Below are 72,089 nucleotides of genomic sequence, written 5' to 3' on the forward strand. Positions count from 1 at the left end.
CACATATCTTTTAATTTTAAATAATGCACTAATTCTGAAGTTTTGTAACAAACACAGACAGATGCAAAAGGGATTATGGGTAAATGAGCCTCCACTAACACTGATTGGTTGACTCATTCATTCTATGTAAAAACCAACAAGTTAATGTGACATGACGTGTGTGTTAGCATTTAAATGTGCTTTTGTAAAATATGCCATTTTATTTATATGTAAAAAAAAAAAAAAGCCATTTGCAAAAGCCAACTAAGTCGTGATTTGATTGAAAACTCTCTGATGTAACCGGGGTCAAAATGCATAGAACACTGCCATCTACTGGCGCCCAGATGCTCAGCCCCTTACCCATAATCCTTTGCGTACCAGTTTTTTTTTAACAACAAAATCCACAACGACAATTGTAAATGAACATTATACAACCAAAATGTACACTTTTGTTTCTTTAGCTGCAGTAACAGGCTGCAACAACTTTCAGGTGCTCAAAGAATTATAATTTATGGGATATCTCAAATTAGGGTGAATACTGCCATGAACACTACTGACCAGTAGATGGCTGTAGAGACTGTAGAGCAAACAGGAAAATATTGGAAAAGCAACTTGAGCTTCTTCTGACATTTAAAACAAACACAATAACAAGTAACAACATCTATAAACCCAGTGAATATATTCATAAGCGTTTTAGGCACAATATACAAAGAGTTTAATGCTGTTGTCCGTGTGGAGCCTGATCAGAGCGTCTCAAATGCATTTCTCCTTGTCGTGACTGTACCCATAATGCACTGGGCAGCAGAGCATGTCCACACTAAAACCTTCAAAATTACTGCAGTACTTTAAAACTAAAACATATAGTTGATATTTTCATGTTATAAAACTTTAGAAGTGGCATTAATTTAAATCAATCAATCAATCAAGTTTATTTCTAGAACCCTTTACAACACTCAAAGTCACCAAAGTGCTTTACAACAAAATTTAAAAACAAAACATGGTAAAAACAAATATCCAGCAGTAAAACCATTACAAAAACAATTAAATAAAATATGCATAAAAACATTTAATAACATAAAATAAAGCGCCATCATGCTATTGAGCATTAAAAGCCAGCAAATAACAACATCTGAAATTAGTTTGGTTAAAATTTTAACCATAAGTTAAAACTGTATGCCTCTGGATGACTTGGGTGATATTGCCGGTGAATTAGTATGGTGTCAGGAGCAATGATCTTGTGACCAGTTCACCTCTGACTGCAGAGGATAGAGTAGTTTCTCCCTAAACCAATTCTCCTCTGTTTACAGAGAACAGAGCTGTTTATCTGCTATAAAACAGGTAAGCGCTAAAATATTGAATATCAGAGTTAACAAAGGTTTTTATCTGCCAAAGCTTTATTTACTTCACCTGCAAAAATGTTAGTGATTTAAAAATTATCGGACCAAAATTTATCGGAAGATAATTGGTCTGATGATGGTTTTCAAAGTTATCTGAAAAGGTAATCATCATAGTAACCAAAGTCAGCGTTGCCACTGCTGTCAGGATGGATGGGTCATAGAGATGACGCAGATATGGCTTCATATTGGCTGCACTGGGTCACCTATGGGTGATGTCACGCAGGCTTTGTCCAGTGTATATACAGTCTATGGGTGTCTTTTAAACAGAGACAAGTAAACTGGGCATGAAACATCCTGATAAAGATTCGTCAGGTTGTGAGTGGACACAATAATGCTCCATAATGAGTGCTGTGGACATGGCTGAGCGAGACAAGAAGGATTTTCCAAGCTACAAGAGTGTACCCAGATGACTTGTGAAAAAAGGGGAACTTATCCCACATAACTCTGCTGTTTTGAACATTCCAATACTCCACAACTACGTTTATATTAAAAAAAAAAAAAAAAACGCGAAAATAGATTTCACCCCTTTAAACCCCAGCTCTCTCTCCTGTAGGGTAGGCCTCGTTTTCGCACCAGAGTCAATGTTGGGACTGGTCTAGAAACACAGCAGAGAGTCAGTGCTGTCTTGAATAGCAGCTCCTTTCTTATTTCAGCCTGTGTGCTGTATTCCAACATTCATGTCATTGACATCTTGTACTTCCGTTCTTACATGATGCAGCGTGAAAACATGAGGCCTCTGGTGTGTCGACTCCTTTGTTGTACATTTAACTGTACTGGAACTGTAGCAATTGGAGCCCTTGTGACAAATGCATCAGCGCGACCGTGTGCAAGCAAAAGCATGCAGCCCATTTCTGCTACGCTCACTGGATTCACACGTTATTCACATTAACAGCAGTTTATTGCATGTTTTACATGGACACACACACACACATATATATATATATAGTGATTTCAGATATGGAATTCTGTGATTTATTTAGGAGACTTAAAATTGTAATTATGAAACAAAAAGATTTGCAACAGACTGCGACACGTTATGCCAAATATGTAAGCATACGACATCCACAGTAATCAGAGTACTGGGTTGGTCGTGTGAACACCAAGTGTGTCATTGTCAAAGGCTGGTTTAACATTAAATTTCATAGATATTTAGATTTTTTTTATTTAAGTTATAACACTATTGCACAGACTTTCTTTGCTAATAAAATTTTAACTATTAGAGAAAAAATTACTCATAGCCATCCCAAAGACGTATCGTTATCTTTGGCTGCTTTCAGTGATGCTGTTATTTGGTTAGACTCTTTCTCTCAGATTGTTCTGTCTGAGTTATTTTCATTAGTTACTTCATCCAAACCATCAACATGTCTATTAGACCCCATTCCTACCAGGCTGCTCAAGGAAGCCCTACCATTATTTAATGCTTCGATCTTAAATATGATCAATCTATCTTTGTTAGTTGGCTATGTACCACAGGCTTTTAAGGTGGCAGTAATTAAACCATTACTTAAAAAGCCATCACTTGACCCAGCTATCTTAGCTAATTATAGGCCAATCTCCAACCTTCCTTTTCTCTCAAAAATTCTTGAAAGGGTAGTTGTAAAACAGCTAACTGATCATCTGCAGAGGAATGGTCTATTTGAAGAGTTTCAGTCAGGTTTTAGAATTCATCATAGTACAGAAACAGCATTAGTGAAGGTTACAAATGATCTTCTTATGGCCTTGGACAGTGGACTCATATCTGTGCTTGTTCTGTTAGACCTCAGTGCTGCTTTTGATACTGTTGACCATAAAATTTTATTACAGAGACTAGAGCATGCCATAGGTATTAAAGGCACTGCGCTGCGGTGGTTTGAATCATATTTATCTAATAGATTACAATTTGTTCATGTAAATGGGGAATCTTCTTCACAGACTAAGGTTAATTATGGAGTTCCACAAGGTTCTGTGCTAGGACCAATTTTATTCACTTTATACATGCTTCCCTTAGGCAGTATTATTAGACGGCATTGCTTAAATTTTCATTGTTACGCAGATGATACCCAGCTTTATCTATCCATGAAGCCAGAGGACACACACCAATTAGCTAAACTGCAGGATTGTCTTACAGACATAAAGACATGGATGACCTCTAATTTCCTGCTTTTAAACTCAGATAAAACTGAAGTTATTGTACTTGGCCCCACAAATCTTAGAAACATGGTGTCTAACCAGATCCTTACTCTGGATGGCATTACCCTGACCTCTAGTAATACTGTGAGAAATCTTGTAGTCATTTTTGATCAGGATATGTCATTCAAAGCGCATATTAAACAAATATGTAGGACTGCTTTTTTGCATTTACGCAATATCTCTAAAATTAGAAAGGTCTTGTCTCAGAGTGATGCTGAAAAACTAATTCATGCATTTATTTCCTCTAGGCTGGACTATTGTAATTCATTATTATCAGGTTGTCCTAAAAGTTCCCTGAAAAGCCTTCAGTTAATTCAAAATGCTGCAGCTAGAGTACTAACGGGGACTAGAAGGACAGAGCATATCTCACCCATATTGGCCTCTCTTCATTGGCTTCCTGTTAATTCTAGAATAGAATTTAAAATTCTTCTTCTTACTTATAAGGTTTTGAATAATCAGGTCCCATCTTATCTTAGGGACCTCATAGTACCATATCACCCCAATAGAGCGCTTAGCTCTCAGATTGCAGGCTTACTTGTAGTTCCTAGGGTTTGTAAGAGTAGAATGGGAGGCAGAGCCTTCAGCTTTCAGGCTCCTCTCCTGTGGAACCAGCTCCCAATTCAGATCAGGGAGACAGACACCCTCTCTACTTTTATGATTAGGCTTAAAACTTTCCTTTTTGCTAAAGCTTATAGTTAGGGCTGGATCAGGTGACCCTGAACCATCCCTTAGTTATGCTGCTATAGACTTAGACTGCTGGGGGGTTCCCATGATGCACTGAGTGTTTCTTTCTCTTTTTGCTCTGTATGCACCACTCTGCATTTAATCATTAGTGATTGATCTCTGCTCCCCTCCACAGCATGTCTTTTTCCTGGTTCTCTCCCTCAGCCCCAACCAGTCCCAGCAGAGGACTGCCCCTCCCTGGGCCTGGTTCGGCTGGAGGTTTCTTCCTGTTAAAAGGGAGTTTTTCCTTCCCACTGTCGCCAAGTGCTTGCTCACAGGGGGTCGTTTTGACCGTTGGGGTTTTTACGTAATTATTGTATGGCCTTGCCTTACAATATGAAGCGCCTTGGGGCAACTGTTTGTTGTTATTTGGCGTTATATAAATAGATTGAATTGAATTTATCTGACCTACATAGGAATTATGTAATTGAATTTAACCAAACTGACACAGTGTGTTCAAAATGTTGCATATGGTGATGTCTTATTGTTTAAAGAGGTTGGTTATATTATGTGCTTTTTAGGAAGAAAGTCAAGGTTACCAGGCATCTTAAAAACAGTTTTTTACACCCGTGTGCATGCTGGATTATTATGTTCGGCCTTTTGTGTTTATCTGTGTGAACAAACTAACTCAAAGTGTTTTCATCCAATTTGGACCAAACACAGTGAAATAACGGGGTCAGATCCAAGGACTTTAAGCCACGGTGACAGGACAAGGTCAACGTTTGGACCCAATACTTATATACGGTGTGTAGGGAATATTTAGAACACCTATTTCAAGTAACTGGGTAAAGTTATACTGTGGTTACTATTAAAAACTAATATGAAGTAATATATCACCTTTTTTGGCCACATGGCATTCGAACTTGAGTGAACATGAAAGGCAATAAATAAATAAATAAATAAATAAAAAAATAGAATCGCTATTTTGAAGAATTGATTAAATACTGGCCCATTCACCTATTTTATCACCTATTGATTGACCACATGAATTTTGACCTTGAAAAGTAAAACTCAGTTCGGGGACAACACTGATTTAACACAGTGGAGGGGTTGTGTGTTAGTCAAAGAAAAACTGGTTCAGTTTTGGACAGAACTAATCAAATGTCAAGGCCACACAGAAGCATATACTTTGGTATCCCTGAGTTACAAATAACTCATTTGTCCATATCTGTGTCAAGCATGTAAGGCACTGGTGTTGCACTCTCTAATTGTACCTTGTTAAAAATTGTTGTCATAAAATACCCCCCAGACACTGGGGTGATGTGTGTTAAACTCCATTTCCATGTTTCTTGCAAACGACTGAGTCTAAAATGAAACATTTTACAGTTAAATTTTGCTTAGAGTAGGCGACTTCCTACAAAGTCATGGAACTGAGGGACTTTGAGTAAGTTTAACATGAAACCCAAACTATATATAGCTATAAATGATTGTCAAAAACTGATTGTGCACAGTATGTCACAGTTTAATCAGGGCACTTTTAATATCACTGTGGCTTACGATTTAAAACATTTAAAGTTGCCATATACAGCTTTGTGGTAATGGCTGAAATGTGTTTTTTTTTTCAGGAGGGCAGCTGTCCCCCTTAGAGATAATGTGAGAAGCTTGGTCATCCATGAGGAGCTCAGAGTAGAGCAGTTGCTACTTTGCATTGAAAGGAGCCAGCTGAGGTGGTTTAGGCATCTGGTAAGGATGCCCCCTGGGTGTCTTCCTAGAGAGGTGTTCCAGTCACCTCCATCTGGGAGGAGACCCCGGGAAAGACCCAAGACTAAGTGGAGAGATTATATTTCCACACTGGCCTGGAAATGCCTCGGCATCCTCCAGTCAGAGGTGGTTAATGTGGCTGGGGAAAGGGAAGTTTGGGGTCTCCTGCTGGAGATCCCCCTATGACCCGAAGATGAGTGAGTGATGACTATACAGCTTTGAGAGCTTCATGTTTGAAACCTTTGGAATCAGTTGACTGGGTGATTAATGGAAATTTTAATTTAGTTATGATTTTGTCTTCCAATTCATTCATTCATTTTCTGTCGCTTATCCGGGTTCTGGTCGCGTTGACAGTAGACCAAGCAGCTCATCCCATACCTCCCTATATTTGGCCAAATCCTGTTACTCTTCCCAGAGGATCCCAAGGCATTCTCATGACAGCTGGGAAATATGATCTCTCCAACGTGTCCTGGGTCTTCCTCTGGGCCTCCTCCCAGTTGGATGTGACAGGAAGATCTCCCTAGGGAGACATCCAGGGGGCATCCTCACCAATTGCCCGAACCATCTCAGCAGGCTCCTTTTGTAATGAAGAATCAGCAGCTCTACTCCGAGTTCCTTCCAGACAGTCAAGCTTCTCATCCTGTTCTGGAGTGTAAGTCCAGATACCTGATGGAGGCATTTCATTTCAGCCCCTTGCATCCACAACCTTATTCTTTCTGTCGTTACCCAAAGTTCACGACCATAGGTGAAAATAGAATCATAAATCGACTGGTAAATTGAGAGTCTCACCTTCTGGCTCTGGCTGTTCTTGAGTGGGGGTAAACTGTCTTCAAACAATTACAAAAATAACATAATGGAGATAAAATGATTGTTTTACCACATTCTGTTTTACAATGATGCTCTCCTTTTGCCATGTATGATAAATCAAACCAGGAACCTCGTGTATGTCTGTGGAGGGTGCAGAGGCCCACTGTTAAAGGCAGCTTCTGCTAGGCTAGCAGGTGACCTGTAGCTGCTGTGGATTTGACAGTGTTTGTCTGGCAGTGTTTGAGAAATAGCTGCGATAATATGGTTTGCTGTGCAGTTAATTATACTGCAGCACCAATTTCTTAAATGGTCCATCTAAGAAGTTGGTGCTGCAGTATTTCCCTAACTGATCAGCCTGACAGTTGGACAAAAGTAAGAGGGCAAAGTTAACAACAGATACCTTTTAAGTTAACAGCAGGCTAATCTAACAGGGTCTTTCATTAACCAACTGTAGAATCAACAGTTTGAATGTTTAGAAATCACTGTGTCAGCCGAAAACAATGAAACACATTTGGATAATTAAACGCTTAAAGAATAGGACAGTTTTATCCAAAGTCAGAAAAAGACTAAACAGGATGTGCATCTTCATCTCTCATTTTCTCAATGTGCTGTTTTCATAATGTTGTACGGAAACACATACTTTCTATGAGTGGGAATGACTGCAGCTGAATGATGGCAACAACAAAGTTGCAGTGATAGGCGAGTCAGCAGCATTGGGACATAACCAGCATGGTACATACTTAAACACAAAACCAGGTGTGAAATTATCTTCTGCCATAAAATCAGAGTTCAGGGATTATACAGTTACTGGATTTACTGCTAATTATAAATCATCTCCATCGCCGTTGCTCTCTAACTCCCATCTAACCCTCACTTTGTTTACTGCAGATGATAGGACTGAGATGAAAAAGAGGTAAAAAGGCTGTCAGGCCTTCATTGTTCCCATTCTGTACAATTTCAAGTGAATTACAGAGGCAGCGGAAAGAGCTACTTGTCCCAATTATGAATCCATCTGCCGTGGCTTTCTGATGTGATGGCGAGGAAATTCCTGAGAATAAAACCAAAAAATGCTGGGGAATAAGGTGCTAGAGCATATCCGCGGCAATTAATATCCATAAAAGCATTTTACAACACACCTCATGACACAAAATGAGACACAATGAGTGTTAGGTAATTTGTATGTTTGAGGGGTGCGTGAGGGGTGAAATGTATGTGTGTGATAAAGGGAGTTATTTATCTGCAGATGAATGTAGATGGAGTACATAGTAGTTTATTTTTTGTGTGTTTTACTGAATATACCCATACGTATGGAGACACAGGAAAAGGTGCATGGGAATAAAGGCAACACCAGATTCTGCAAAAGTATTGAGGTTTTTGTTGTGGGCTGGGGTGTTTGGCTGGCTTGGTTTTTGTTTTCTGTTTCTCCCACCAGGTGGTATGCATTCAGGACTGAGTGGCTGAGCATTAGGACCTCACCCTGAACACCTGAGGCTTGTTTTCACGTGCAGGTCATCAGGACTCACAGCTGTGGTGTATTTTGTCTTGATCAGAGATTGCTGCATTTAAACCTTGAATGCACAGTGTGTGATTGCCAGAGACTCGACCTTGTGAGCAGACGTGTGAGATCGACGTCAGGAGAACAATCTCACCATCACGGACGCAGAGACCGCTCCAGGTTTGACGCCACAGTCTGTGAAGGAGGACTGGGTGAGGTCTCACGCTCTTCAGCACACTTCCTGAGGTAATTTGGTTTTGGTGACTTTTATGAAGTAATGACAGTGGATTTGGTGTCCCTCACACCTTGTGTTATTGAGCTGTCACGTTGTTCTGCACCACTGTCAAGACTGACACTCTTAGTTGTCTCCCTGCTCCAACACACCTGAATCCAATGAAAGACTCGTTAGCAGGATTTTGATGAGCCTTTCATTGGATTCAGGTGTGTTGGAGCAGGGAGACAACTAAGAGTGTCAGGAATGTGGCTCTCGAGGACCGAACCTGGCCACCCCTGCACTAGACCATCACCTCCCCTCACCCTCCCAGCTGACCCCATTGCTCCTACTGACTTTCATTCCCCTGCTCTTGAGAGCATATCTCCACCTCTCCAGGCTAGACTCAACTTGCTCTCGACTCTCACTACAGATCACGATGTCATCTGCAAACATTATAGTCCATACAGACTCCTGTCTGATCTCATCAGTCAACCTGTCGATCACCACTGCGAACAAGAAAGGACTCTAGGAGTTGATTCTTGGAGTAATCCCACCTCCACCTTAAATGAGTCTGCCATTCCTACTGTGCATCTCACCACTGTTACACAATTCTTGTACATGTCCTGCACTACCCTAACATGCTTCTCTGCAACTCCAGACTTCCTCATACAATACCACAACTCTTCTCATGGTACCCTGTCATAAGCTTTTTCTATGTCCACAAACACACAAATGCAAGTCTTTCTGGCCTTCTCTATACTTCTCCAACAGTATTCTCAGAGCAAACATTGCATCTGTAGTGCTCTTTCGCTGCATGAAACCATATTGCTGCTCACAGATCTTCACCTGTTTTCTAAGTCTAGCACTACTCTTTTCCATAACTTCATGCTGTGGCTGATCAAATTTATGCCTCTGTAGTTATTGCAGCTCTGCACATCAGCCTTGCTCTTAAAAATAGGAACCAGCACACTTTGTCTCCACTCCTCAGGTATCCTCTCACTCTCCAAGATTTTATTAAACAATCTGGTTAGAAACTCCACTGCCATCTCTCCTAGACATTTCCATGCCTCTACTGGAATGTCATCTGGACCAACTGCCTTTCCACTCTTCATCCTCTTCACAGCTGCCCTCACTTCTTCCTTACTAATCATTTGTACTTCCTGATTTACTTTCACCACATCATCCAGCCTTTTCTCTCTCTCATTTTCTTCATTCATCAGCTCCTCCAAATATTCCCTCCACCTTCTCAACGCACACTACTCACTTGTCAGCACATTACCATATACAGCTTTTACCACCCTAACCTGCTGCACACCCCATTATTACTTAGTTAAATGTCCCTCAGCAAGCTGTACCTTAACCAGACACTTTTGGTAGCCATCAACAAGCTTCTGGCATAATTCTGACTGGATATTTGACCACTTGTCTTGGCAGAATTGGTAGAGTTAATTTAAAGTGGTTGGTTTCTTCAGCTTTTCATCGGAACCCACACATTTTCAATAGGGTGGTGGTCGGGGCTTGGCAAAACCATTCCAAATTCCTGCTGATTTCCATGAGGCACCCCAGAACCAGTTTTGATGTGTGTTTTGGGATCAATTGTGGCCATGTTTCAACAATCTTGCTGTTGATGTGAGATAACATTGAAGAACTTGGAGGTAGTCCTCCTTTTTCATTATTCCACTTTGTGATGTACCTGTACCACTGGCAGAAGAACAGCCCCAGAGCATAATGGTACCATCACCATGCTTGACAGTTGGGACAGTGCTCTAAGGTGTGAAAGCCTCACCTTGACTCTTCCAAGCATACCTCTTGTGATTGTGGCCAAATAGCTCCATCTTGTCCATGTGGGTAGCTGCAAATTTCAGTCTAACTTGAAAGTGTTGATTTTGGACCAGGGGCTTCTTTCTTGATCAGCACGCTTTCCATGGCAATGTAAAACTTGCTTCCCTGTGGATAGTGGTGCAAGTGTTCCAGCAGTTTCCAGTTTATGGGAGGCCTGAGCTTTGGTGGTTCCTGGGTTGTTCCAGAACATCCAAACCAATTTCCTCTCATCAGGATGACACTTTGGGTCTTCTTCCAGACCTTGGCAAAGTGGTGACACATCTGACTAACTTGCACTTAAGTACAATTGTTTGAACTAATGATCTTTGAATCTGCAGCAGTTTAGAAATGGCTCCAAGAGACCTTCCTAACTTGCTTAAATCTACAGTTCTTCTTATTAGATCTTCACTGAGTTAGATCTTCTTCCCATTGTTCTGAGCATTAGTCAGTGTTGTCAAACACATTGTTTTTATGCTGGAAAAGAGAAACACCAGTTGTAGTCAATCATGATCACTAACAAGGAATTCCTTGAACTTGTCATGTTAAAAGACACTGTAGAACCTTCAACACCACTTATTGAAAGATTTAAAGTGAATGTATGTATAATTTTGACCCTATGTGGATGAGAGAAGATCCAAAATAAATTAAGACTTGTGCAACCAGTTCTTGTTTTTGAAAGTCATTAATGATGTATGCTGTCCAATCTTTCCATCTGGGCAAAAGAACAGTTCAAGGACATCATTAACATCCCAAAATTACCATGACATCCATTCCCATGATGAGAGTTAAACGTTCGGCCACAACTGAAGTTCTGTCTACTATCAGAGAGAAATGATGCTGCTGTGACACAGTGATAAACATGGGCAACCTAAACTAGAGGCACTGACTGAACATCAAAATATGATGAGATGAGAATGTGTTGGTCAGGTCAGTTCTGGAAGCATACACCAGTGCTGTGTGTGGCCACATCCATCACACTACATAACCGCTTTGTATCCTGCATGGCAACCACCCAGGCACATAATCGATCCAAAGGAAACCATCTATTGGTTGCAGCCTGGAGAAACGTGAGCATCCCCTTGTCCTTCTCCAATCACTGGGGTCATCAACATTGAGGCACCTGCGTGCTGCATCATGCTAAGAGAAATGCATCACATGGCCAATCCCCCACAATGCAAGTGACACTACTTATCTGATGCTTTCTAAGGACACAGTCATTCCACTGGTACCAAATGATCCTCTGAAGTCACCTAGTACCAAAGACATCCAGTTGTTGCCTTAGGCTACTGGTTAGCGTTCAAGTTTCACAACCATACAGTAAGACAGGAAGCACCAGGACTTTTTGATGCAACGCTAGTCCTCCTTGGAGAAACACGCTCATAGTCCCTGGTGCTCCCAAGAGGGACTACTACTAATCAGGGCCTACTCTGCTTCACTTCTGAGATCTGACGATCAGGTGTACTCAGAACAGCTTGGATACAGCTTCTCTGAAATGTATATAAAGTCTTGATATTGATCCAATTCTTCCAGATTCATGCAGTGGCTTTTTGCACTTCTGGAAGTCTTGTGCAGTATCCAACTTTCGATATAGTCTTAGTGTCTCAACTCTTCCCCAGTCTATGAGATCTCCTTCCATCAGAGGGCACTGTGGAAACGGTGACGCAGCTGTAAAACTAAAACTTCATCAAAGGCTGCAAGCATTCTACTTATTTTTGCTTGAAAATGGATGAAGGTGATCTCCAACTAAGGTCCCTGCTTGTTTGACAGCTCAGTCAAGACAATGACATAGGAGCTCAATCACTGCCTTGTCAGTGATGTTCAGATTCTGCACTCAATGGCTCCGTCATGCTTCACAATTGATTAAGGCAAGTGGATCCAGACCCTCTTTGAGACAGCAGTTAGGAAAGAGGGACTGGACAATTGAAGCTAGAGTGTTCACCTTTGCAAATTTTAAATAACACAAATGCTGTATTCTATACATGTCATGAAGTGGGAACTTACAAATTCCAACTTGACAAAATGATTTTCAAGCCAAGCCGGGTTGGATTTTCTTTTTTTTTTTTTGGTCAGAAACTCTTACTGACGTCATAGTAGTTACAACCCCAATTCCAATGAAGTTGGGACGTTGTGCAAAATGTAAATAAAAACAGAATACAATGATTTGCAAATCCTCTTCAACCTATATTCAATTGAATACACCACAAAGACAAGATATTTAATGTTCAAACTGATAAACTTTATTGTTTTTGTGCAAATATTTGCTCATTTTGAAATGGATGCCTGCAACACGTTTCAAAAAAGCTGGGACAGTGGTATGTTTACCACTGTGTTACATCACCTTTCCTTCTAACAACATTCAATAAGCATCTGGAAACTGAGGACACTAACTGTTGAAGCTTTGTATGTGGAATTCTTTCCCATTCTTGCTTGAGGCATGACTTCAGTTGTTCAACAGTCCGGGGTCTCCGTTGTCATATTTTGTGCTTCATAACGTGCCACATATTTTCAATGGGTGACAGCTCTGAACTGCAGGCAGGCCAGTCTAATACCTGCACTCTTTTTCTATGAAGCCATGCTGTTGTAACACATGCAGAATGTGGCTTGGCATTGTCTTGATGAAATAAGCAGGGACGTCCCTGAAAAAGACGTTGCTTGGATGGCAGCATGTGTTGCTCCAAAACCTGGATGTACCTTTCAGCATTGATGGTGCCATCACAGATGTGTAAGTTGCCCATGCCATGGGCACTAACACACCCTCATACCATCACAGATGCTGGCTTTTGAACTTTGTACTCGTAACAATCTGGATGGTCTTTTCCTCTTTTGTCCGGAGGACACGATGTCCATCATTTCCAAAAACAATTTGAAATGTGGACTCATCAGACCACAGCACACTTTTCCACTTTGTGTCTGTTCATTTCAAATGAGCTCGGGTCCAGAGAAGGCAGTGGCGTTTCTGGATGTTGTTGATGTATGGCTTTCACTTTGCATGGTAGAGTTTTAACTTGCACTTGTAGATGTAGCGGCGAACTGTGTTAACTGACAATGGTTTTTCTGAAGTGTTCCTGAGCCCACGCGGTAAGATCCTTTACACAATGATGTCAGTTTTAAATGCAGTGCCGCCTGAGGGGTCGAAGGTCACAGGCATTCAATGTTGGTTTTTGGCCTTGCCGCTTACGAATAGAAAGTTATCCAGATTCTCTGAATCTTCTGATTATATTATGGACTGTAGATGATGGAATCCCTAAATTCCTTGCAACTGAATGTTGAGAAACATTGTTCTTAAACTGTTGGACTATTTTTTTCATGCAGCTGTTCACAAAGTGGTGATCCTCACCTCATCATTGCTTGCGAACAGCTGAGCCTTTTGGGGATGCTCCGTTTATACCCAATCATGACACTCACCTGTTTCCAATTAACCTGTTCAAACTGTGGAATGTTCCAAACAGTTCTGTGAGCATTCATCAATTTTCCCATACCACTGTCCCAGCTTTTTTGAAATGTGTTGCAGGCATCCATTTCCAAATGAGCAAATATTTGCTCAAAAACAATAATGTTTATCAGTTTGTACATTAAATATCTTGTCTTTGTGGTGTATTCAATTGAATATAAGCTGAAGAGGATTTGCAAATCATTGTATTATGTTTTTATTTACATTTTGCGCAACATCCCAACTTCACTGGAATTGGGGTTGTACAATCATGGCATTTTCCAACATGACTGTTCCAAATCTAAACTATTCCCAAACTGGACCTAGACCATATGAGAATCGTACTACTAGGCAAGATCCTTGGAAGTGTGCAAACAGTGGTCCAAAAGCAGAAGTTAAATGTTATGAATGTTAAAAATAAATCCTAACTCAAATCCTAATGTACTCTTTAATCTTACCATAAACAATTTCATATGATTTGGAAAGTTGCTCAGCAGCCGAGACAGATTTGGAGCCTCATTCTGACCCTACGGTCACATTAGCTACAAGCAACAGCAAGCAACAAAGGAAAACCAACGACTTGCCGTTCATTTTCATTCAGAGTCGGCGTTTTGCAGCAGCAAGAGACAATGGTCACTCTGCCGCCAGGTAGGCAAAGCCAAAATAGGCCAGAAGTCTATATTATGCAAATGCTGAGCGACACAACACGGTGACTGCCAATCCAAGTGAACAGACAGTGTGACGTCAACTGGTTGTTCGCTCAAACAAAATAATCCAAGATCCCTTATCAAAAAGTAGTACACGCAAGTATGTTTCAAGTATACTTCCAGTTTACTTTTTATATACTTATCAGTACTCTTTTTTGGTAAGGGATGGCAGAAACACATTAAAACAGCTGTTTCTGTATAAATCTGTTTCTCACATATTTTGTAAGGTTAGTGAGAAATAAACAGTTGAAATCTAAAAATTCTGTTTTTGTAATCAGATAACACCCCCTGAAGTGATGTACAAGACATCTTACAGAGATGTTAGTGTGTGTACCCCGGGAACACCCATCAAGTGACAAAGCTAAGTGTTTGACCCCGTCATATATAGCTAATGTGACTGTAAGGTGAGAGTTCATTCACTGCACCCTTACAGAAACAGCTGTCAGATTTGGGAGTTATTCCCCAAATACATGATTCATAAATTTTGTCTTACAAGTTGATCATGAGCACACGATTTTCTGATTCGGAGTGGCTATATGCCCAACCCATGGTTCAATAAAGTAAATACACGAGCATATACGCCCAACCACAACCGACCAATGAGTGCGCTTGTAAGTTCACTTCCGGTTTCAACGCGGGGGAAAAAGGGTGGATATTTTCTCACTGGCTGTGGGAGGGTTCGCAGCCTCAGAGGGGCTGTGATCTAAAGCGGTTCTGTTTGGTTCATCACACCAGGGAACTGTGTCAAACTAACTCTATCTTACAGGCAACAAGTAGCATTTTGTTCATAAAAACAGTTTCATCATCGTGGTCTAGTGGTTAAGGTGCTGGGCTTGAGTCCAGAAGATCATGGGTTCAAATCACCACCTGACTGGAAAATCACTAAGGGCCCTTGGGCAAGGCCTTTAATCACCTATTGCTCCTGGTGTGTAGTGAGCACCTTGTATGGCAGCACCCAGACATCGGGGTGAATGTGAGCATAATTGTAAAGCGCTTTGAGCATCTGATGCAGATGGAAAAGCGCTATATAAATGCAGTCCATTTACCATTTCCGTTCAAAATGCTTATGAAGTTTGTCTGCTTTCATCCATTGCGGTGTTTTTTTTTTTTCGCAGTAATTAAAGATGGTACCGTTAAATGTGTCAAACATACGCCACTTTTCATGCCGCAATAGAGCCTTAAAAAAGTGGTGTAAAAACGTAGCTTTGATGCACAAAACGTGTCAAATACACGATCACGGATGGGCGAATAAGGTAAGATATTATATTTATCTGCCCAACGGCTGGGCGTGTAATGTTCAATGTATGACTTATCTGCCCATCGGTTGGGCGATTAGCCTTTGCCTTCCTGATTTTTGAACTTCTTTTTGAATTTACCACTGGCTTCAATGCAGCGAAACTTTGAACTTGTTAAAACATGAATCCCTTTTCATATTTAACTATTTCAGGTAGATAAAACATGTTTCCACAATACGAGCCCTTTAAAAAGTAATATTGTTTAACATAAAAATATGTTTACTGAAACAGTTATTATTTTGGATGACTGTAGCTGGCTGATTTGAAAACACCCCTACCCCCCGAGTCAGGAAAAAAACTACATACGTCCCTGAATTAAATTAGAAAAGAAAAAAAATGAATGAGTACAGGGTGTATTAAAACGGTGTAAGAATTCCAGACTGACCCTGTGTTTGGGTGTTTTCCTCGTGCACTGACTGGCGGCTGGAATTTGATTTCCTGGAGTGTCTGTGATTCTTCCGGGTTTTTTCCTCTTCGTTTGTTTTGCTCGAGGACGGTCAGCGCAACATGATACAAAGTGAGTCCGTGCGGCCGCAATTACTGCTTTCTTTCCTAAAATACAACGCGACAACATGCTGTGTTCCTCGCGTTTAGCTCGATAAAGTCAGGAGAAGTGACTTCGTGACTTGAGTCACCTGTTGCACCAGTTTCGACAGGTGCCACTTTCTGGCCACAACACGGACCAATTTCGCTTCGAGCGACTCTGGAAACTTGGATTATTTTTTTTAGAAGATTTGGATTTATTTTGACAGCAGATATGAAAGTCACTGTCACGTTCGGGGACACGGTGGTGGTGGTTCCCTGTAAAGCTGGATGGACCGTCCGGGACTTGGTGTCCCAGGCTACACGGAGATACCGCCGAATTCTGGAGCAGGTATGGTTCCGGCCACATTCCATTCCGCTCATTCCTCACACTTACAAAGGTCACTTTACTGCGCCGGTTGCGAGACACAAAATAATACAAAGTTCATGGTAGTTGTTAAACTTATTAAATCCCAAACATTATCGGATTCCCCCTCCTTTCAACTGTCAGATTTTCTTGATTTACTTTTAAATATTGTTGGAAATTGATAACCTTTTGGTTTTGGACAAGAGATTTTTTCCCCCCACACGTTTTCAACATTAATTAAAAAGACATACACACACATCTGATATATGAAAATGAAACCTAGAAAAGCACTCAGAGTACACAGCCCCGCAAAGCCCAACGATTAAAGGACAAGTTCACTTTTTTTTGAAGCTGTATCCCTTTTGGTTGACAGAGTGGCTCTTTCATTCACCCTATTGACGTATCCCATAATCCCTTGCACGCCAGAGTGTCGCTGTAGTCAAACATAGAGAATCCACATGATGACAATTGTAAATGAATATTATATTACAAAAATGTATCTTTTATGCTTTTCGTCACATTAATAAGAGACTCCTGCATGATACCTTGAAGAGTTGCTAAAACAATTATAACAAATAATCAGTGTCTGCTACTTCAATCTGCGTGGAATTTTAATCAAATGCAAACTGAAATTTCAGACATATTATATATATTAGTCTGGAACAAAGAGGACAAACAGTGTTGTAAAGAACAATATCAAGACGTTAAAGAGCAACTTCACTTTCCCCCAGAACGACATGATCAGGAAGAGAGACAGCCTGTGATTCTCGCATGGTTTACATAAAACAAACGCAATAACAATGTCTATAAACCCAGGAATATATCATCAGAGGTTTTAGGCACAATATAAAAATAGTTTTATGTTGTGATATTAATGGTGTTGTCTGTATGCAGCAGTTAAAGTGCAGCGTGATCAGAGCGTCTCAATGCAGTTCTCACTGTTACTGAGATTACAGGATTTGAAATGTCAATAGGGCGAATGGAGCCAGGACAATTTGTCTCAGTCTGTTTCACCACTACAACTATCAGACAACAGCATATCACAAGCAGCACAAACCTCATTCAGTTTTAGGCTACATTTTATGTAATTTACACTGCAATGGTGATTTCAGTGTGTTACAATGAGAATGTGTGCTTGTATAAGTTGCCATAATTGTGGCTATTCCTGTGGCTGTGTTAGGGGTTATAGTTGTGGTTAGATGTTAGGTTTAGGGCTGCAGCTATCTAATATTTTTGGAATTGAGTATTGTATCGATTATTTTATCAAGTAATCGGACAAAAAGTACCTTTGCATTTTTAAACAGTATCGAGGGTGCTCCCTAAGCCAAGGTACAAGAGCACTGTGGCATCAAGCAGATTTTCAAATTTAGGGTGTTCCCTCTCTGTATTGCCGGGTAATTATTTATTTTTTTTATGCCGTTATGAGTTTTGGAGCTTTTCCGGACTGTAAGTGCAGGTGGTCAGTGAAATCCTCAGTCACCTGCACGTGAACACAGCTTGTGGAAAAACGGCTGTGGAGTGCAGCTTTTCCACAGAAGCTGCATTTACAAATCTGCTGTGCATCCTGTTGACCAAAAAACTCTGATCAAATCCGAAAAGGCATTTTTTGGAATAGTTCAACTTGATTCACTTAAAGTGTGCATCCTTTTGTTTTATCTGCGAGGTGGAGATCGGCCAATGGCCCAAAACACAATGCTGTGTTTTTTAAACACACACTACATCGCTTTAAATACACAATCAGTCTATTTCAGATGATCAGCATGGACTCTCTTCATCTTTAAAGGCTTTATTTTACTCAGTGTGCCGCTTCGTAAAGTTGTAGCTTCTACTGTTACCTTATTATCTCCTTACACCGGTTATGTACTTGCTCCATGTCTTCATCTCCATTTTTCGGGGGAGCATTACAGCATCACATACATTCCTGGCATATATATATACTACAGGTGACTGCAGTTAAATGAAGCCTCAAAGTTTTTGCAGATCCAAGGTGGAGCTGCATGTTGATTTGGCATGTTTTTTTTTACGCTGGATGCCCTTCCTGACGCAACTCCACATTAAATGGAGTAATGTGGCAGGGGTGGAGTTTGAACTGGGAACCTTCCACACTGAAACCAAGCGCACTAACCACTTGGCCACCAGCCATGCAAAGCAAATCTCTACATTGTTTTTCTTTCACCAAATCATCAAATCCAGGCTTGCATCTCAAATGTACCTTCTGGCAAACTGTAGCTGAACTTTCAGGTCTTCTTTTAAGAAAATCCTCCTCTATACCACTTGATCATGAAGCTGTATAACTGGGGATACAAAATGCAAAAAGCTTCTTCTGGGTTGTCTGGGTGTTTTGGCTTTCTGTTCTCCTTCTTGCGCAGTCACTCAGTTTTTGAGAACTGTCTACTCCACACAGATTTACCATAGAGTGCCATACTGTTTGAATTTCTCAGGGCTGGTATGATTTAAATCGCTATTTAAAAAAAAAATATTTTTTTTTTTTTTTATGAAATCAGTACCCATAATTAATGGTACTAGTGCATGTTGTATGTTCATCTTTGTTTTAACATGTCACTCTAAATTATGACTAATGATATTGTTTGTACAGTCTAATTTAGAAGAGTGAAATAAATGAAAGAAGTCGATTTTAAATCAAAGACTGTTTAAATCTAAAAAATTCAAAATCTTGAATTTTAGAAAAGTTTATTTTTTTTATTTTTTTTTTTACTAGGCCTGTATTTCTTCATAATTGAGGTAATACTGTTCAAGACTATCTCAGTGACTTGGAAAGCTTATCTAGCCGGCTGTAGCACCCTTTATCTTAGCTAAAATATAGTTGGTTCTTTTCTGTTTGGAAGCTAACGTTAATACACACTTTTGTTTCCATTTGTTGTATGCATTTGTTAATATCGTTATTGTAGGGTTAAACTACGCTATTATACTTTATAGTTACGGCTGTGTATTATCTTGTTGGCTAGCTAGGTACGGTTGGCTTATTAACGGCTAATTAATGGTAGTCTTCTAGCTATAGTTAGCTTATTTTCGTTATTTACGTTTTTTTTACATCGTGTAGATTTTTAATGATTCTTCAGTTTATGGGTTCTTTAATAGGTATCAACATATAGTACCTAGTTTGGCATTTCCATTAGATAGCATATAGAATATGTATTTTGTCTTCCTATAGTACGCTAGCAGGTTTCAACTTTAGCTAGATACCTAAAACATATTACACCATAGCTTCTGTGTTCTATAATAAATAAACATATTTATACCTTTGCCTACTAGCTGTAATTTATTTTATACTAGTCTACAGACTAGGTATACGTTTAATACAATCTTCTCATGTATAATATTTAAGTTTTAGAAGCTAACTCCTATAATATTATGTAGTAACTATATTTCTTGTATATTTTGTTTATTACCCTTATTATGTAAATATCACTTATATACATTATGTCTATTTTCTTATGATATGTCCATTTTCTTGAGTAGGGAGAGTTCCCATGGGATAAAAAAGCTTTTCAACCTACCATCCCTGGTTCTCAAGACCAAGCACCTAAGTGGCTCTACTCTACTCTTCTATTCTACTCTTTTTTTTTTTTTTTTTTTTTTTTTTAGATATTTAGATATACCTTACTATACACTAGTAGAGTTCTAACTTAAAATTGGAATGTATTATAGAATACATACCTTACTGAATTTTCATGTGTCCATCACCTGACTTGTCTGAAGAAAACTGGCAATAAAACTGATTATTTACAGGTGTTATACCAAAGTGTTCCACTTCTTATGAAACCCATCATCTTGGCTTTTATATTTTTAATTAATTTATATCAAGTTGTAGAGATTTGTTTTGAGTTTGAGTTTAAGGTAGATTGTTATATTGAGAAGCCTGATTTACATTTTGTATTTGAAATGGCTTAAACAAATTAAGACGTGTGAAATACCAAGGAGCCGAATACTTTTGCAAGGCCTTGAGTACAGATTCCACAGATCAGTCAGGCTACTCCCACACACACACACACACACACACACACACACACACACACACACACACACACACACACACACATACATACATACAGTGTCGCTCCCTGAAGTTTTCTTAAACTATCACATCTAACATAAACAGCAGTTTTATTTGTATCCGAAATGGTGTACTTAAGCAGTTTGGCAAATGGCTGTATCCTTCTCCACTAATGCTCAATAATCTCTGATTGCATGCCTCAAAAAAAAAGGCGATAACTGCAGTGTTCAGATCAGATTGAAAGAAGTTTGAGTGAGGAGAATCACAAACTATTTGCACGTCTACAGCTGTAAACATAACTCATATCTTTGTGCTGTAAGTTTGAACCTGATTATAAAACTTATCCAAGGTCGTATTTGTAGGAGGTCAAGACGAGACTGGTTACCTCTTCGGATAGAGTGTCTCTTGCTGATCCGTCCCTTGTACAATATCCACAATGATATAAATCTCCTGCTCCCTGATGTCACAATCACCAGAACATTAATCATTCTGCCAGGCTGACCTTCTATTAATCAGCAGCTCTGTGTGTGCACGCTGTCGTGGCGTGATAGCAGGCTGATGTTCCATCTCCATGAGGGTGTGAGCAGCACTGGCTGCAGCCATGGCTGTCTATCTCTACAGTAGCACGCTGTTTAAAATCTGGTATCTCAGTGGGCAGGTGGAAGTTTACTGTTTGATGTCTTCAATGTGGCTGCAGTGTGGGATGTACGCTGCGGACAGGAGGCTTTGTCCTGTGAGTGATTGGGGATTAGGCTTGGTGACAGGCCCGGGTCTTATCGGTTGGCTGTTTCCACCCTCCCAGTCAGCCTGTGCACCCTCTCCGTGCACAGGCTGGCTGGTTTGCGGGGATGCGAGAGGCCAGAGAATCGGGGATGGATGAGCTAATTGGGTGGCTGGATGACTCAATGGATGGCGTCCGCTCAAGAGGTGGCACACAAACGCATGCAGAGGTGCTCCTCTGCCAATGCCCCCCCCCCCGGGCTGCTTCGTCTTGGCACAGCCGTGTCCACTCTGCACAACGGTCCGCGTCTCCGTGTCTGTTCTGGCTGAGCCGCGCCACAAGCTGCAGCAGGTGAAATGTGACTGCATGATAAGAAAGCAGTCGAGTCTGGATTGGCTCTCACGGAGCATGTTAATTAGGGCCCGCTGCTCGACGCTGACTCAGCAGACGTCCCGTAATAAGAGGCGGATCATGGCAAGGACAGTCCTGCCAGAGAGGACTGAATAGATGTGACCGGATGAGCTGGCTTCCCCTGCCAAGAGAATCCACTTAGCGCCCACGTTAACGGCACATTTTTCCACAGGCTCGCCTCACTCCTGACTGCAGCGCAGTCAAAAACCTGGGTTTTAGGAATCTTATGGAACACGTGCAATTTTCGTTAGACCTCCTTCATTAGATGTTTAGTTCACTGTGATCTCAGCTGCGTCTCACTGATTGTTCAGCTTCCTTCATCTGTTCTGTTCAGAAAACAGTTACGGTTGCTGACATTGAGAAAATTCCTCCTCATATTCATATGCAAATGGTCAAATTTCAGTGTTTATGCTGACATACAGTTGCAGAGTTTGTTTCCAGTTTGCTCTGTTTATTAGCCTATCTGTCTCTCGACAGGATTACGTAAAAATTACGGGGCTGATGTTCATGAAACTTGGTAGAGGGGTGGAGCCTGGGCCGGGGAGGAACCATTCAGTTAGGGTTGGCTTTGGATCAGGGTTAGCTTGAGGATTTTAAGAATGCTTTTATTTTTCAACTTTTTGAAACATTTTGATACTTGTATTCATTTTTCAGGCAATATTACATGCAGCATATTTAGAGTGTTAATATTTTAATATGCAACACACTCGCTGCAAAACACAATATTTTACCTGTGTATGTATGTGTGTGTGGGTTGTAGGGGGAGTTGCGCCCCACGGTTGTGGCATTTCTAGTCCAATTAATGTGCATTTAATATTTAGAATAATTTTGTATTGTATCTGCATTTCATCCACACGGAACCAGCATTTTTTCAGAGCCTGAACACTTTTCACTAAATAAATAAATAAATAAATCACAAAACACTACCTTTGCCTATCTGTGTGTACAACCAATACACAATGTTTGTGAATCAATGATGTCATCACCCTACCTCTGTAAACTAACCCCAGCCGTAAGACGTCACGTAACGCCAACGGAGGACGGCAGACTTGCGTTTGTGCTACAGAAGCAGCTGAGCTTATTCGGGCTATGACAGCAAAATCTTCTGCTACAGCGAGCGGCAAACGGTCATGTTTTTTTAGTTTAGTCGACTTGTAATTCAGTGGGACTTGAAGCAGAATTTCGACTTTGTCGCCCGTCCCTCAACAACATTCTCAGCTTTTATTCTTGCTTTAGCGTGGCGTTTGGCATCAAACTTTGTGCACACGCTCCATGTCGTCGTCATCTTTTTTTTGTTGGAGCATTACAGCGCCACATCCAGGCCTGGTATATCTACTGCAGTATTTTCAGTCTTTTTTTTTTTTTTTCTCTTGTGGTTTCGTGTGTGGGCATATATGCAGTGTTGCCACAGTTACTTTGAAAAGTAATCCAATTACTGATTACTCCTTGAAAAAGTAACTAGTTACTTTACTGATTACTCAATTGGAAAAGTAACTAAGTTAGATTACTAGTTACTTTCCCTAGCTGGCCGACAACAACCCTCTGCCACCTCAACATGACAATGATACTTGTTTTGCCAAAACTCACTTTATAGTCACCCTTTCTTGGCTTCAATGAAAATAAATATTTGTTTTATAAAAAGTAAAATAAAGACCTCTTTCTTGACCTCATATTTAACTGTTGACAGCACTGTACAGTAAAACTTGCAATTTCTAACCTACCATTGTTTATAAATGTAACTATTAAATTCATTCTACCATTTTTCTAATATTTAAATTCTCTCTAAACATTTTACTTGTCGAAATTATTATTATTTAAGTAGTAGTAGTAGTGTAGTAAAAAAAGGCTTCAAAACTGGACCTTTTAATCTAGGGGTGTTGTGGGGGAGGGGGGCACATCCTTGCCCACACCCCATTCCATCTGGATTAGCCCTGCTTTGGCGTTGAGCACAAAGAATGGATAACATTTATTTATGCAGAAAAACAGGACCAGCTTTACAAGTAAGAAGGTTTTATTGCTGTTTTCACATCATGTGGTCCTCAGAAAGAGAGTTTATGGCATTTGAGTAGAAAATAGTGTAGTTGTTGACGCGTCGCGGAGGATCAGCTGTTTTTAGCAGCAGATACGGAGCGGCTCGCAGAAAAAAAAGCATAAAAATGTCTTTGTAAAGCTCAGTGCAGGTGTGCTGTTGTCACCGCGCTTTAAGAGGTGAGGACAAGTCGTAGCTGTTGCAGAAAACCGCGGATGAAAAGCTCACAGTTCGCTTAAAGTGGGCAGTTCAGTCGAACCACCGACCCCCTGCCCACGGACCAAGTTAATACTGCTATCGACCCACAGTGCAAAATAATAGTAACGCACTAGTGACAGGAGAAGTAAGTAATCTGAATTCTGATTACTGATTTGGAAAGATTAACGCATTAAATTACTCGTTACCTACAAAAAGTGGTCAGATTAGAGTAATGCGTTACTAAGAAACACGTTACCGGCATACATGCATATATGTCTGGCCTTTGTCATGACTTTGTCTCAGTTTAGGTGGCTTTGATCACAAACCTGCCTCGCGGTGACTTTCTGAGCCCGCTGTGAGTATCGGGCGCCGAGTTGTGCCGATCCTGCACTAGGCTGCAATGAGCCGAGGGGACAAAGTCCACAAATTTTTGACAATGTTAAAAACCAGAAGCGTTATACTGTCCTTTTGCACCTAGCTCCCCAAATTTGTGTGTAGGGTAATAGGTCTTTAACATTTTGTAGGAGGTTATTTTTATTTGCTTAACTTTCAGTTGTTTCTCTTTTCAGAGGACTTCAGCATCGACAAATGTAATGTAGATATTTTTAATCCGCTTAAAGTTTTGATTTTACAAATCATTGAAAGTTCAGCCACATCTGATGTGTTTTAAAATAAGAAAAGAGAGAAGTCTACATTTACAAGATTGGAAGTGTGTGTTGAAACTTGACCCACTCATTTTTTTTTTCTCTCTCTCTCTCTTTTGTGGAATATCACTGTGAGAATTTGGCACGGTGAGCCAGCGTGTAGTCTGTTCTCAGAGGAAGCAGCCGGTCTCATGGTGTGTCTGTGCAGGTTGGGCTCAGATTACACACTACCTGACAAGCTGGAAGCACTTTGTCCTCCTTCACATACACAGTGCGTAGGAGGCAAGTTGTCCAACATGACTCCATATGTGCGTCACCGCTCATCTTAAACAAACCAAAAAAAACCCAAAAAAAAACCCAGACAAGAAGAAAACTAAACTTTCTTTTTTTAAGGGTCACTTTAACTGTTTAACTTTTTCAAATTGTTTTCACATTCATTTTTTATGCTGTAATCTGGTGTCCTTCAGTGTGAGACTCAAAGACGAGGAATGATTCTCTATCAGTTTGCAGTTACACTGAGAGCCAGAATAATTAAGAAAACATTTAGTTTGCAGTTGTCACTCTGCTGCTCTGCTGCAAAAATCAGGATCCAGCAGTCCCTATAATAAAAGGGAAGTGGCCTCTGTGTGTTTGTGTATCCGGAGCATCGGTTGAAATCAGCAACGTGATCGGACCAATATTTTTCGAGAAATCACTCATTTTTTAAAACAGCAAGCCTGTATATGCCCTAGTTCCACAATAAGAGTCTGTATTTCAAAATAAAGGCCTGTGAGGTTGCTGCATATGTGACAGAATTCATCAGTCTGTCCGTCCTCTAACATCCGAGACCGCAGATTCAGATCCGGACATTTTCTGTCTGCATGTGACCCCAAACCCACAATTAACATGTTCACACTCAGGTCAGAACAGCAGAATTGTGTCTCAACACAGGCCCCCTCCAAAAAAATAAATTCTTCATTCTAATGTGAACACTGTCAGACAACTATTTTGATCATCTGTTAATCATTTTGAGCCATTTTTGTACAATGTCTAAATTTGATCATTTCAGCTCCTTAAATGTGGAAGAATTTCTGGTTTATTTAGTGGCTGTTATTCCTATCTAGACATAAACTAAATATCTCTGGGTTGTGATAAAAAAAAAAAAAAAAAAAATCATCTCAGGCTCCATATTTTTCACAATTTTCTGACATTTTATGGACCATTCAATTAATCGAGAAAATAGCCGATTATGAATATAATTGTAAGTTGCAGCCTGAGTATAGAGAGATATAATCATCGGGTCAGGGCCTCAGATCCAGTCAGACCGATCCAGGACATAAGGCCTCTGAGTCATTGTATGCGTACGGAACTCCATTCATTCTGTCGTGGAATGCTACTGTAATTTTCCTGGTGTGTATAATATTTGTTGGTGTTCGTCAGCACCAGCAGTCCCATAGTTTGTTGGGGTGTAAACAGCTCCACTTACCTTTTATAAATGAGATATGATTTTAGTCACACCTGTGTGCGATGAATCGTGTGAACCAGTGTCATGACGTCGTGTGGCTTCCTGATTTATCTCTATATCCAAGTACATAAGGGGCACAGATGGCGCCTTCCATTTGGGAAGGAAGTGCATTAGCTGCTTCTGCCACCCTGCACCTGTGTTTAAAATTGGTTCTTAACCCTCTGGGGTCCGAGGGCATTTTTTGGACAGGTCAATCGCCTGGCAGTTTGTTTTATTATTGCTGTTAATAGCTCTCCCTGCATCCCACAATCAAGTTTATGTCTCTTTTTTCAGGACAACGTGTTGCTTTCAGAATATATATGTTTTTGTTGTGTTTATAAGTGTAATAAAGGTTTACAATCAAAATAGGCAAGGAAAAAAAAGCGAAAAATATTTTTCCACACACATTTATTCAAAACACACAGCAAACTATAATAAACAACTGTTTTTGACACTTTATAAAGGTAATTGAGGTCTTGTGTTAAAAGATCTGATACAACAAAAGGTTCAAACAATAAATACAAATGCACATTTTGAACAATATATACAATATATGGTCTCTGCTATTTTGTTGTCCATTGATATGGTAAACAGTGCTTTACACAGAGAAAGCAACAGCGTTATCCAGTAACATTCACATGCAAACTAGTGGAGCAATCCTGATAGTTACACACTCTTTGTTTGAGCACGTGAGATTGTCATCAGAGGCTCTCCGTCTGTTCCTGCTTTCACTGATCGCTGTGCGTAATGGCGCAAGGCACTCTGAGTATGTACTGATTGGAGCACCCAGGGGGCTATTCAAACGGGCCAACTAGTAACACATCACTCCTGAAAACGATCTTTGACTTTTCACGTTAGGTAAATCTGCCCTACGATTGGATTTTGGAAAACCATGTGACAGTGAACCAATTCCGATTGGACACTCACATTGCGCACATCATCACACAGCTTCTATGGGGAGTACAAAGATGGCCGATGGCTGGCTCAAAAGTCCACGGAGTTAACCTTTCAGCAAAAAAAAGTAAGTTTCTATCTCATATCATTCAAAAGTTATTTATAATTTAGTAAAGCTTGGTCTTAGCCGTTGTCGGCGTCGACCCCAGAGGGTTAATTTGTGCACTTGTTGAAGGCTCTTTTTTGCTGTTGTGCTACTCCACGTCTGCTATATCTAACCGCGCCACGAAGTGAATTGTGGACACTTGCATGGCACAAAGGCTTTTTGATGCACTAATGTGCGTCATTTGTTTGTAATTTTTTGCATCGTCTCTGTTGCATGACGAGTTTGAAACTCAACAAATTAATGAACACACTTGAGTTTGTTGTTTCCATTAAACACCAAGAAAAGCCGACTGGGGAGGCGGTGGTGTAGCGGTTTGCATGTTGGACAGGGATGCTGCCCATCTGGGTTTTTTTCATGATTGCAGCAAAGTTGCCAACTGGTAGTTTCAGTCGTGCAGTGTGAACTGGGGAGGTGGAGAGACGTGTGCCGAGGTGTGCAGCTGCGCTCGGCCCGTACCAAAAGACAGAGATTGATGTGTTTTCCAGTATAGAGCAAGTAAGGTTAATAATTGAGGAATGATATAGTCTTTCGTGATGGTGCTTATCTCCACATTCTGTAGCTGAAGTGAGAGTCTACACGTGGCCCTGCAGGCGAAACCAGTCAGATGCAGGTTCCGTCCCCAGGCAAGACCAGTGTAGCCTCTGGGTGGACTGAGGCAATGCACATGAAGAGTCTTAACCCTCACTGTGGACGTCAGCTTTGCAGTTTGCGCTGGCTACATGCAGTAACTTGTTAAATTCAACAGTGCACGTTGTCAGTCATCAGTGAAGCACGTTAAGTGTTGTATTGGCTGGAGTTTCCTTTCACATGGTGGTTGTTTTAGCAGCCAAAATTACTTTCTCCTACTCGGTCCTCTTTTTCTTTGTTACTTTTAAAAAGTGTTTTGACTGATGCCAAATCTTTTGTCATCTTCCATTATTGATTCAGCGTAGGAACAATGAATCATATAAAACTGTCATTTCCGCCCAGTTCAGCGGTCACCGTCAGGATGCCAATTGTGAGTGCCACAGAACTAAATGTTGCGCCTAAATTTAGGACTTGAGGCATCTCCATCGCTGTCCGTGCTCTCTTTTCGGTTGAAGCTCCAGCACCGTCTCCATCTCCTCCCACTTTTACCGACAGATCTGTCTTGGAAGGCTGTGCTCGTCGTCAGCATGTTCATTAAAAGCTCTTCTTTTTTATTAATTGCTAAATCGACACTGTTCTACTGCAGCTGTGTAATTACACATTCTTCTGAGAATCAAGGTGTGAAATGCCCCCCCCCCCCCATCTCTGAATTTCATTTCACTAATCGCCCTGGCGCTCACAGTTCTCGAGTGTTTGTTCGCCAGAGAGGGAGTAAGAGGAGGGTAAAAAAAAGAGATATTGCTTCAAATGGCAGCGGACTTAATGGTGTAATTTGCAGGGAATTTACTCCTCGACTGTCACGGTAATTCTCCTCTGCTGTTGACTGATTTCACTGTCGACTCCTTTAGGTTTTTTTTTTTATGCCTGTTCTACTTCATGGGAAGGGTTTGGGATACAAAGGGGAATTATGGAGGATTGACATTGAACGACTTCAGAAGAGGTCTTTCTTTTTGTTCTCCTCTTTCCTCACTGTAGATTACCTTCTCTCTGAAGTGCTAATACACTTATTCCTTTTCATCACAAGGTGGAAAGAGGAGAATGTGTGTGTTTCCCGAGGCCTCGTGAGTTCTGTCTAAGGAAAACTAAAACGGCACATTATACAGATGGCACATATGTCAGGTGTGCACAATCTGTACACGTGATGGCGATTAACATTTGCACATTATGTGCTGAAATCCACTGATGCAGCGTGCAGAAAATCACACTCATGCAGGGGATGTGATGTCATCACATCAGAGGAAATCATTGTTTTCTGTATGTTATGGATATCTGCAAGCGAATGAAAGCCTTCCTCACTTCTAGTTTACCGCCAGGTGAGGCGCTCTTCTCTGGAGGAAGACTTCCATCCATTTTGTTGTCCTGTTTCCTTTTGCCCATATACTGTCAGTTTACATGTCCTTCTCTTATAATGCGTTAGCTTGGGTTGTAATACAACTGTTGGCCACCAGGGGAAAGAGATATTGGGGAAAGCCTGCAGCAAGAAGAACTTGTATTAAGGTCTGTTTTCACCCCTGGAAGGCCACCTACCTTCCAGATATAAAGAACTTTTACAGAAACGGCCATTGTGTTTAGGGATGGGTATCGAGAACCGGTTCCTTTCGGATATCGTTAAGAAATGCTTTGATCCACCAACATCAATAACCTTTTTACTTAATGATTCCCTTATCAGTCCTTCAGAGTGGCCGTTGTTTTGGGGGTGTTTGTCAGGAAAATTGTAATTTCTCTACATTGATTACAGACCCTGCAACGGGTCTGTAATCAACTTTTCTGCAGCGTGGCTTTCCTTTGAACCTTGAACCAATCGAAGCAGTGCTTCGCAGATTGAAGCAGTGCTTCGATCATTGCTTCATTGATTTTTTTTTTTTTTTTCTTTCGCTTCCACCCGCTAAAACCCTAAAGAGCATATGGCTGTGAGTATTATTTGCCTTTTTTATGTTAAACCGACCTGTTATGGTCTTCTGAAACAGTTGATAGATGTATTTTATAACTTAAACGGGACCGATGCTAACACGCTAGCATGTCTATGGCATTTTTCAATGTTAAAGTTAGCATTAAAGCAGTTGCAGCGGTCAAACGTTTGTTGTCCTGTCAAATGTATTCAAATTGTAACATTTTTTAAATTTATTTTGTTATATATTAATAATATAGCAAGCACAACAATAATATTATAATACTAATCTAATGATTATATGCATTTTAGAGAAAGCGACAAAAAGAACCTGAATAAAAACACAACAGAAAATATAAAACCAACTAACAATGAACATACATAAATAAATAAATGTGAACAGCCTAGTAACTCTTACACCCTCCACTTCATCCCTGTTTAATGACAGTTTGTTTCGGTCAAACCATATTTTCAATGTGTTAATTTCTTCAGTGATTTCCTCCAGAAACTATCTACCAAACTAGAAAAACTGCTGCATCCTAGTAAGAGCAGAAATACTACTAGAATGAATTTAGAAAGGAAGATGTTTGTTTTTTCTCACTAAATGGATGCTGCACTCACTCCAGTTTATCATCTGGAATAGTCCCCAGATTGCATGTCAGAGCTTCTAGAATTCAACATTTTCGTGCAGGTGGTGTTGGGGGGTAATTTGGGGTTCAGCTTTTTTTGTTTTTTCGCCACTTCATCCCTGAATGTCAAGGCGTGAGTCACTTTTGTGCGGATTAAAGTTACTAACTGGGACTCCTGTCTTGTTGCGAGAAAGAAACAAGAATCGGCCTCCGTTCTGTTCACAGCAGCTCCAATGCTGCACGGTCTCTCTGCAGAGTCAAGTTAGAACGATAGAGTCCAGTTGGAATCAATAACATTCAAAGCAAAAACATCGTTTGGTTTAATTTTTATTTAGGTCCAGAGATCAAGGATACAGTGACCAATTTCATATTTATTTACTTTAAGACTCATGAAATACATAGAAAACCTGTAAAGCCTACTTTTAGTACAAAATTCACAAGAGGTATCAATAAGGGAATCGATAAGGAATCGATAAAATCTTATCAGTACCCATCCCTATTGTGTTTCCACTTGTGGTGCAGAACCACTGGGCTCATGCCACTACATATGCAGACATGAAATCATTCTGCAATAGTTTCACTTGTGATGTGCAATTTTCCTCTTTCCTCCTTGTTGACTCAAATCCTCGAATTCGGACCTCGTCATTGAGAAGAAAGCCAACGCCGTCTGTACCTCCTCAGCTGTCCATCAGTCGTCTCTCTTCATATGTTTGGTTCTTCTGGTCTTGTTTCCATTTGGTTGTCTGGCCTGGCACTTGTTATTTTCTTTTCCACTTCATGAGTTACAAACAATCAGTGTGACGTGCCACCTAATGTTTTCTCAGGGCCACCCAGAAGTACCTCATCCCGAGCAGGGACTCGTCTTGCCTTAAAAAGACCCCAAAAATCACCTTTCAGGGATGGTCCCAGGGTGACTGTTGCTTCACAGTTGGAAAAAGTACCTGGTTTGCTTCCCACCTGGTCTTTCTGAGTGGAGTTTGCATGTCCTCCAGAAGCTCCAGCTTCCTCGCACTGTCAAAGACATTCATGTTATGAGGGATGATTGAGAAGTTTTGAGCATGACCCAGAAAAATCAGGGTATGATTCTCTGTCTTTGCATTCTGAGAAACCAACATTTCTAACATTGTACCCAGTGAGTCAAAAATTTCACACATTCTCAAAAAATTTTGAGAATGTGTGAAAATTTTTTTTTGTGTTTGTTCTATCACAAGTTCCCACATTTTGTGATAGAACATTGGCCATCATTGAAGCAGTCGGTATGAAAAGTATTTAAACCCACATTTTACCTGCATGGTCTCGCTAAGCAGGAGGAACAACATAAACTAACCCACACTCCATTTAAAAAAAAAAAAAAAAAAAAAAACTGCACATGGCAATTCACCTTTGCTATGATGATCTGAGACACATCTTATGAGGCTCTTGTTCACAAGATCCCACAACAAAGTATTTTGATGTCTGGTTACTGAATATCAGGTACATACGTATTTGCATGTCAGCAGCTCTGAAAACATCCGCAAAATATACCTGTGCTGAAGGCCAGTCTACACAATCTTCATCATATACCTGCCCTTTGGTGCTCTGTCACAAAATAGGATTTTGCTTCTTAGGTTTCGGAATTTTGGAACGTTCGGCTACTGGAAACAATTGATTTCTTTCCACAGTTTCCTATCCAACATGTGGGTGCACCATCACAGGGTGTGGCTTGATGACATCGGAGCATACCCCCCATAGAAAATGAATTAATGAATGCTTTTGTGTGAGCATCTCACATTTTTCCACTCTATGTGCCACGCAGTTTTAGAGTGGAAGTCCAAACTATATAGATACAATTATGAATAATTTAGATTAATTATTCACAAACCTTGTTATACTTGTAATTACATTCAAAAAGGTAATCGACTGATGGCGCAGCAAAAAAAAGTAAACAACAACAAAATCCCCTAAATATTTGATCGACACTCCGCATACGTATCTGGTCTTTTCATCTACTCAGGAAAAGGCTCCAACCATTTCCATCCAGTTTTAGTGGAAACTAGTCCTCTGAATCCCAACATTTCATTTTGGGCAATTTTCTATTCTAAATTTTATTTTATTTCAAATTATTTAGGTGATGTTTCCTGTTTTGTGTGTGTGTGGACGGCAATTTTTGGAATAGCTGCAGTCGAGCTGAACCTGCTCTGGAAGGATTGATGTTCTCCATGCCCACTTTTCTGGGCATCTCTTAATATTTTGAGCACTTCATGTGAGCGCGCACACACACACACACACCACACACATACACACAAGGAGGAGGAGTGGAAAAGCTGAGGGCGTAGGGCCCAGACTGAGTCACACATGCAGTGTGTCAATAAGATGTACTGACGCTGAAGAATGCTTGCTGGTCCTCCAGTTGGACCGGTTTTTCTGGCAAGGTGTAAATGCTTTGCTGTGACTCCTCGGCTGCAGCTTCCCTCTGCCAGTTTTAACGTCTCCATCCCGCGTGCGGCACTGTTAACATTTTCACATTAAATGCTGAAGTTTGTTTGGATTTGCCTGGATGCTCTGGGTTCCAAATCACTTATTTGTGTGCTTGCTTGCATGTGACACGCAAACATTGGTTTGTGTGAAAGCTGCAGTGCATTTGCGCGCTTTGTTGCAGATTGCTTGCTCCATCTCTGCCCTCGGATTTCTCAAGAGAGCGAGGTTCTGGTTTTATTCTTGTGATTGAAATCCCAGGCTCTCTCAACCATTTGTTTTAAGGGAATGGACTTGGCCCTTTGCAAAAGACAGACCCCCCTCCCCACTCCCACCCCTATCCCTTTCTTTCTTTTTCTTTTTCTTTTTTTTTGAGGGCTGTAATTCACATTTGGATGCAGCAGCACAGCAACAAACACATTCATAATGGGGCTCAGTGACAAGGCAGAAGCTCTCTGGGCTTCAGCCAAACTCATTCTGTCCTCCAAGCCGTATCCCTATAGCTGCTAATTTAGCCGGTAATGCAGTCTGGTGTTGCTTTGAACAAATTTCTTATTGGTGTGGCAGGTCCAAATGGGCCATTTTCTCATGCACACATTGCTGGAAATGATAAGGTTCATCAAAGATGTAGGACTTCTTTTTAATCAAAATAGTTTGGTTAGCAGATGCACTTTGTCACAGAGATATGTGTGTGCACGGGCTTACAAGGACAAAGGGGCAAAATGGGGAAAAATGCTGTTGTTATTGCACTTCTGTGCTGACTTTTATTTTTCCCTGTAATCTGTGCATAGCTCTCTGAATGCAGTATTTGTAGAATGATGTTGTTCTCTTGCTCACTCAATGAGGCTGAGTGCAGTTTCTGTTCTCTGGGTTGTTTAGTCTGATTTCGGTCTATATTACCAAGCAGCCAGGTTCTTGCATGGTAAGAACCACTGCAAAGAAATCGCAGTTCCTGTTTGAGCTGACTTTGGGGTAGTCTGTCTTCATGAAATGAAAGTGAAAAGCATCATGTTAATGGGTCTTTTTTCTAGTTTATAAGTTACTGTTGTCTCAACTACTCCAGTCCCGCCTTGTGCATGCAAGCTACAGCACCAGGTCGGGTCTGGAAACGTGGGCGGGTGTTGCATTTGGCTGTTACGTCATACTAGTACAGAACGTCATTGGATCTGATTGTCAGCCATCAAGACAATCTACTGATCCATCCCCACCTGTCAAAAATAGCCAACTTTTTGCTGCAGCCAGGTTATATGTGGGCATCACCTTTAGTACATGAGCAAGGGCACCATCTTTGCAATTCGCCTTCCCAAGAGCCAAACCAACTTTATTAGGTTCCTTAAAAAGTCAAGTCTGGGAGCGTGTGACACATTCAACACACCACAGAACCACCCAGCCAGACAGACAACCAATCCATCCCCACCTCTCAAAAGTTACCATCTATCTGCTGCAGCCAGATGAAGAGTGGACATGTCCTTGACCTTCTTCAAACATTGAGGCACCTATGTGCTGGATCACACACAGAGAAACGTGCCACATGGCCAAAATGTCATAGCTGCTGGTCCCTCACAAAACAATACTCCTCATCTGAGCCTCTTTTGATGACCCCAAAACTCAATCAGGATCTTCCTAAAAATTAAAACAGGCCTTGGACCAGGTGCTCTTCAGAGTGGCTGCCAAAATATATTTTGTTGTTCATGCATTCTATTCATTTTATATTCATTCTGTGTTTTTGTTGCTGCGGTGCATTAATGGAAATCAATCCTTTAGTAGCCATTTTGGATGCCATTTTGAATTGAAAATATTTAGGCATAGATGTGTTTATTGGAACCTAAAACTTTGTAATTATGAAAGGAAAAAAAAAAAAATATATATATATATATTTATTTTTTTCAAAATTAAGTCCTTTATATGTCAAGTTAATGTTTCGATCGGGGGACAACTTTTTGCAGCCATTATGGACACCATCTTGACTATCTGGAACATCCTGATTGTGTTTTGGGATCATTTAAGGAACCTAAAAAGAGGTGGCTTGGTTTACATTTGGGGGGAGTTTGCAATGTATGGTCCTAGCTCCCTTAGGACTTGGTCTTTTCCAGTTTCTGGGGTCCTTAATGCTCACAGTGTCAAAGTCATAACTGACATTGGCTGATAATCCCTCACAATGCATAGAGAGACCTCTTGAGACTCTCTATGCAACTGCTCATTTGACACAAAGTTATTGCAACAGTACCCAAAGATTCCCCAGAGAGGCCTGGTATCAAAGACATCCAGTCATCATCTTAGGCCACTTGTTAAAATCCAGGTCTCACTATCTTACAGTAAGGTTGGAAGCACCAGAACCCTAAAGACTTGGACCTTCAATCCTTGTACATTGTTGCATCACAATAATGTAAATTTTTTGTTTAGTTTGTTTAAATGTCTGTCAGGATTGCACAGGTTAACCCTAAAAAAGCTCCTTCTGCCTTTTTTGTCAGCTGGATAGCTGATTTGTCGCCTGTCTGCTGGCTAGATAAATCGCAGACCTTCCACAATGTTAGGTCCTCATTCTTGATCATTCTAAGTAGCAGAAAGTCATTGTGGAAGGCCAGACAAAGCTTGACTTTACAACCTGACAAAAGGCAGACCTTTTGTACATGTACCAGTGTACATTTTCACCAGAGGTTTGGTGAGCTGTTGCTTTCTCTCAGAGTGTCTCTACAGCACGTTTACAGAGTGCACCAGATCCTCTGAAATGCGTCACTTACTCACCGAGACCTGATGTGGAGTTTCATATCAGCAAGTGATGGTTTACTTAAAAACATTTTTGAGCCAGTGTACCTGAATAAATTTAGCTGCTGTTGTACTGTATGTGGAAGCTACAGTGCGTCCAGAAAGTATTCACAGCGCTTCACATTTTCCACATTTTCTTGTTAGTCTCATTCCAAAATGAATGAAATTCATTTTTTTCCTCAAAATTCTACACACAATACCCCATAATGCCAATATCATTTTTTGATAGATATTTGCAAATTTATTTAAAAAACAAAACAATTAAGAAATCACATGTTCATAAATATTCACAGCCTTTGCCATGAAGCTCAAAATTGAGCTCAGATGCATCCTTTTTCCACTGATCATCCTTGAGATGTTTCTACAGCTTAATTGGAGTCCACCTGTGGTAAATTCAGTTGATTGGACATGATTTGGAATATAAGGTCCCACAGTTGTCAGTGCATGTCGGAGCACAAACCAAGCATGAAGTCAAAGGAATTGTCTGTAGACCTCCGACACAGGATTGTCTCGAAGCACAAATCTGGGAAAAGTACAAAAACCTTTCAGCTGCTTTGAAGGTCCCAATGAGTACAGTGGCCTCCATCATTTGTTAATGGAAGAAGTTCGGATCCACCAAGACTCTTCCTAGAGGTTGCCGCCCATATAAACTGAGAGATCGGGGAAGAAGGGCCTTAGTCAGGGAGGTGACCAAGAACCCGATGGTCACTCTGTCAGAGCTCCAGCATTCCAGCACCTAAAGGACTTTCAGACCATGAGAAACAAATGTTCTGGTCTGATGAAACAAAGATTGAACTCTTTGGAGTGAATGCAAAGTGTCATGTTTGGAGGAAACCAGGCAGCTTCCCTACAGTGAAGTATGGTGGTGGCAGCATCATGCTGTGGGGATGCTTTTCAGTGGCAAGAACTAGGAGATGAATGCAGCAATGTACAGAGACATCCTAGATGAAAACCTGCTCCAGAGTGCTCTTGACCTCAGACTGGGGCGATGACCCTATGCACACAGCCAGTATATCAAAGGAGTGGCTTCAGGACAACTCTGTGAATGTCATTGAGTGGCCCAACCAGAGCCCAGACCTGAATCCGATTGAACATCTCTGGAGAGATCTGAAAATGGCTGTGCATTGTTGCTCCCCATCCAACCTTATGGAGCCTGAGAGGTGCTGCATAGAGTAAGGCTGGGTACCGAACTTTTCTTTTGTGGCACCGACCGAAATGCTTCGGTAGTACTGAATATCAAAACATGCCTCATCTTTCGGTGCCAAGTTTCAGTACCCAGAGTTAATCACGTGCAAGAAGAGCGGTCTGCAGCCATCCTCCTCTCAGCATTCAGGTCCGCCTGTGGACATTACAGAGCGCGAGCAGCCTGATTGCTAATCTCCATCACCGGACTCCGCTTCATCTGAGAGTACCAACGATGGCTTCTTAAGGTTACTGCAACTTAATACGTGCATCGCTTTGAAGCTTGAAGTAATGAAGCACTGCTTTGACCCGCTGCTTCATTGGTTCTTGGCTTCGCTGCTTTTCAGAAGTGGCAAATCCGCTTCTTAACCCCTCTCAAAGCCATTAAAATATGTCAATCATGAGTCACTTTTGTGCAGATTAAAGTCACTAACTGGGGTTCCTGTGTTGTTGCAAGAAAGAAACGAGAATCGTCCTCCGTTCCATTCTCACAGCTCCAAATGCTGCGCTGCTCTCTGCCGAGTCAAGTTAGAAAGATAGAGTCCAGCTGGAATTAATAACTTCAAAGCGAATCACCATTAAATCAAATGACACCTCTTTCCAAACAAAAATAAACTGCAATTGATCAAAATGTTTTTTTTTTCGCCCAAAATGAGACGTCCCGCGTTGACGTGCGGTAGCCGGCTGAGCTCAGCTTAGAGGTACGGAATGACATTCATGCCAAAATGTGTGAAAGGAAATGCTTTTGGCAAAAACTACAGAGTGTTTTCAAGTGTTCTTTTGCACTGGAAATTATTTGTTGTTTTTTTTTCTGTAAGAAAACTGCTTGGAGTGGAAAATGACCAAAGTTGAAAAATAAAACTCAAGATTTGTACTATGTGTAATGTAATTTTCTTTTTGTTAGAATTGATCTAATAAAATTGGTATTGAAAACGGTATCGTTCAGGAACCGGTATCGAAATTGGTACCGGTATCGAAAATTTTAGATTGATACCCAGCCCTAGCAAAAAGGAATTAGCAAAGCTGCCCAAAGATTGGTGTGCCAAGCTTGTGGCATTATATTCAAGACTTGTAATTGCTGTCAAAGGTGCATCAACAAAGTATTGAGCAAAGGGTGTGAATACTGTTGTACCGGTGACTTTTTTGTTTTTTTATTTTTAATAAATTTGCAAAAAAAAAAAAAATACATGTTGTCATTATGGGGTGCTGTGAGTAGAAAAATGAATTTCATCCATTTTGGAATAAGGCTGTAATATAAACTGTGGAAAAGTGAAGCGCTGTGAATGCTTTACGCATGAACGATATAACAAACACTGGCAGGACTGAAAAGGTGGCGTACTTGCAAATTTTTTCAGTAGTAGTAGTAGCAGGAAGTGAATGTACAGTGTGAAGTATACTCATACATGCAGGTAAATTTTGTCACATTAATTTCCTTAAAAGCAGTTAAAATCAGCTGACAGTGCTGACGACACCTGAATGAAACTGTTAAGACAGACTTTAAATTGACTACAGGTCTTATGATAATGACCATATTTGTTTCTGCTGTCTGATGCTTCCAGCATGGTGAGTCTGCAGTGAAGACCCACCATTTGGAGTACGGCGAAGGAGGGATCCTGGACATGGATGACCTGCTGGCTGATCTGGTGGAAGACAGAGACAGGGTAAGGATGTGGTGATGTGTGGAGTTTGGATGCCATTATTTCTCCTTCCTGTGTTACATCTACCATTAATAAAAAAAAAAAAAAAAAAAAAAGTCAGTTGTGCATCTGGCGGACAGCAGTTTGTTGTGTTGGACAACTCGGCGTAAGGAAACTGTTTGGGTCATTGACAGTGAGATATATCCTGACCGTTCTTACCTGGTACAGCAGGTAATCTATCATTCTTATCCATTGTTAAAGTCTAGCAGCAGGTTTTTTTTGTCTGCCCTCCACATCACCAGCCTGGCAAGAACAAGATGCCAAAATTCTGTCCAATAAACAAGGTATTAGTGAATCCAAACCCTTTGGCTTGTCATCCTGAAACAAACCAAAACAAAGTACAAGTTGTGCAACATTCAAGTTTCTTTATGGAAATAAACTTTGATTGCTTTAATTTGCTTCACACATTTACTGTATTCTTTCTAGGTTTGGGGTAATTAATGAAAATCACAGGTTAACTCGTCAGGTACCATTAGTCACTGACTAACGCAATAAGGTCTTAATACATAATAAGTCAATAACTCGGTGAGGTCAGATCTAAGCAGCAGTGGCTGATCCAGGATTTTGTTAATTGGGGGGTTGTTGAGGGGTCCTGTTTAGGGGACTAGTATATGTCCAACATTCATGCACAATTTTCTGTTCAATAACATGTCTACAGTTTCATAGTTGCAGAAACATATATCACTGAATATATGTGTATTTTTAAAATGCTTAGAAAATAAATGCTTTTCACGTTTTTCATATTTATTTAAACTTGGGGCATAGAAAACAAAAATATTTAAATTAAAAATAAAACTTACACAAACATGTAAACATTATCTACAGAACTCAAAGCATTGCTTGATGCATGACTTCAGTTGTTCAACAGTCCGGGGTCTCCGTTGTCATATTTTGTGCTTTAACGTGCCACATATTTTCAATGGGTGACAGCTCTGAACTGCAGGCAGGCCAGTCTAATACCTGCACTCTTTTCTATGAAGCCATGCTGTTGTAACACATGCAGAAGTGGCTTGGCATTGTCTTGATGAAATAAGCAGGGACGTCCCTGAAAAAGACGTTGCTTGGATGGCAGCATGTGTTGCTCCAAAACCTGGATGTACCTTTCAGCATTGATGGTGCCATACAGATGTGTAAGTTGCCCATGCCATGGGCACTAACACACCCTCATACCATCACAGATGCTGGCTTTTGAACTTTGTACTCGTAACAATCTGGATGGTCTTTTCCTCTTTTGTCCGGAGGACACGATGTCCATCATTTCCAAAAACAATTTGAAATGTGGATCATCAGACCACAGCACACTTTTCCACTTTGTGTCTGTTCATTTCAAATGAGCTCGGGTCCAGAGAAGGCAGTGGCGTTTCTGGATGTTGTTGATGTATGGCTTTCACTTTGCATGGTAGAGTTTTAACTTGCACTTGTAGATGTAGCGGCGAACTGTGTTAACTGACAATGGTTTTTCTGAAGTGTTCCTGAGCCCACGCGGTAAGATCCTTTACACAATGATGTCAGTTTTAAATGCAGTGCCGCCTGAGGGGTCGAAGGTCACAGGCATTCAATGTTGGTTTTTGGCCTTGCCGCTTACGAATAGAAAGTTATCCAGATTCTCTGAATCTTCTGATTATATTATGGACTGTAGATGATGGAATCCCTAAATTCCTTGCAACTGAATGTTGAGAAACATTGTTCTTAAACTGTTGGACTATTTTTTTCATGCAGCTGTTCACAAAGTGGTGATCCTCACCTCATCATTGCTTGCGAACAGCTGAGCCTTTTGGGGATGCTCCGTTTATACCCAATCATGACACTCACCTGTTTCCAATTAACCTGTTCAAACTGTGGAATGTTCCAAACAGTTCTGTGAGCATTCATCAATTTTCCCATACCACTGTCCCAGCTTTTTTGAAATGTGTTGCAGGCATCCATTTCCAAATGAGCAAATATTTGCTCAAAAACAATAATGTTTATCAGTTTGTACATTAATATCTTGTCTTTGTGGTGTATTCAATTGAATATAAGCTGAAGAGGATTTGCAAATCATTGTATTATGTTTTTATTTACATTTGCGCAACATCCCAACTTCACTGGAATTGGGGTTGTACAATCATGGCATTTTCCAACATGACTGTTCCAAATCTAAACTATTCCCAAACTGGACCTAGACCATATGAGAATCGTACTACTAGGCAAGATCCTTGGAAGTGTGCAAACAGTGGTCCAAAAGCAGAAGTTAAATGTTATGAATGTTAAAAATAAATCCTAACTCAAATCCTAATGTACTCTTTAATCTTACCATAAACAATTTCATATGATTTGGAAAGTTGCTCAGCAGCCGAGACAGATTTGGAGCCTCATTCTGACCCTACGGTCACATTAGCTACAAGCAACAGCAAGCAACAAAGGAAAACCAACGACTTGCCGTTCATTTTCATTCAGAGTCGGCGTTTTGCAGCAGCAAGAGACAATGGTCACTCTGCCGCCAGGTAGGCAAAGCCAAAATAGGCCAGAAGTCTATATTATGCAAATGCTGAGCGACACAACACGGTGACTGCCAATCCAAGTGAACAGACAGTGTGACGTCAACTGGTTGTTCGCTCAAACAAAATAATCCAAGATCCCTTATCAAAAAGTAGTACACGCAAGTATGTTTCAAGTATACTTCCAGTTTACTTTTTATATACTTATCAGTACTCTTTTTTGGTAAGGGATGGCAGAAACACATTAAAACAGCTGTTTCTGTATAAATCTGTTTCTCACATATTTTGTAAGGTTAGTGAGAAATAAACAGTTGAAATCTAAAAATTCTGTTTTTGTAATCAGATAACACCCCCTGAAGTGATGTACAAGACATCTTACAGAGATGTTAGTGTGTACCCGGGAACACCCATCAAGTGACAAAGCTAAGTGTTTGACCCCGTCATATATAGCTAATGTGACTGTAAGGTGAGAGTTCATTCACTGCACCCTTACAGAAACAGCTGTCAGATTTGGGAGTTATTCCCCAAATACATGATTCATAAATTTTGTCTTACAAGTTGATCATGAGCACACGATTTTCTGATTCGGAGTGGCTATATGCCCAACCCATGGTTCAATAAAGTAAATACACGAGCATATACGCCCAACCACAACCGACCAATGAGTGCGCTTGTAAGTTCACTTCCGGTTTCAACGCGGGGGAAAAAGGGTGGATATTTTCTCACTGGCTGTGGGAGGGTTCGCAGCCCTCAGAGGGGCTGTGATCTAAAGCGGTTCTGTTTGGTTCATCACACCCAGGGAACTGTGTCAAACTAACTCTATCTTACAGGCAACAAGTAGCATTTTGTTCATAAAAACAGTTTCATCATCGTGGTCTAGTGGTTAAGGTGCTGGGCTTGAGTCCAGAAGATCATGGGTTCAAATCACCACCTGACTGGAAAATCACTAAGGGCCCTTGGGCAAGGCCTTTATCACCTATGCTCCTGGTGTGTAGTGAGCACCTTGTATGGCAGCAACCCAGACATCGGGGTGAATGTGAGCATAATTGTAAAGCGCTTTGAGCATCTGATGCAGATGGAAAAGCGCTATATAAATGCAGTCCATTTACCATTTTCCGTTCAAATGCTTATGAAGTTTGTCTGCTTTCATCCATTGCGGGTGTTTTTTTTTTTCGCAGTAATTAAAGATGGTACCGTTAAATGTGTCAAACATACGCCACTTTTCATGCCGCAATAGAGCCTTAAAAGTGGTGTAAAACGTAGCTTTGATGCACAAAACGTGTCCAAATACACGATCACGGATGGGCGAATAAGGTAAGATATTATATTTATCTGCCCAACGGCTGGGGCGTGTAATGTTCAATGTATGACTTATCTGCCCATCGGTTGGGCGATTAGCCTTTGGCCTTCCTGATTATTTGAACATTCATTTTTGAATTTACCACTGGCTTCAATGCAGCGAAACTTTGAACTTGTTAAACATGAATCCCTTTTCATATTTAACTATTTCAGGTAGATAAAACATGTTTCCACAATACGAGCCCTTTAAAAGTAATATTGGTTTAACATAAAAAATATGTTTACTGAAAACAGTGTAATTTGGAGACTGTAGCTGGCTGATTTGAAAACCACCCCTTACCCCCCCAGTCAGGAAAAAAAACTACATACGTCCCTGAATTAAATTAGAAAAAGAAAAAAAATGAATGAGTACAGGGTGTATTAAAACGGTGTAAGAATTCCAGACTGACCCTGTGTTTTGGGGTGTTTCCTCGTGCACTGACTGGCGGCTGGAATTTGATTTCCTGGAGTGTCTGTGATTCTTCCGGGTTTTTTCCTCTTCGTTTGTTTTGCTCGAGGACGGTCAGCGCAACATGATACAAAGTGAGTCCGTGCGGCCGCAATTACTGCTTTCTTTCCTAAAATACAACGCGACAACATGCTGTGTTCCTCGCGTTTAGCTCGATAAAGTCAGGAGAAGTGACTTCGTGACTTGAGTCACCTGTTGCACCAGTTTCGACAGGTGCCACTTTCTGGCCACAACACGGACCAATTCGCTTCGAGCGACTCTGGAAACTTGGATTATTTTTTTTAGAAGATTTGGATTTATTTTGACAGCAGATATGAAAGTCACTGTCACGTTCGGGGACACGGTGGTGGTGGTTCCCTGTAAAGCTGGATGGACCGTCCGGGACTTGGTGTCCCAGGCTACACGGAGATACCGCCGAATTCTGGAGCAGGTATGGTTCCGGCCACATTCCATTCCGCTCATTCCTCACACTTACAAAGGTCACTTTACTGCGCCGGTTGCGAGACACAAATAATACAAAGTTCATGGTAGTTGTTAAACTTATTAAATCCCAAACATTATCGGATTCCCCCTCCTTCAACTGTCAGATTTTCTTGATTTACTTTTAAATATTGTTGGAAATTGATAACCTTTTGGTTTTGGACAAGAGATTTTTTCCCCCCACACGTTTTCAACATTAATTAAAAAGACATACACACACATCTGATATATGAAAATGAAACCTAGAAAAGCACTCAGAGTACACAGCCCCGCAAAGCCCAACGATTAAAGGACAAGTTCACTTTTTTTTGAAGCTGTATCCCTTTTGGTTGACAGAGTGGCTCTTTCATTCACCCTATTGACGTATCCCATAATCCCTTGCACGCCAGAGTGTCGCTGTAGTCAAACATAGAGAATCCACATGATGACAATTGTAAATGAATATTATATTACAAAAATGTATCTTTTATGCTTTTCGTCACATTAATAAGAGACTCCTGCATGATACCTTGAAGAGTTGCTAAAACAATTATAACAAATAATCAGTGTCTGCTACTTCAATCTGCGTGGAATTTAATAAATGCAAACTGAATTTCAGACATATTATATATATTAGTCTGGAACAAAGAGGACAAACAGTGTTGTAAAGAACAATAATCAAGACGTTAAAGAGCAAACTTCACTTTCCCCCAGAACGACATGATCAGGAAGAGAGACAGCCTGTGATTCTCGCATGTTTACATAAAACAAACGCAATAACAATGTCTATAAACCCAGAGAATATATTCATCAGAGTTTTAGGCACAATATAAAAATAGTTTTATGTTGTGATATTAATGGTGTTGTCTGTATGCAGCAGTTAAAGTGCAGCGTGATCAGAGCGTCTCAATGCAGTTCTCACTGTTACTGAGATTACAGGATTTGAAATGTCAATAGGGCGAATGGAGCCAGGACAATTTGTCTCAGTCTGTTTCACCACTACAACTATCAGACAACAGCATATCACAAGCAGCACAAACCTCATTCAGTTTTAGGCTACATTTTATGTAATTTACACTGCAATGGTGATTTCAGTGTGTTACAATGAGAATGTGTGCTTGTATAAGTTGCCATAATTGTGGCTATTCCTGTGGCTGTGTTAGGGGTTATAGTTGTGGTTAGATGTTAGGTTTAGGGCTGCAGCTATCTAATATTTTTGGAATTGAGTATTGTATCGATTATTTTATCAAGTAATCGGACAAAAAGTACCTTTGCATTTTTAAACAGTATCGAGGGTGCTCCCTAAGCCAAGGTACAAGAGCACTGTGGCATCAAGCAGATTTTCAAATTTAGGGTGTTCCCTCTCTGTATTGCCGGGTAATTATTTATTTTTTTTATGCCGTTATGAGTTTTGGAGCTTTTCCGGACTGTAAGTGCAGGTGGTCAGTGAAATCCTCAGTCACCTGCACGTGAACACAGCTTGTGGAAAAACGGCTGTGGAGTGCAGCTTTTCCACAGAAGCTGCATTTACAAATCTGCTGTGCATCCTGTTGACCAAAAAACTCTGATCAAATCCGAAAAGGCATTTTTTGGAATAGTTCAACTTGATTCACTTAAAGTGTGCATCCTTTTGTTTTATCTGCGAGGTGGAGATCGGCCAATGGCCCAAAACACAATGCTGTGTTTTTTAAACACACACTACATCGCTTTAAATACACAATCAGTCTATTTCAGATGATCAGCATGGACTCTCTTCATCTTTAAAGGCTTTATTTTACTCAGTGTGCCGCTTCGTAAAGTTGTAGCTTCTACTGTTACATTAATTATCTCCTTACACCGGTTATGTACTTGCTCCATGTCTTCATCTCCATTTTTCGGGGGAGCATTACAGCATCACATACATTCCTGGCATATATATATACTACAGGTGACTGCAGTTAAATGAAGCCTCAAAGTTTTTGCAGATCCAAGGTGGAGCTGCATGTTGATTTGGCATGTTTTTTTTACGCTGGATGCCCTTCCTGACGCAACTCCACATTAAATGGAGTAATGTGGCAGGGGTGGAGTTTGAACTGGGAACCTTCCACACTGAAACCAAGCGCACTAACCACTTGGCCACCAGCCATGCAAAGCAAATCTCTACATTGTTTTCTTTCACCAAATCATCAAATCCAGGCTTGCATCTCAAATGTACCTTCTGGCAAACTGTAGCTGAACTTTCAGGTCTTCTTTTTAAGAAAATCCTCCTCTATACCACTTGATCATGAAGCTGTATAACTGGGGATACAAAATGCAAAAAGCTTCTTCTGGGTTGTCTGGGTGTTTTGGCTTTCTGTTCTCCTTCTTGCGCAGTCACTCAGTTTTTGAGAACTGTCTACTCCACACAGATTTACCATAGAGTGCCATACTGTTTGAATTTCTTCAGGGCTGGTATGATTTAAATCGCTATTTAAAAAAAAAAATATTTTTTTTTTTTTTATGAAATCAGTACCATTAATTAATGGTACTAGTGCATGTTGTATGTTCATCTTTGTTTTAACATGTCACTAAATTATGACTAATGATATTGTTTGTACAGTCTAATTTAGAAGAGTGAAATAAATGAAAGAAGTCGATTTAAATCAAAGACTGTTTAAATCTAAAAAATTCAAAATCTTGAATTTTAGAAAAGTTTATTTTTTTTATTTTTTTTTTTTACTAGGCCTGTATTTCTTCATAATGAGGTAAATAATGTTCAAGACATATCAGTGACTTGGAAAGCTTATCTAGCCGGCTGTAGCACCCTTTATCTTAGCTAAAAAATATAGTTGGTTCTTTTCTGTTGGAAGCTAACGTTAATACACACTTTTGTTTACATTTGTTGTATGCATTTGTTAATATCGTTATTGTAGGGTTAAAACTACGCTATTATACTTTATAGTTACCGGCTGTGTTTATCTTGTTGGCTAGCTAGGTACGGTTGGCTTATTAACGGCTAATTTAATGGTAGCTCTTCTAGCTATAGTTAGCTTATTTCGTTATTTACGTTTTTTTTACATCGTGTAGATTTTTAATGATTCTTCAGTTTATGGGTTCTTTAATAGGTATCAACATATAGTACCTAGTTTGGCATTTCCATTAGATAGCATATAGAATATGTATTTTGTCTTCCTATAGTACGCTAGCAGGTTCAACTTTAGATAGATACCTAAAACATATTACACCATAGCTTCTGTTTTCTATAATAAAATAACATATTTATACCTTTGCCTACTAGCTGTAATTTATTTTATTACTAGTCTACAGACTAGGTATACGTTTAATACAATCTTCTCCTGTATTAATATTTAAGTTTTAGAAGCTAACTCCTATAATATTATGTAGTAACTATATTTCTTGTATATTTTGTTTATTACCCTTATTATGTAAATATCACTTATATACATTATGTCTATTTTCTTATGATATGTCCATTTTCTTGAGTAGGGAGAGTTCCCATGGGATAAAAAAGCTTTTCAACCTACCATCCCTGGTTCTCAAGACCAAGCACCTAAGTGGCTCTACTCTACTCTTCTATTCTACTCTTTTTTTTTTTTTTTTTTTTTTTAGATATTTAGATATACCTTACTATACACTAGTAGAGTTCTAACTTAAAATTGGAATGTATTATAGAATACATACCTTACTGAATTTTCATGTGTCCATCACCTGACTTGTCTGAAGAAAACTGGCAATAAAACTGATTATTTACAGGTGTTATACCAAAGTGTTCCACTTCTTTGAAACCCATCATCTTGGCTTTGTATAGTTTTAATTAATTTATATCAAGTTGTAGAGATTTGTTTTGAGTTTGAGTTTACGGTAGATTGTATATTGAGAAGCCTGATTTACATTTTTGTATTTGAATGGCTAAACAAATTAAGACGTGTGAAATACCAAGGAGCCGAATACTTTTGGCAAGGCCTTGAGTACAGATTCCACAGATCAGTCAGGCTACTCCCACAACCACACACACCACACACACACAACACCCCACACACACACACCCCACACACACACACACACATACATACATACAGTGTCGCTCCCTGAAGTTTTTCTTAAACTATCATCTACATAAACAGCAGTTTTTACTTGTATCCGAAATGGTGTACTTAAGCAGTTTGGCAAATGGCTGTATCCTTCTCCACTAATGCTCAATAATCTCTGAGTGCATGCCTCAAAAAAAAAAGGCGATAACTGCAGTGTTCAGATCAGATTGAAACGAAGTTTGATGGAGGAGACTCACAAACTATTTGCACGTCTACAGCTGTATAACAGAACTCATATCTTTGTGCTGTAAGTTTGAACCTGATTATAAACTTATCCAAGGTCGTATTTGTAGGAGGTCAAGACGAGACTGGTTACCTCTTTCGGATAGAGGTGTCTCTTGCTGATCCGTCCTTGTACAATATCCACAATGATATAATCTCTGCTCCCTGATGTCACAATCACCAGAACATTAATCATTCTGCCAGGCTGACCTTCTATTAATCAGCACTCTGTGTGTCACGCTGTCGTGGCGTGATAGCAGGCTGATGTTCCATCTCCATGAGGGTTTGAGCAGCACTGGCTGCAGCCATGGCTGTCTAATCTCTACAGTAGCACGCTGTTTAAAATCTGGTATCTCAGTGGGCAGGTGGAAGTTTATGTGTTGATGTCTTCATGTGGCTGCAGTGTGGGATGTACGCTGCGGACAGGAGGCTTTGTCCTGTGAGTGATTGGGGATTAGGCTTGGTGACAGGCCCGGGTCTTATCGGTTGGCTGTTTCCACCCTCCCAGTCAGCCTGTGCACCCTCTCCGTGCACAGGCTGGCTGGTTTGCGGGATGCGAGAGGCCAGAGAATCGGGGATGGATGAGCTAATTGGGTGGCTGGATGACTCAATGGATGGCGTCCCGCTCAAGAGGTGGCACACAAACGCATGCAGAGGTGCTCCTCTGCCAATGCCCCCCCCCGGGCTGCTTCGTCTTGGCACAGCCGTGTCCACTCTGCACAACGGTCCGCGTCTCCGTGTCTGTTCTGGCTGAGCCGCGCCACAAGCTGCAGCAGGTGAAATGTGACTGCATGATAAGAAAGCAGTCGAGTCTGGATTGGCTCTCACGGAGCCTGTTAATTAGGGCCCGCTGCTCGCGCTGACTTCAGCAGACGTCCCGTAATAAGAGGCGATCATGGCAGGACATCGCCTGCCAGAGAGGACTGAATAGATGTGACCGGATGAGCTGGCTTCCCCTGCCAAGAGAATCCACTTAGCGCACACGTTAACGGCACATTTTTCCACAGGCTCGCCTCACTCCTGACTGCAGCGCAGTCAAAACCTGGGTTTTAGGAATCTTAGTGAACACGTGCAATTTCGTTGACCTCCTTCATTAGATGTTTAGGTCACTGTGATCTCAGCTGCGTCTCACTGATTGTTCAGCTTCCTTCATCTGTTCTGTCAGAAAACAGTTACGGTTGCTGACATTGAGAAAATTCCTCCTCATATTCATATGCAAATGGTCAAATTTCAGTGTTTATGCTGACATACAGTTGCAGAGTTTGTTTCCAGTTTGCTCTGTTATTAGCCTATCTGTCTCTCGACAGGATTACGTAAAAATTACGGGGCTGATTTTCATGAAACTTGGTAGAGGGGTGGAGCCTGGGCCGGGGAGGAACCATTCAGTTAGGGTTGGCTTTGGATCAGGGTAGCTTGAGGATTTAAGAATGCTTTTATTTTTCAACTTTTTGAAACATTTTGATACTTGTATTCATTTTTCAGGCAATATTACATGCAGCATATTTAGAGTGTTAATATTTTAATATGCAACACACTCGCTGCAAAACACAATATTTTACCTGTGTATGTATGTGTGTGTGGGTTGTAAGGGGGAGTTGCGCCCCACGGTTGTGGCATTTCTAGTCCAATTAATGTGCATTTAATATTTAGAATAATTTTGTATTGTATCTGCATTTCATCCACACGGAACCAGCATTTTTTCAGAGCCTGAACACTTTTCACTAAATAAATAAATAAATAAATCACAAAACACTACCTTTGCCTATCTGTGTGTACAACCAATACACAATGTTTGTGAATCAATGATGTCATCACCCTACCTCTGTAAACTAACCCCAGCCGTAAGACGTCACGTAACGCCAACGGAGGACGGCAGACTTGCGTTTGTGCTACAGAAGCAGCTGAGCTTATTCGGGCTATGACAGCAAAATCTTCTGCTACAGCGAGCGGCAAACGGTCATGTTTTTTTAGTTTAGTCGACTTGTAATTCAGTGGGACTTGAAGCAGAATTTCGACTTTGTCGCCCGTCCTCAACAACATTCTCAGCTTTTATTCTTGCTTTAGCGTTGGCGTTTGGCATCAAACTTTGTGCACACGCTCCATGTCGTCGTCATCTTTTTTTTGTTGGAGCATTACAGCGCCACATCCAGGCCTGGTATATCTACTGCAGTATTTTCAGTCTTTTTTTTTTTTTTTTTCTCTTGTGGTTTCGTGTGTGGGCATATATGCAGTGTTGCCACAGTTACTTTGAAAAAGTAATCCAATTACTGATTACTCCTTGAAAAAGTAACTTAGTTACTTTACTGATTACTCAATTGGAAAAGTAACTAAGTTAGATTACTAGTTACTTTCCCTAGTCTGCCGACAACAACCCCTGCCACCTCAACATGACAATGATACTTGTTTTGCCAAAACTCACTTTATAGTCACCCTTTCTTGGCTTCAATGAAAATAAATATTTGTTTTATAAAAAGTAAAATAAAGACCTCTTTCTTGACCTCATATTTAACTGTTGACAGCACTGTACAGTAAAACTTGCAATTTCTAACCTACATTGTTTATAAATGTAACTATTAAATTCATTCTACCATTTTTCTAATATTTAAATTCTCTCTAAACATTTTACTTGTCGAAATTATTATTATTTAAGTAGTAGTAGTAGTTGTAGTAAAAAAAGGCTTCAAAACTGGACCTTTTAATCTAGGGGTGTTGTGGGGGAGGGGGGGCACATCCTTGCCCCACACCCCCATTCCATCTGGATTAGCCCCTGCTTTGGCGTTTGAGCACAAAGAATGGATAACATTTATTTATGCAGAAAACAGGACCAGATTTACAAGTAAGAAGGTTTTATTGCGTTTTCACATCATGTGGTCCTCAGAAAGAGAGTTTATGTGCATTTGAGTAGAAAATAGTGTTAGTTGTTGACCGCGTCGCGGAGGATCAGCTGTTTTTAGCAGCAGATACGGAGCGGCTCGCAGAAAAAAAGCATAAAAATGTCTTTGTAAAGCTCAGTGCAGGTGTGCTGTGGTCACCGCGCTTTAAGAGGGTGAGGACAAGTCGTAGCTGTTGCAGAAAACCGCGGATGAAAGCTCACAGTTCGCTTAAAGTGGGCAGTATCAGTCGAACCCCGACCCCCTGCCCACGACCAAGTTTAATACTGCTATCGACCCACAGTGGCAAAAATAATAGTACGTCACAGTGACATTGGAGAAGTAACTTAATCTGATTACTGATTGGAAAGATTAACGCATTAAATTACTCGTACTAAAAAAGTGGTCAGATTAGAGTAATGCGTTACTAAGAAACACGTTACCGGCATCACTGCATATATGTCTGGCCTTTGTCAGGACTTTGTCTCAGTTTAGGGGGCTTGATCACAAACCTGCCTCGCGGTGACTTTCTGAGCCGCTAGTGAGTATCGGGCGCCGAGTTGTGCCGATCCTGCACTAGGCTGCAATGAGCCGAGGGGACAAAAGTCCACAAATTTTTGACAATGTTAAAAACCAGAATGCGTTATACTGTCCTTTTGCACCTAGCTCCCCAAATTTGTGTGTAGGGTAATAGGTCTTTAACATTTTGTAGGAGGTTATTTTTATTTGCTTAACTTCAGTTGTTTCTCTTTTCAGAGGACTTCAGCATCGACAAATGTAATGTAGATATTTTTAATCCTCTTAAAGTTTTGATTTTACAAATCATTGAAAAGTTCAGCCACATATGATGTGTTTAAAATAAGAAAAAGAGAGAAGTCTACATTTACAAGATTGGAAGTGTGGTGTTTGAAACTTGACCCACTCATTTTTTTTTTCTCTCTCTCTCTCTTTTGTGGAATATCACTGTGAGAATTTGGCACGGTGAGCCAGCGTGTAGTCTGTTCTCAGAGGAAGCAGCCGGTCTCATGGTGTGTCTGTGCAGGTTGGGCTCAGATTACACACTACCTGACAAGCTGGAAGCACTTTGTCCTCCTTCACATACACAGTGCGTAGGAGGCAAGTTGTCCAACATGACTCCATATGTGCGTCACCGCTCATCTTAAACAAACCAAAAAAAAACCCAAAAAAAAACCCAGACAAGAAGAAAACTAAACTTTCTTTTTTTTAAGGGTCACTTTAACTGTTTAACTTTTTCAAATTGTTTTCACATTCATTTTTTATGCTGTAATCTGGTGTCCTTCAGTGTGAGACTCAAAGACGAGGAATGATTCTCTATCAGTTTGCAGTTACACTGAGAGCCAGAATAATTAAGAAAACATTAGTTTGCAGTTGTCACTCTGCTGCTCTGCTGCAAAATCAGGATCCAGCAAGTCCCTATAATAAAAGGGAAGTGGCCTCTGTGTGTTTGTGTATCCGGAGCATCGGTTGAAATCAGCAAACGTGATCGGACCAATATTTTTCGAGAAACATCACTCATTTTTAAAACAGCAAGCCTGTATATGCCCTAGTTCCACAATAAGAGTCTGTATTTCAAAAATAAAGGCCTGTGAGGTTGCTGCATATGTGACAGAATTCATCAGTCTGTCCGTCCTCTAACATCCGAGACCGCAGATTCAGATCCGGACATTTCTGTCTGCATGTGACCCCAAACCCACAATTAACATGTTCACACTCAGTCAGAACAGCAGAATTGTGTCTCAACACAGGCCCCCTCCAAAAAAATAAATTCTTCATTCTAATGTGAACACTGTCAGACAACTATTTTGATCATCTGTTAATCATTTTGAGCCATTTTGTACAATGTCTAAATTTGATCATTTCAGCTCCTTAAATGTGAAGAATTTCTGGTTTATTTTAGTGGCTGTTATTCCTATCTAGACATAAACTAAATATCTCTGGGTTGTGATAAAAAAAAAAAAAAAAAAAAAATCATCTCAGGCTCCATATTTTTCACAATTTTCTGACATTTTATGGACCATTCAATTAATCGAGAAAATAGCCGATTATGAATATAATTGTAAGTTGCAGCCTGAGTATAGAGAGATATAATCATCGGGTCCAGGGCCTCAGATCCAGTCAGACCGATCCAGGACATAAGGCCTCTGAGTCATTGTATGCGTACGGAACTCCATTCATTCTGTCGTGGAATGCTACTGTAATTTTCCTGGTGTGTATAATATTTGTTGGTGTTCGTCAGCACCAGCAGTCCCATAGTTTGTTGGGGTGTAAACAGCTCCACTTACCTTTATAAATGAGATATGATTTTAGTCACACCTGTGTGCGATGAATCGTGTGAACCAGTGTCATGACGTCGTGTGGCTTCCTGATTTATCTCTATATCCAAGTACATAAGGGGCACAGATGGCGCCTTCCATTTGGGAAGGAAGTGCATTAGCTGCTTCTGCCACCCTGCACCCTGGTTTAAAATTGGTTCTTAACCCTCTGGGGTCCGAGGGCATTTTTTGGACAGGTCAATCGCCTGGCAGTTTGTTTTATTATTGCTGTTAATAGCTCTCCCTGCATCCCACAATCAAGTTTTATGTCTCTTTTTTCAGGACAACGTGTGCTTTCAGAATATATATGTTTTTGTTGTGTTTTATAAGTGTAATAAAGGTTTACAATCAAAAATAGGCAAGGAAAAAAAAGCGAAAAATATTTTTCCACACACATTTATTCAAAACACACAGCAAACTATAATAAACAACTGTTTTGACACTTTATAAAGGTAATTTGAGGTCTTGTGTAAAAGACTGAACAACAAAAAGGTTCAAACAATAAATACAAATGCACATTTTGAACAATATATACAAAATGGTCTCTGCATTTTGTTGTCCATTGATATGGTAAACAGTGCTTTACACAGAGAAAGCAACAGCGTTATCCAGTAACATTCACATGCAAACTAGTGGAGCAATCCTGATAGTTACACACTCTTTGTTTGAGCACGTGAGATTGTCATCAGAGGCTCTCCGTCTGTTCCTGCTTTCACTGATCGCTGTGCGTAATGGCGCAAGGCACTCTGAGTATGTACTGATTGGAGCACCCAGGGGGCTATTCAAACGGGCCAACTAGTAACACATCACTCCTGAAAACGATCTTTGACTTTTCACGTTAGGTAAATCTGCCCTACGATTGGATTTTGGAAAACCATGTGACAGTGAACCAATTCCGATTGGACACTCACATTGCGCACATCATCACACAGCTTCTATGGGGAGTACAAAGATGGCCGATGGCTGGCTCAAAAGTCCACGGAGTTAACCTTTCAGCAAAAAAAAGTAAGTTTCTATCTCATATCATTCAAAAGTTATTTATAATTTAGTAAAGCTTGGTCTTAGCCGTTGTCGGCGTCGACCCCAGAGGGTTAATTTGTGCACTTGTTGAAGGCTCTTTTTTGCTGTTGTGCTACTCCACGTCTGCTATATCTAACCGGCGCCACGAAGTGAATTGTGGACACTTGCATGGCACAAAGGCTTTTTGATGCACTAATGTGCGTCATTTGTTTGTAATTTTTTGCATCGTCTCTGTTGCATGACGAGTTTGAAACTCAACAAATTAATGAACACACTTGAGTTTGTTGTTTCCATTAAACACCAAGAAAAGCCGACTGGGGAGGCGGTGGTGTAGCGGTTTGCATGTTGGACAGGGATGCTGCCCATCTGGGTTTTTTTCATGATTGCAGCAAAGTTGCCAACTGGTAGTTTCAGTCGTGCAGTGTGAACTGGGGAGGTGGAGAGACGTGTGCCGAGGTGTGCAGCTGCGCTCGGCCCGTACCAAAAAGACAGAGATTTGATGTTTTCCAGTATAGAGCAAGTAAGGTTAATAATTGAGGAATGATATAGTCTTCGTGATGGTGCTTATCTCCACATTCTGTAGCTTGAAGTGAGAGTCTACACGTGGCCCTGCAGGCGAAACCAGTCAGATGCAGGTTCCGTCCCCAGGCAAGACCAGTGTAGCCTCTGGGTGGACTGAGGCAATGCACATGAAGAGTCTTAACCCTCACTGTGGACGTCAGCTTTGCAGTTTGCGCTGGCTACATGCAGTAACTTGTTAAATTCAACAGTGCACGTTGTCAGTCATCAGTGAAGCACGTTAAGTGTTGTGTATTGGCTGGAGTTTCCTTTCACATGGTGGTTGTTTTAGCAGCCAAAATTACTTTCTCCTACTCGGTCCTCTTTTTCTTTGTTACTTTTAAAAAGTGTTTTGACTGATGCCAAATCTTTTGTCATCTTCCATTATTTGATTCAGCGTAGGAACAATGAATCATATAAAACTGTCATTTCCGCCCAGTTCAGCGGTCACCGTCAGGATGCCAATTGTGAGTGCCACAGAACTAAATGTTGCGCCTAAATTTAGGACTTGAGGCATCTCCATCGCTGTCCGTGCTCTCTTTTCGGTTGAAGCTCCAGCACCGTCTCCATCTCCTCCCACTTTTACCGACAGATCTGTCTTGGAAGGCTGTGCTCGTCGTCAGCATGTTCATTAAAAGCTCTTCTTTTTTATTAATTGCTAAATCGACACTGTTCTACTGCAGCTGTGTAATTACACATTCTTCTGAGAATCAAGGTGTGAAATGCCCCCCCCCCCCCACATCTCTGAATTTCATTTCACTAATCGCCCTGGCGCTCACAGTTCTCGAGTGTTTGTTCACCAGAGAGGGAGTAAGAGGAGGGTAAAAAAAAGAGATATTGCTTCAAATGGCAGCGGACTTAATGGTGTAATTTGCAGGGAATTTACTCCTCGACTGTCACGGTAATTCTCCTCTGCTGTTGACTGATTTCACTGTCGACTTCCTTTAGGTTTTTTTTTTTATGCCTGTTCTACTTCATGGGAAGGGTTTGGGATACAAAGGGGAATTATGGAGGATTGACATTGAACGACTTTCAGAAGAGGTCTTTCTTTTTGTTCTCCTCTTTCCTCACTGTAGATTACTTCTCTCTGAATGCTAATACACTTATTCCTTTTCATCACAAGGTGGAAAGAGGAGAATGTGTGTGTTTCCCGAGGCCGTCGTGAGTTCTGTCTAAGGAAAACTAAAACGGCACATTATACAGATGGCACATATGTCAGGTGTGCACAATCTGTACACGGGATGGCGATTAACATTGCACATTATGTGCTGAAATCCACTGATGCAGCGTGCAGAAAATCACACTCATGCAGGGGATGTGATGTCATCACATCAGAGGAAATCATTGTTTTCTGTATGTTATGGATATCTGCAAGCGAATGAAAGCCTTCCTCACTTCTAGTTTACCGCCAGGTGAGGCGCTCTTCTCTGGAGGAAGACTTCCATCCATTTTGTTGTCCTGTTCCTTTTGCCCATATACTGTCAGTTTACATGTCCTTCTCTTATAATGCGTTAGCTTGGGGTTGTAATACAACTGTTGGCCACCAGGGGAAAGAGATATTGGGGAAAGCCTGCAGCAAGAAGAACTTGTATTAAGGTCTGTTTTCACCCCTGGAAGGCCACCTACCTTCCAGATATAAAGAACTTTTACAGAAACGGCCATTGTGTTTAGGGATGGGTATCGAGAACCGGTTCCTTTCGGATATCGTTAAGAAATGCTTTGATCCACCAACATCAATAACCTTTTTACTTAATGATTCCCTTATCAGTCCTTCAGAGTGGCCGTTGTTTTGGGGGTGTTTGTCAGGAAATTGTAATTTCTCTACATTGATTACAGACCCGTTGCAGGGTCTGTAATCAACTTTTCTGCAGCGTGGCTTTCCTTTGAACCTTGAACCAATCGAAGCAGTGCTTCGCAGATTGAAGCAGTGCTTCGATCATTGCTTCATTGATTTTTTTTTTTTTTTTCTTTCGCTTCCACCCGCTAAAACCCTAAAGAGCATATGGCTGTGAGTATTATTTGCCTTTTTTATGTTAAACCGACCTGTTATGGTCTTCTGAAACAGTTGATAGATGTATTTTATAACTTAAACGGGACCGATGCTAACACGCTAGCATGTCTATGGCATTTTCAATGTTAAAGTTAGCATTAAGCAGTTGCAGCGGTCAAACGTTTGTTGTCCTGTCAAATGTATTACAAATTGTAACATTTTTTAAATTTATTTTTGTTTATATATTAATAATAATAGCAAGCACAACAATAATAGTAATAATAACTAATCTAATGATTATATGCAATTTTAGAGAAAGCGACAAAAAGAACCTGAATAAAAACACAACAGAAAATATAAAACCAACTAACAATGAACATACATAAATAAATAAATGTGAACACCTAGTAACTCTTACACCTCCACTTCATCCCTGTTTAATGACAGTTTGTTTCGGTCAAACCATATTTTCAATGTGTTAATTTCTTCAGTGATTTCCTCCAGAACTATCTACCAAACTAGAAAACTGCTGCATCCTAGTAAGAGCAGAATACTACTAGAATGAATTTAGAAAAGGAAAGATGTTTTGTTTTTTCTCACTAAATGGATGCTGCACTCACTCCAGTTTATCATCTGGAATAGTCCCAGATTGCATTTCAGAGCTTCTAGAATTCAAACATTTTCGTGCAGGTGGTGTTGGGGGGTAATTTTGGGTTTCAGCTTTTTTTGTTTTTCGCCACTTTCATCCCTGAATGTCAATCGTGAGTCACTTTTGTGCGGATTAAAGTTACTAACTGGGACTCCTGTCTTGTTGCGAGAAAGAAACAAGAATCGTCCTCCGTTCTGTTCACACAGCTCCAAATGCTGCACGGCTCTCTGCCGAGTCAAGTTAGAACGATAGAGTCCAGTTGGAATCAATAACTTCAAAGCAAAACATCGTTTTGTTTATTTTTATTTATGTCCAGAGATCAAGGATACAGTGACCAATTTCATATTTATTTACTTTAAGACTCAATGAAATACATAGAAAACCTGTAAAGCCTACTTTTAGTACAAAATTCACAAGAGGTATCAATAAGGGAATCGATAAGGAATCGATAAAATCTTATCAGTACCCATCCCTAGTTGTGTTTCCATTGTGGTGCAGAACCACTGGGCTCATGCCACTACATATGCAGACATGAAATCATTCTGCAATAGTTTCACTTGTGATGTGCATTTTCTCTTTCCTCCTTGTTGACTCAAATCCTCGAAGTCGGACCTCGTCATTGAGAAGAAAGCCAACGCCGTCTGTACCTCCTCAGCTGTCCATCAGTCGTCTCTCTTCATATGTTTTGGTTCTTCTGGTCTTGTTCTCAATTTGGTTGTCTGGCCTGGCACTTGTTATTTTCTTTTCCTTCATGAGTTAACAACCAATCAGTGTGACGTGCCACCTAATGTTTTCTCAGGGCCACCCAGAAGTACCTCATCCCGAGCAGGGACTCGTCTTGCCTTAAAAAGACCCCAAAAATCACCTTTCAGGGATGGTCCCAGTGGTGACTGTTGCTTCACAGTGGAAAAAGTACCTGGTTTGCTTCCCACCTGGTCTTTTCTGAGTGGAGTTTGCATGTCACTCCAGACGCTCCAGCTCCTCGCACTTCAAAGACATTCATGTTATGAGGGATGATTGAGAAGTTTTGAGCATGACCCAGAAAAATCAGGGTATGATTCTCTGTCTTTTGCATTCTGAGAAACCAACATTTCTAAACATTGTACCCAGTGAGTCAAAATTTCACACATTCTCAAAAAATTTTGAGAATGTGTGAAAAATTTTTTTTTGTGTTTGTTCTATCACAAGTTCCCACATTTGTGATAGAACATTGGCCATCATTGAAGCAAGTCGGTATGAAAAGTATTTAACACATTTTACCTGCATGTCTCGCTAAGCAGGAGGAACAACATAAACTAACCCACACTCCATTTAAAAAAAAAAAAAAAAAAAAACTGCACATGGCAATTCACCTTTGCTATGATGATCTGAGACACATCTTATGAGGCTCTTGTTCACAGATCCCACAACAAAGTATTTGATGTCTGGGTACTGAATATCAGGTACATACGTATTTGCATGTCAGCAGCTCTGAAAACATCCGCAAAATATACCTGTGCTGAAGGCCAGTCTACACAATCTTCATCATATACCTGCCCTTTGGTGACTCTGTCACAAAATAGGATTTTGCTCTTAGGTTTCGGAATTTTGGAACGTTCGGCTACTGGAAACAATTGATTTCTTTCCACAGTTTCCTATCCAACATGTGGGTGCACCATCACAGGGTGTGGCTTGATGACATCGGAGCATACCCCCCATAGAAAATGAATTAATGAATGCTTTTGTGTGAGCATCTCACATTTTTCCACTCTATGTGCCACGCAGTTTTAGAGGGGAAGTCCAAACTATATAGATACAATTATGAATAATTTAGATTAATTATTCACAAACCTTGTTATACTTGTAATTACATTCAAAAAGGTAATCGACTGATGGCGCAGCAAAAAAAAGTAAACAACAACAAAATCCCCTAAATATTTGATCGACACTCCTGCATACGTATCTGGTCTTTTCATCTACTCAGGAAAAGGCTCCAACCATTTCCATCCAGTTTTAGTGGAAACTAGTCCTCTGAATCCCAACATTTCATTTGGGCAATTTTCTATTCTAAATTTTATTTTATTTCAAATTATTTAGGTGATGTTTCCTGTTTTGTGTGTGTGTGGACGGCAATTTTTGGAATAGCTGCAGTCGAGCTGAACCTGCTCTGGAAGGATTGATGTTCTCCATGCCCACTTTTCTGGGCATCTCTTAATATTTTGAGCACTTCATGTGAGCGCGCACACACACACACACACACACACACATACACACACAAGGAGGAGGAGTGGAAAAGCTGAGGGCGTAGGGCCCAGACTGAGTCACACATGCAGTGTGTCAATAAGATGTACTGACGCTGAAGAATGCTTGCTGGTCCTCCAGTTGGACCGGTTTTTCTGGCAAGGTGTAAATGCTTTGCTGTGACTCCTCGGCTGCAGCTTCCCTCTGCCAGTTTTAACGTCTCCATCCCGCGTGCGGCACTGTTAACATTTTCACATTAAATGCTGAAGTTTGTTTGGATTTGCCTGGATGCTCTGGGTTCCAAATCACTTATTTGTGTGCTTGCTTGCATGTGACACGCAAACATTGGTTTGTGTGAAAGCTGCAGTGCATTTGCGCGCTTTGTTGCAGATTGCTTGCTCCATCTCTGCCCTCGGATTTCTCAAGAGAGCGAGGTTCTGGTTTTATTCTTGTGATTGAAATCCCAGGCTCTCTCAACCATTTGTTTTAAGGGAATGGACTTGGCCCTTTGCAAAAGACAGACCCCCCTCCCCACTCCCACCCCTATCCCTTTCTTTCTTTTTCTTTTTCTTTTTTTTTGAGGGCTGTAATTCACATTTGGATGCAGCAGCACAGCAACAAACACATTCATAATGGGGCTCAGTGACAAGGCAGAAGCTCTCTGGGCTTCAGCCAAACTCATTCTGTCCTCCAAGCCGTATCCCTATAGCTGCTAATTTAGCCGGTAATGCAGTCTGGTGTTGCTTTGAACAAATTTCTTATTGGTGTGGCAGGTCCAAATGGGCCATTTTCTCATGCACACATTGCTGGAAATGATAAGGTTCATCAAAGATGTAGGACTTCTTTTAATCAAAATAGTTTGGTTAGCAGATGCAACTTTGTCACAGAGATATGTGTGTGCACGGGCTTACAAGGACAAAGGGGCAAAATGGGGAAAAATGCTGTTGTTATTGCACTTCTGTGCTGACTTTTATTTTTCCCTGTAATCTGTGCATAGCTCTCTGAATGCAGTATTTGTAGAATGATGTTGTTCTCTTGCTCACTCAATGAGGCTGAGTGCAGTTTCTGTTCTCTGGGTTGTTTAGTCTGATTTCGGTCTATATTACCAAGCAGCCAGGTTCTTGCATGGTAAGAACCACTGCAAAGAAATCGCAGTTCCTGTTTGAGCTGACTTTGGGGTAGTCTGTCTTCATGAAATGAAAGTGAAAAGCATCATGTTTAATGGGTCTTTTTTCTAGTTTATAAGTTACTGTTGTCTCAACTACTCCAGTCCCGCCTTGTGCATGCAAGCTACAGCACCAGGTCGGGTCTGGAAACGTGGGCGGGTGTTGCATTTGGCTGTTACGTCATACTAGTACAGAACGTCATTGGATCTGATTGTCAGCCATCAAGACAATCTACTGATCCATCCCCACCTGTCAAAAATAGCCAACTTTTGCTGCAGCCAGGTTATATGTGGGCATCACCTTTAGTACATGAGCAAGGGCACCATCTTTGCAATTCGCCTTCCCAAGAGCCAAACCAACTTTATTAGGTTCCTTAAAAAGTCAAGTCTGGGAGCGTGTGACACATTCAACACACCACAGAACCACCCAGCCAGACAGACAACCAATCCATCCCCACCTCTCAAAAGTTACCATCTATCTGCTGCAGCCAGATGAAGAGTGGACATGTCCTTGACCTTCTTCAAACATTGAGGCACCTATGTGCTGGATCACACACAGAGAAACGTGCCACATGGCCAAAATGTCATAGCTGCTGGTCCCTCACAAAACAAGTGATACTCCTCATCTGAGCCTCTTTTGATGACCCCAAAACTCAATCAGGATCTTCCTAAAAATTAAAACAGGCCTTGGACCAGGTGCTCTTCAGAGTGGCTGCCAAAATATATTTTGTTGTTCATGCATTCTATTCATTTTATATTCATTCTGTGTTTTTGTTGCTGCGGTGCATTAATGGAAATCAATCCTTTAGTAGCCATTTTGGATGCCATTTTGAATTGAAAATATTTAGGCATAGATGTGTTTATTGGAACCTAAAACTTTGTAATTATGAAAGGAAAAAAAAAAAAAATATATATATATATATTTATTTATTTTTCAAAATTAAGTCCTTTATATGTCAAGTTAATGTTTCGATCGGGGGACAACTTTTTGCAGCCATTATGGACACCATCTTGACTATCTGAACATCCTGATTGTGTTTGGGATCATTTAAGGAACCTAAAAAGAGGTGGCTTGGTTTACATTTGGGGGGAGTTTGCAATGTATGGTCCTAGCTCCCTTAGGACTTGGTCTTTTCCAGTTTCTGGGGTCCTTAATGCTCACAGTGTCAAAGTCATAACTGACATTGGCTGATAATCCCTCACAATGCATAGAGAGACCTCTTGAGACTCTCTATGCAACTGCTCATTTGACACAAAGTTATTGCAACAGTACCCAAAGATTCCCCAGAGAGGCCTGGTATCAAAGACATCCAGTCATCATCTTAGGCCACTTGTTAAAATCCAGGTCTCACTATCTTACAGTAAGGTTGGAAGCACCAGAACCCTAAAGACTTGGACCTTCAATCCTTGTACATTGTTGCATCACAATAATGTAAATTTATTTGTTTAGTTTGTTTAAATGTCTGTCAGGATTGCACAGGTTAACCCTAAAAAAGCTCCTTCTGCCTTTTTTGTCAGCTGGATAGCTGATTTGTCGCCTGTCTGCTGGCTAGATAAATCGCAGACCTTCCACAATGTTAGGTCCTCATTCTTGATCATTCTAAGTAGCAGAAAGTCATTGTGGAAGGCCAGACAAAGCTTGACTTTACAACCTGACAAAAGGCAGACCTTTTGTACATGTACCAGTGTACATTTTCACCAGAGGTTTGGTGAGCTGTTGCTTTCTCTCAGAGTGTCTCTACAGCACGTTTACAGAGTGCACCAGATCCTCTGAAATGCGTCACTTACTCACCGAGACCTGATGTGGAGTTTCATATCAGCAAGTGATGGTTTACTTAAAAACATTTTTGAGCCAGTGTACCTGAATAAATTTAGCTGCTGTTGTACTGTATGTGGAAGCTACAGTGCGTCCAGAAAGTATTCACAGCGCTTCACATTTCCACATTTTCTTGTTAGTCTCATTCCAAAATGAATGAAATTCATTTTTTCCTCAAAATTCTACACACAATACCCCATAATGCCAATATCATTTTTGATAGATATTTGCAAATTTATTTAAAAAACAAAACAATTAAGAAATCACATGTTCATAAATATTCACAGCCTTTGCCATGAAGCTCAAAATTGAGCTCAGATGCATCCTTTTTCCACTGATCATCCTTGAGATGTTTCTACAGCTTAATTGGAGTCCACCTGTGGTAAATTCAGTTGATTGGACATGATTTGGAATATAAGGTCCCACAGTTGTCAGTGCATGTCGGAGCACAAACCAAGCATGAAGTCAAAGGAATTGTCTGTAGACCTCCGACACAGGATTGTCTCGAAGCACAAATCTGGGAAAAGTACAAAAACCTTTCAGCTGCTTTGAAGGTCCCAATGAGTACAGTGGCCTCCATCATTTGTTAATGGAAGAAGTTCGGATCCACCAAGACTCTTCCTAGAGGTTGCCGCCCATATAAACTGAGAGATCGGGGAAGAAGGGCCTTAGTCAGGGAGGTGACCAAGAACCCGATGGTCACTCTGTCAGAGCTCCAGCATTCCAGCACCTAAAGGACTTTCAGACCATGAGAAACAAAATGTTCTGGTCTGATGAAACAAAGATTGAACTCTTTGGAGTGAATGCAAAGTGTCATGTTTGGAGGAAACCAGGCAGCTTCCCTACAGTGAAGTATGGTGGTGGCAGCATCATGCTGTGGGGATGCTTTTCAGTGGCAAGAACTAGGAGATGAATGCAGCAATGTACAGAGACATCCTAGATGAAAACCTGCTCCAGAGTGCTCTTGACCTCAGACTGGGGCGATGACCCTATGCACACAGCCAGTATATCAAAGGAGTGGCTTCAGGACAACTCTGTGAATGTCATTGAGTGGCCCAACCAGAGCCCAGACCTGAATCCGATTGAACATCTCTGGAGAGATCTGAAAATGGCTGTGCATTGTTGCTCCCCATCCAACCTTATGGAGCCTGAGAGATGCTGCATAGAGTAAGGCTGGGTACCGAACTTTTCTTTTGTGGCACCGACCGAAATGCTTCGGTAGTACTGAATATCAAAACATGCCTCATCTTTCGGTGCCAAGTTTCAGTACCCAGAGGTTAATCACGTGCAAGAAGAGCGGTCTGCAGCCATCCTCCTCTCAGCATTCAGGTCCGCCTGTGGACATTACAGAGCGCGAGCAGCCTGATTGCTAATCTCCATCACCGGACTCCGCTTCATCTGAGAGTACCAACGATGGCTTCTTAAGGTTACTGCAACTTAATACGTGCATCGCTTTGAAGCTTGAAGTAATGAAGCACTGCTTTGACCCGCTGCTTCATTGGTTCTTGGCTTCGCTGCTTTTCAGAAGTGGCAAATCCGCTTCTTAACCCCTCTCAAAGCCATTAAAATATGTCAATCATGAGTCACTTTTGTGCAGATTAAAGTCACTAACTGGGGTTCCTGTGTTGTTGCAAGAAAGAAACGAGAATCGTCCTCCGTTCCATTCTCACAGCTCCAAATGCTGCGCTGCTCTCTGCCGAGTCAAGTTAGAAAGATAGAGTCCAGCTGGAATTAATAACTTCAAAGCGAATCACCATTAAATCAAATGACACCTCTTTCCAAACATTGTAATACAAACAATAAACTGCAATTGATCAAAATGTTTTTTTTTTCGCTCCCAAAATGAGACGTCCCGCGTTGACGTGCGGTAGCCGGCTGAGCTCAGCTTAGAGGTACGGAATGACATTCATGCCAAAATGTGTGAAAGGAAATGCTTTTGGCAAAAACTACAGAGTGTTTTCAAGTGTTCTTTTGCACTGGAAATTATTTGTTGTTTTTTTTTCTGTAAGAAAACTGCTTGGAGTGGAAAATGACCAAAGTTGAAAAATAAAACTCAAGATTTGTACTATGTGTAATGTAATTTTCTTTTTGTTAGAATTGATCTAATAAAATTGGTATTGAAAACGGTATCGTTCAGGAACCGGTATCGAAATTGGTACCGGTATCGAAAATTTTAGATTGATACCCAGCCCTAGCAAAAAGGAATTAGCAAAGCTGCCCAAAGATTGGTGTGCCAAGCTTGTGGCATTATATTCAAGACTTGTAATTGCTGTCAAAGGTGCATCAACAAAGTATTGAGCAAAGGGTGTGAATACTGTTGTACCGGTGACTTTTTTAGTTTTTTTATTTTTAATAAATTTGCAAAAAAAAAAAAAAATACATGTTGTCATTATGGGGTGCTGTGAGTAGAAAAATGAATTTCATCCATTTTGGAATAAGGCTGTAATATAAACTGTGGAAAAAGTGAAGCGCTGTGAATGCTTTACGCATGAACGATATAACAAACACTGGCAGGACTGAAAAGGTGGCGTACTTGCAAATTTTTTCAGTAGTAGTAGTAGCAGGAAGTGAATGTACAGTGTGAAGTATACTCATACATGCAGGTAAATTTTGTCACATTAATTTCCTTAAAAGCAGTTAAAATCAGCTGACAGTGCTGACGACACCTGAATGAAACTGTTAAGACAGACTTTAAATTGACTACAGGTCTTATGATAATGACCATATTTGTTTCTGCTGTCTGATGCTTCCAGCATGGTGAGTCTGCAGTGAAGACCCACCATTTGGAGTACGGCGAAGGAGGGATCCTGGACATGGATGACCTGCTGGCTGATCTGGTGGAAGACAGAGACAGGGTAAGGATGTGGTGATGTGTAGAGTTTGGATGCCATTATTTTCTCCTTCCTGTGTTACATCTACCATTAATAAAAAAAAAAAAAAAAAAAAAAGTCAGTTGTGCATCTGGCGGACAGCAGTTTGTTGTGTTGGACAACTCGGCGTAAGGAAACTGTTTGGGTCATTGACAGTGAGATATATCCTGACCGTTCTTACCTGGTACAGCAGGTAATCTATCATTCTTATCCATTGTTAAAGTCTAGCAGCAGGTTTTTTTTGTCTGCCCTCCACATCACCAGCCTGGCAAGAAGACAAGATGCCAAAATTCTGTCCAATAAACAAGGTATTAGTGAATCCAAACCCTTGTTGGCTTGTCATCCTGAAACAAACCAAAACAAAGTACAAGTTGTGCAACATTCAAGTTTCTTTATGGAAATAAACTTTGATTGCTTTAATTTGCTTCACACATTTACTGTATTCTTTCTAGGTTTGGGGTAATTAATGAAAATCACAGGTTAACTCGTCAGGTACCATTAGTCACTGACTAACGCAATAAGGTCTTAATACATAATAAGTCAATAACTCGGTGAGGTCAGATCTAAGCAGCAGTGGCTGATCCAGGATTTTTGTTAATTGGGGGGTTGTTGAGGGGTCCTGTTTAGGGGACTAGTATATGTCCAACATTCATGCACAATTTTCTGTTCAATAACATGTCTACAGTTTCATAGTTGCAGAAACATATATCACTGAATATATGTGTATTTTTAAAATGCTTAGAAAATAAATGCTTTTCACGTTTTTCATATTTATTTAAACTTGGGGCATAGAAAACAAAAATATTTAAATTAAAAATAAAATACTTACACAAACATGTAAACATTATCTACAGAACTCAAAGCACAGATGTACAATGTAGTGAGAAATTATGTCAAGCAACATTCACAAAATGTACATTTTTACTTATTTGCTCATCTCAAAAAAGAACAATTTTGTAGTTTTTAGACTGCAGATGAAATGCCTTACAAATTTCTTCATCTTTTCTTAAATGTAATTGTTATTTACTGCACCTTTTACTCTGGAATGGGAATGATGCAGTGAATTTACAATATAAAACAATTTATTGGTGTTTTGACAGGACAGGTGGACTTCAGTGGTGAATCAGACCTCAGCTGGGGCCAGTGCCCGGCCCTGCTAAGCAGTGAAACTCCAAATTGACTGTAATGTTTAAAAAAAATGGAGCGAGAGAGAAATGAAAACATGGCTTTAACACAGTTTGATCAAAGGTATTTGTTCAAAGCCCTTCTGTGTACAGAATGCTGGCTGTGGTGGATGTTAGTCTGTGTTGGTTTTTGCCTGGTCTCTGTTTTCGGTGAAGTGATCTCTGTGAGACTATCCTGTGTCTGTTTTTTATAGCTGTGCAGGACAATGCGACCTACCCAACTAGTTGACTCGTAGAAAATTAGTCACCTAGTTTGGTACTAGGTAGTCATAGTTGACTATTATGACTAATTGTTCCAATTCTAATTCATACTAACCACTGGTGATGAGTAGATAATGAGTTGGGTTACCAATGTGTAAACCTGGTTTGTATTCCTTGGCCAAGACACTTTGGCTTTGTCCACATGGAAACGGAACTTTCCCTATATATAGTATCTTTGTTGTTTTCATTTTCAAAAAGTGTTCCATAAACACGGCACCATTTCAGAAAATATCTGCATCCACACGAAAATGTTCAGACCACCTGAAAACGTTAATACATATGTCAGGCCTGTATGTGGGGCTGTAACGCTTCTACAAAAACTGGGCAAGCGACGAAGAGCATGTGCATAACCGGTATGAGGAGCTAATCAACAGAGTAAATGTAAAGTCTTTAAATCGGACTTGTTGCGTGCTTTCAGCTGGATTCACCATCACAGCGTGACAAAAACCGTTGTCCACATAAGACACCTTTGTTTTGGAACACGATGTCTGGAAATGCGTTAATTCCTTATCGTGGAAATTACTTGAGAATAAAGGGAGTGTTTTTAAAGAAGTTTGTTTGTTCGCTCTGGCTGCATTTCTCATCTTGAGCCGGAGAACACCAGTGCTTTGTCCTGACACTAACAAAAAGAAGAAAATAACCTAAATAACTGGGCAGCACAATGGCTTAATGGTTATCACTGGGGGCTCACAGCGAGAAGGATGGATTCCCGCCCTTTCAATGTGGCATTTGCATGTTCTTCCCGTGTCTGCGTGGCTTTCCTCTGGGCATTCTGGTTTTCTCCCACAATAAAAAAAAACATGCTTATTTAGGGTCTGCTCCTGACCAAGACAGCGTCTCTACATCTGGAGTTGGTCCCCGGGTGCCGGTGTCCCGTCGAGATGAGGTGAACATCGAGATGAGGTGTGTCGCGCTACTGCACATGCATGCACAGGCGCACATTGCTCTACCCCGGACTTGAAGACTTCACCCGTCAAGATGAGGTGCCTCATGCAACTGGACATGTGGAGATGATGTAACTTGCTCGACGTGCAACTGCGCATGCGCATTTTGTTTTTTTTGTTTTTTTTTCCCTTCAAAGTTTTTATTTTTTTTATTTATTGTATTCAGTGTATTTATAGCCTAGTAAGTAAAACATTTTCTGTATTTTACGTTAGGAGCGTAAATGTATGTATATGTACGAGGGCTGTCCGTAAAGTATAGGTCCTTTTTATTTTTTTCAAAAACTATATGGATTTCATTCATATGTTTTTACGTCAGACATGCTTGAACCCTCGTGCGCATGCGTGAGTTTTTCCACGCCTGTCGGTGACGTCATTCGCCTGTGAGCACTCCTTGTGGGAGGAGTCGTCCAGCCCCTCGTCGGAATTCCTTTGTCTGAGAAGTTGCTGAGAGACTGGCGCTTTGTTTGATCAAAATTTTTTCTAAACCTGTGAGACACATCGAAGTGGACATGGTTCGAAAAATTAAGCTGGTTTTCAGTGAAAATTTTAACAGCTGATGAGAGATTTTGAGGTGATTCTGTCGCTTTAAGGACTTTTCACGGTGCGAGACGTCGCGCAGTGCTCTCAGGCAGTGTCATCAGCCTGTTTCAAGCTTAAAACCTCCACATTTCAGGCTCTGTTGATCCAGGACGTCGTGAGAGAACAGAGAAGTTTCAGAAGAAGTTGGTTTCAGCATTTTATCCGGATATTCCACTGTTAAAGGAGATATTTTTTAATGAAAGACGTGCGGGCGGATTGCAGCGTAGGCTCGCAGCCGCCGCGACGCTCCGTCACAGGAAAAACACCTCTGCTGGAAGCCTTAAGGACAAGTTGGAACATCTCCAGCTGATAAACAATTTCTCATATACTCACTCCACTGAAAGCCATCAAAAGCCAACTGGATTTTAACAAATGGTTATCAACACGGAGGTGTTTTTCTTGTGCCGCTGCGTCGGCTGCGTCCTGACGCGCGGACCCGTCCGCACGTCTTTCATTAAAAAAATCTCCTTTAACAGTGGAATATCCGGATAAAATGCTGAAACCGACTTCTTCTGAAACGTCTCTGTTCTCTCACGACGTCCTGGATCAATAGAGCCTGAAATGTGGAGGTTTTAAGCTTGAAACAGGCTGATGACGCCGCCTGAGAGCACTGCGCGACGTCTCGCACCGTGAAAAGTCCTTAAAGCGACAGAATCACCTCAAAATCTCTCATCAGCTGTTAAAATTTTCACTGAAAACCAGCTTAATTTTTCGAACCATGTCCACTTCGATGTGTCTCACAGGTTTAGAAAAAATTTTGATCAAACAAAGCGCCAGTCTCTCAGCAACTTCTCAGACAAAGGAATTCCGACGAGGGGCTGGACGACTCCTCCCACAAGGAGTGCTCACAGGCGAATGACGTCACCGACAGGCGTGGAAAAACTCACGCATGCGCACGAGGGTTCAAGCATGTCTGACGTAAAAACATATGAATGAAATCCATATAGTTTTTGAAAAAAATAAAAAGGACCTATACTTTACGGACAGCCCTCGTATATTTTGCCTGTCGAAATAAGATAACTCCAGGATAAAAATACTTATTGTTTTATAGTGAGTAGATTTTAGACATTAATACGTTCGGATGAACAGTTTATACATTTACTTGCCCATCAAAATAAGCGAACTTCATCGAGTAATTTTTTCAGTTACGCGAGGAACCTCATCTTGACGATGCACCTCATCTCGACAGAACACTGGACTGTGGCTGCTCACTGCTCCTAGTGGTTGGATTGCGTCTAACTGCAATTAGTATGGGTTAAATGCAGAGGACAAATTTCATTGTATGTATAGATGTGCAATGAAAAGGCTCTATTCAGTTATTTTAAAAGTTGAAAGTCTTTTCTGTAATTATTATTTGTGTCACAGTGGTCCCTTTATTCATGATGATCATTGACCATAGTCATTCTTGGTGTCTTTAGTGCTGTTAACAACAACGGCATGTCATTCATTATGAGCGGCTGAGATTAGAGAGGTGGGTCTATGACATCATTTTAGAAAAGTTGCATATAGGCTGTCCACATGAAGACGCAAATCCGGCATTTTCAGATTTATTCACTCTGGGACCCATTTTCAAAAAGCAGTGTTTTCGGCCAACGAAAAGCCAATATGATAGAAAACTTGTGTGGATACACCTGAACCTGTCTCTGTGTGGACAGGGCCTTTATCTGCATTGTTCCAGTCCACCCAGCTGTAAATAGCGACCAGCTTTGGCTCGGGAAGTAAGCTGCAAGTCATAGACTATCAACCGCTGCGGTTTGTAGAATCACTGGTACTTACTTTTACTTCTTCCTCTTCTGAAGCTCCTTCACTCTGGTTCCTCCAAATGAGAAGTAACCCATGTGTGATTTATTTATCATATCCATTTAGATGAAAGGAGACCATTTCAGATTCACGTTTTGCTTTAAAAAAAAAAAAAAAAAAAAATTAGGCTCGTGCAGAGAGAAGTCATCAGAAGCGGCGCTGATTTGAATTTCGTACGAGCTCACTGCTTTTCACACCTGTAGTGACCCAAATTCATTTTTCTTGCTAATTTCACATAATGCATTCCTAAGATGTGCTAATAAACTGTCCGAAATCCATATTCATAAGCGCCGAGACGAGTGATGAATTACCAACACTTAGTCAGTAGGAAGGCCAAATGAAATAGGGAATGGAAAACGCAGCAACAATTCATGTTTTAAGCTGCACAAACAATGGAGTGTGTGTGCGTGCACGGCGGCATGTGCATGTGAGATAGCAGAGAACCGTTTGTGGAAAAGGGGACAGAAATAAATAATAGATGTGTAAACTCAGTGGAAATATTCACTGCGGGGGTGGGGGGGGGGGGGGGGGGGGGGGGGGGGGGGAGGGGGGGGGGACCTGTTTATGCATTTCCAGAGAATAGAAGTTTCAATTTCCGGATTGATGGAATTATTATGAGTTCTGTGTCTTATTTTTGCATGAGGGGATGAGTCATAGATTTTAATGACTCATTTTATAGCTTAAACCTGCATTCTGGCAACATGTTCAGAGGCTGAGTGATGAGCTTCACGGATCAAATCCCCCCTTGGCACCGGAGCGCTAAGATGTCGGTTGTCTTTGTGATTGCAGGTGCTGCGTTCACCTGTCACAAACTCTCTTACTTGCCTTTTGTTTGTCTCGCTCTAGTCTCACTTCTCATTTTGTGCTTTTGTTTTTGCCACCGATGGAAAGATAGCAGACGGAATGGGACAGGTGCACGTGATCTCCATAAAGTGCCAATCAGGCGGCTTATCTCCGTGCGCCAACAGCACAAGCCCACGTAGATTAATGAGCGTTGCCTGGCATCCTTAATTACGCAGGCATCCTTTTGTTTCTCAACGTTTTTATTACTGCACCGCAGTGGACAGATTCTATCTTTAGTGCTTTTCTTTTTTGTTCTGTTATTGTGGTGGGCACTGTTTTCCCCATCAATTATACCGGAGTGGTCCCATTGTGAGGGCCCTCCACTGCACAGCATGGGCCCTGTGTTAGCCGCGGATGCTAATGAGAGATAATGGTTAGCTATTTGTATGCCTAGTGATTAGCTTAGCTGCGAGTCTAGACCTCTTTATCTGGGCCAGCCTCTACTGTTATTCAAAGCACACACGCCCACGCCATGCCCGCCACAGGCTAGCATGTACTGTAACGTGTTAGCATTGGCGTTTATGGAAGGAGCACCACTGGTGGTTGATGAGGGCTGAGGTGAGGGGGAGGCTTTGATTTGATTACAGTTCTGCCCTCCATGACTGCGACAAGCTCGCGTGCACATACACACCAACTTGCTGCATGCAATACGTTCATTAACCCCCCATCCTGGAATATTGGCCACCAGCTTCCTCATGAATATTTATATCAATCTGATGAATGCAGGGAAGTCCGCTGGGTGTTTGCTTTCACGTGACCACACGATTGGTGCACTAAAGATCGTCGGCTAAAGCAGATCAATGCAGGTCGCGTTTCAGTCAGTTATACTGTTTGAAGATGGCGCTGTCTGTGGCCCTGTGGTGTTTGTGCATGTGTGAAATGTGCAGCTCTCACGTGTCTGAAGCCGCTGACCTGTCATCTGTGGTGTTAATGGTGCACACATTGCAACTCTCTGTTTTATATTGTGTTTGATAAGTCCCCCACTTCAGATCCTTGTTAATCTGCATTTTTCTCATCACATTTTCATCATTACACACATCATAACTCATTCTGACAGTTTGAAAGAAGCATGCTGCCCTGTGCACTTTTGTAAGTTCAGTCATACGCAACATTTATTATTTTACCTCTTTATAGTAGAGCTTGATTGATATTAATTTTTTGGGGGGCCAATTCCGATATTATGGAGTAAAGGCTTTACCAGACTGGTATGTATGTATGTGTGTGTTTATATTTTTATTTATATATATATATATATATATATATATATATATATATATATATATATAAGGTCTATTAGAAAAGTATCTGACCTTATTATTTTTTTAAAAAACCATATGGATTTGAATCACATGTGATTACATCAGCTAAGCTTGAACCCTCGTGGGCATGCAAGAGTTTTTTCACACTTGTCGGTGACGTCATTCGCCTGTGAGCACGCCTTGTGGGAGGAGTGGTCCAGCCCCCTTGTCGGAATTCCTTTGTCTGAGAAGTTGCTGAGAGACTGGCGTTGTGCTTCATCAA

At 40.8% G+C, this 72,089-nt stretch overlaps 1 protein-coding gene and 1 long non-coding RNA gene across 5 annotated transcripts in view; both read left to right on the forward strand.

The window, feature by feature from the left end:
• The first annotated feature begins 4,847 nt into the window (after positions 1-4,847).
• LOC117516471 lies at positions 4,848-17,929 on the forward strand. The gene is made up of 3 exons (XR_004562422.1): positions 4,848-4,858; positions 16,353-16,359; positions 17,827-17,929. It is a non-coding gene; the product is annotated as an uncharacterized LOC117516471 (long non-coding RNA).
• Positions 17,930-42,740: 24,811 nt separating this feature from the next.
• The window catches only part of LOC117516430 (partitioning defective 3 homolog B-like), a 417,292-nt gene continuing 387,943 nt past the window's right edge, over positions 42,741-72,089 (forward strand). For all 4 annotated transcript variants that reach the window (XM_034177373.1, XM_034177374.1, XM_034177375.1 and 1 more), the window contains exons 1-2: positions 42,741-43,145; positions 64,841-64,942. In XM_034177373.1, coding sequence (XP_034033264.1) covers positions 43,029-43,145; positions 64,841-64,942 — 219 coding nt within the window. In that variant the 5' untranslated portion in view covers positions 42,741-43,028. The remainder of the gene's footprint in view (positions 43,146-64,840; positions 64,943-72,089) is intronic.

This window comes from Thalassophryne amazonica, chromosome 1, assembly GCF_902500255.1.
Source record: "Thalassophryne amazonica chromosome 1, fThaAma1.1, whole genome shotgun sequence".
Classification (NCBI taxonomy): Eukaryota; Metazoa; Chordata; class Actinopteri; order Batrachoidiformes; family Batrachoididae; genus Thalassophryne; species Thalassophryne amazonica.